The sequence below is a fragment of the Oncorhynchus nerka genome, linkage group LG5, assembly GCF_034236695.1.
Source record: "Oncorhynchus nerka isolate Pitt River linkage group LG5, Oner_Uvic_2.0, whole genome shotgun sequence".
Taxonomy (NCBI): domain Eukaryota; kingdom Metazoa; phylum Chordata; class Actinopteri; order Salmoniformes; family Salmonidae; genus Oncorhynchus; species Oncorhynchus nerka.
Window position 1 is genome coordinate 617296 of NC_088400.1, and position 66090 is coordinate 683385.

At 45.2% G+C, this 66090-nt stretch overlaps 1 protein-coding gene, 1 long non-coding RNA gene and 1 pseudogene across 5 annotated transcripts in view; all 3 read right to left on the reverse strand.

The window, feature by feature from the left end:
- The window catches only part of LOC115124488 (highly divergent homeobox-like), a 79465-nt gene extending 67053 nt beyond the window's left edge, over window positions 1–12412 (reverse strand). The window contains exons 1-3 of one of the 4 annotated variants that reach the window (XM_065018258.1): window positions 12265–12402; window positions 8289–8625; window positions 3418–3564 (exon numbers count right to left, since the gene is read on the reverse strand). In XM_065018258.1, coding sequence (XP_064874330.1) covers window positions 3418–3564; window positions 8289–8357 — 216 coding nt within the window. In that variant the 5' untranslated portion in view covers window positions 8358–8625; window positions 12265–12402. Of the gene's footprint in view, window positions 1–3417; window positions 3565–8288; window positions 8626–12264 lie in introns of all 4 variants that reach the window. The other 3 variants (XM_065018256.1, XM_065018260.1, XM_065018259.1) reach the window with 3 other exon arrangements.
- A 17041-nt stretch (window positions 12413–29453) lies between these two features.
- Window positions 29454–60604, reverse strand: LOC135571711 (uncharacterized). Its single transcript, XR_010463872.1, has 2 exons — window positions 60281–60604; window positions 29454–30087 (listed from the first exon to the last, which is right to left on the reverse strand). It is a non-coding gene; the product is annotated as an uncharacterized LOC135571711 (long non-coding RNA).
- A 3434-nt stretch (window positions 60605–64038) lies between these two features.
- The window catches only part of LOC135571839 (highly divergent homeobox-like), a 9019-nt pseudogene continuing 6967 nt past the window's right edge, over window positions 64039–66090 (reverse strand).

Below are 66090 nucleotides of genomic sequence, written 5' to 3' on the forward strand. Positions count from 1 at the left end.
ACCTGGGTGATGATGTAGTAGTAGTAGTGTTAACTATGTGTCTGTCTGTCTGACCTGGGTGATGATGTAGTAGTAGTAGTGTTAACTATGTGTCTGTCTGTCTGTCTGACCTGGGTGATGATGTAGTAGTAGTAGTGTTAACTATGTGTCTGTCTGTCTGTCTGTCTGTCTGTCTGTCTGTCTGTCTGTCTGTCTGTCTGTCTGTCTGACCTGGGTGATGATGTAGTAGTAGTAGTGTTAACTATGTGTCTGTCTGTCTGACCTGGGTGATGATGTAGTAGTAGTAGTGTTAACTATGTGTCTGTCTCTCTCCAGACCTGGGTGATGATGTAGTAGTAGTAGTGTTAACTATGTGTCTGTCTGTCTGTCTGTCTGTCTGTCTGTCTGACCTGGGTGATGATGTAGTAGTAGTAGTAGTAGTGTTAACTATGTGTCTGTCTGTCTGACCTGGGTGATGATGTAGTAGTAGTAGTGTTAACTATGTGTCTGTCTGTCTGTCTGACCTGGGTGATGATGTAGTAGTAGTAGTGTTAACTATGTGTCTGTCTGTCTGTCTGTCTGTCTGTCTGTCTGTCTGTCTGTCTGTCTGACCTGGGTGATGATGTAGTAGTAGTAGTGTTAACTATGTGTCTGTCTGTCTGACCTGGGTGATGATGTAGTAGTAGTAGTGTTAACTATGTGTCTGTCTCTCTCCAGACCTGGGTGATGATGTAGTAGTAGTAGTGTTAACTATGTGTCTGTCTGTCTGTCTGTCTGTCTGTCTGTCTGACCTGGGTGATGATGTAGTAGTAGTAGTAGTAGTGTTAACTATGTGTCTGTCTGTCTGACCTGGGTGATGATGTAGTAGTAGTGTTAACTATGTGTCTGTCTGTCTGACCTGGGTGATGATGTAGTAGTAGTAGTAGTGTTAACTATGTGTCTGTCTGTCTGACCTGGGTGATGATGTAGTAGTAGTAGTGTTAACTATGTGTCTGTCTGTCTGTCTGTCTGACCTAGGTGATGATGTAGTAGTAGTAGTAGTGTTAACTATGTGTCTGTCTGTCTGACCTGGGTGATGATGTAGTAGTAGTAGTGTTAACTATGTGTCTGTCTGACCTGGGTGATGATGTAGTAGTAGTAGTGTTAACTATGTGTCTGTCTGTCTGTCTGACCTGGGTGATGATGTAGTAGTTGTAGTAGTGTTAACTATGTGTCTGTCTGTCTGTCTGTCTGACCTGGGTGATGATGTAGTAGTAGTAGTGTTAACTATGTGTCTGTCTGTCTGTCTGACCTGGGTGATGATGTAGTAGTAGTAGTGTTAACTATGTGTCTGTCTCTCTCCAGACCTGGGTGATGATGTAGTAGTAGTAGTGTTAACTATGTGTCTGTCTGTCTGTCTGTCTGTCTGTCTGTCTGTCTGACCTGGGTGATGATGTAGTAGTAGTAGTAGTAGTGTTAACTATGTGTCTGTCTGTCTGACCTGGGTGATGATGTAGTAGTAGTGGTGTTAACTATGTGTCTGTCTGTCTGTCTGTCTGTCTGTCTGTCTGTCTGTCTGTCTGACCTGGGTGATGATGTAGTAGTAGTAGTAGTGTTAACTATGTGTCTGTCTGTCTGTCTGTCTGACCTGGGTGATGATGTAGTAGTAGTGTTAACTATGTGTCTGTCTGTCTGACCTGGGTGATGATGTAGTAGTAGTAGTAGTGTTAACTATGTGTCTGTCTGTCTGACCTGGGTGATGATGTAGTAGTAGTAGTGTTAACTATGTGTCTGTCTGTCTGTCTGACCTGGGTGATGATGTAGTAGTAGTAGTGTTAACTATGTGTCTGTCTGTCTGTCTGTCTGTCTGTCTGTCTGTCTGTCTGTCTGTCTGTCTGTCTGTCTGACCTGGGTGATGATGTAGTAGTAGTAGTGTTAACTATGTGTCTGTCTGTCTGACCTGGGTGATGATGTAGTAGTAGTAGTGTTAACTATGTGTCTGTCTCTCTCCAGACCTGGGTGATGATGTAGTAAGTAGTGTTAACTATGTGTCTGTCTGTCTGTCTGTCTGTCTGTCTGTCTGTCTGTCTGTCTGACCTGGGTGATGATGTAGTATAGTAGTAGTAGTGTTAACTATGTGTCTGTCTGTCTGATGGGTGATGATGTAGTAGTAGTGTTAACTATGTGTCTGTCTGTCTGACCTGGGTGATGATGTAGTAGTAGTAGTAGTGTTAACTATGTGTCTGTCTGTCTGACCTGGGTGATGATGTACCCTGCACTAGAGGATAACAGCTGATGGATAAACACCCTGCACTAGAAGATAACAGCTGATGGATAAACACCCTGCACTAGAAGATAACAGCTGATGGATAAACACCCTGCACTAGAGGATAACAGCTGATGGATAAACACCCTGCACTAGAGGATAACAGCTGATGGATAAACACCCTGCACTAGAAGATAACAGCTGATGGATAAACACCCTGCACTAGAGGATAACAGCTGATGGATAAACACCCTGCACTAGAGGATAACAGCTGATGGATAAACACCCTGCACTAGAAGATAACAGCTGATGGATAAACACCCTGCACTAGAGGATAACAGCTGATGGATAAACACCCTGCACTAGAGGATAACAGCTGATGGATAAACACCCTGCACTAGAAGATAACAGCTGATGGATAAATAATAACTAGAAGATAACAGATGATGGATAAATACCCTGCACTGAAGATAACAGCTGATGGATAAACACCCTGATTAGAAGATAATCAGCTGATGGATAAACATGCTGAATATAGAAGATAACAGTATGATGAGAATAAACACCCTGGCATCATGCTGATAACAGCTGATGGAGTATACATACTAGAAGATAATCAGCTGATGGATAAACACCCTGAATATAAGATAACAGCTAGATGGATAGAGAATAGATCGTACTGGCATCATGCTGAATATATAGATAGATGGATAGATATAGAAGATAATCAGCTGATCATGCTGAATATATAGATAGAGTGTATAGATATAGAGAATAGATCGTACTGGCATCATGCTGAATATATAGATAGAGTATAGATATAGAGAATAGATCGTACTGGCATCATGCTGAATATATAGATAGAGTATAGATATAGAGAATAGATCGTACTGGCATCATGCTGAATATATAGATAGAGTATAGATATAGAGAATAGATCGTACTGGCATCATGCTGAATATATAGATAGAGTATAGATATAGAGAATAGATCGTACTGGCATCATGCTGAATATATAGATAGAGTATAGATATAGAGGTCATAGATCGTACTGGCATCATGCTGAATATATAGATAGAGTATAGATATAGAGGTCATAGATCGTACCTAGTGCCTTAGAAAATCCATGATGCAGAGAACACAGAAAAAAGTGGTCTCAAAGTAGCAAAACATTTTGTGATTTTCCTACATACCCGCACCACACTGAAGTCCAGCTTGGTCTCCTGAGCACACTGAAGGATCAGCTGGAAGCAGCTCTTGCTCTGATTGGTCATCCCGTTGTCATAGTAGCTCTCCAGGACTCTCTGCTGCTCCAATGTGAACACAGACCGCAGGTTCATCTGACGGAGACACGGCATTGGTCAATAAACTATCCAATAAAAACAACAGACAACATTGAGTTCACTATGCAGACCTAAATTCACTGTGGACAAAACAATGACATTGACTGACCAGGTGAAAGCTATGATCCTTCTTAAACCCACTTAAAATCAGTGTAGGAGAGGAGACAGGTTAAATCATGATTTTTTAAGCCTTGAGACATAGAACACCTTCGTAAGATTGAGAAGCACACCGTTTGTCCTCAGAACATCCTCAATTCATCTGGGGTTGGACTCTACAAGGTGTCGTAAGCATTCCACAGGGATGCTGGCCCATGTTGATTACAATCCTACCCATAGTTGTGTCAAGTTGGCTGGATGGCCTTTGGGTGGTGCACCATTCTTCATACACACGGGAAACTGTTGAGCGTGAAAAAACCCAGCAACATTGCAGTTCTTGACACAAACCGGTGCGCCTGGCACCTACTACCATACCCTATTGAAATACCCTATTTACATATTTTGTCTTGTTCATTCACCCTGTGAATGTGACGATCCATTGTCTCAAGACTTAAAAGTCCTTCTCTAACCCGTCTCCTCCCTTCATCTACACCGATAGAAGTGAAAATACAAGTAACATCAAAAAGGGATCGTAGCTTTCACCTTTTCGGGTCTCATGGAAGGAGCAGTTTTGTACACTCAGTGTGTATATAATAGGTATATGAGAATGTAAAGGCCAACTCATAGTTCAGCTGGTCTGGTTTCTCTGGCCACTGTCTGTGTGTATCCAAACAGTATATAATAGATACACTACCCTTCAAAAGATTGGGGTCACTTAGAAATGTCCTTGTTTTTGAAAGAAAAGCAAATTTTTTGTACATTAAAATAACATCAAATTGATAAGAAATACTGTTAAGGGAATTTTTATCAATGATGACTAATTATGTATACATTTCAATCAGGACTGACTAGTCCAAATGCTATTATGTACTGTACATGTATGAATTTTCTTTCTTGCTCCCATTCCCAATTGTATATAATATAGTCAGGAGTTTAAAACAATGCCTTGGTACAAATGAATGAACTATCTCCAGACTGTCTAGAATGCTGATTTACAGTGACTGACCTTGGCTTTAGGAGAGGAGGGAAGGCTCGAGAACTATAGGGCCTCTCTACCAGTGTCAAGAAGAGATAGAACATTTAGAAAACGCTGCCGTCCTTTTCAGTTTATAATCTGAGGTAAAATGTGTATGAAGGCAGTACTCTCTTGAATTAAACGCTGTTACCTGACCGGGGCTCTGTCCATTCTTATAAAATAAAGGGTCTTACAAACCCTTAATGCATTGACAGAGTGTTTAATTTTGATTGGGAAATAAAACAGAGGAATTTAGAATTCCTTGAACAAATACAGTGCAAAGAAAAAGCCATATTTCAGACTGGCCAATAAAAAGATTCAGATGTAAAAAAGAACACAGACACTGGACAGAGGAACTCTGCCTAGAAGGCCATTATACCGGAGTCTCCTCTTCACTGTTGATGTTGAGACTGGACAGAGGAACTCTGCCTAGAAGGCCATTATACCGGAGTCTCCTGGACAGAGGAACTCTACCTAGAAGGCCATTATACAGGAGTCTCCTGGACAGAGGAACTCTACCTAGAAGGCCATTATACCGGAGTCTCCTCTTCACTGTTGATGTTGAGACTGGACAGAGGAACTCTGCCTAGAAGGCCATTATACCGGAGTCTCCTGGACAGAGGAACTCTACCTAGAAGGCCATTATACCGGAGTCTCCTGGACAGAGGAACTCTGCCTAGAAGGCCATTATACCGGAGTCTCCTGGACAGAGGAACTCTACCTAGAAGGCCATTATACCGGAGTCTCCTGGACAGAGGAACTCTGCCTAGAAGGCCATTATACCGGAGTCTCCTGGACAGAGGAACTCTGCCTAGAAGGCCATTATACCGGAGTCTCCTGGACAGAGGAACTCTGCCTAGAAGGCCATTATACCGGAGTCTCCTCTTCACTGTTGATGTTGAGACTGGACAGAGGAACTCTGCCTAGAAGGCCATTATACCGGAGTCTCCTGGACAGAGGAACTCTGCCTAGAAGGCCATTATACTGGAGTCTCCTGGACAGAGGAACTCTGCCTAGAAGGCCATTATACTGGAGTCTCCTGGACAGAGGAACTCTGCCTAGAAGGCCATTATACCGGAGTCTCCTCTTCACTGTTGATGTTGAGACTGGACAGAGGAACTCTGCCTAGAAGGCCATTATACCGGAGTCTCCTGGACAGAGGAACTCTGCCTAGAAGGGCATTATACCGGAGTCTCATGGACAGAGGAACTCTGCCTAGAAGGGCATTATACCGGAGTCTCCTGGACAGAGGAACTCTGCCTAGAAGGCCATTATACCGGAGTCTCCTCTTCACTGTTGATGTTGAGACTGGACAGAGGAACTCTGCCTAGAAGGCCATTATACCGGAGTCTCCTGGACAGAGGAACTCTACCTAGAAGGCCATTATACCGGAGTCTCCTCTTCACTGTTGATGTTGAGACTGGACAGAGGAACTCTGCCTAGAAGGCCATTATACCGGAGTCTCCTGGACAGAGGAACTCTGCCTAGAAGGGCATTATACCGGAGTCTCCTGGACAGAGGAACTCTGCCTAGAAGGGCATTATACCGGAGTCCCCTGGACAGAGGAACTCTGCCTAGAAGGCCATTATACCGGAGTCTCCTCTTCACTGTTGATGTTGAGACTGGACAGAGGAACTCTGCCTAGAAGGCCATTATACCGGAGTCTCCTGGACAGAGGAACTCTACCTAGAAGGCCATTATACCGGAGTCTCCTGGACAGAGGAACTCTGCCTAGAAGGCCATTATACCGGAGTCTCCTGGACAGAGGAACTCTGCCTAGAAGGCCATTATACCGGAGTCTCCTGGACAGAGGAACTCTGCCTAGAAGGCCATTATACCGGAGTCTCCTCTTCACTGTTGATGTTGAGACTGGACAGAGGAACTCTGCCTAGAAGGCCATTATACCGGAGTCTCCTGGACAGAGGAACTCTGCCTAGAAGGGCATTATACCGGAGACTCCTGGACAGAGGAACTCTACCTAGAAGGCCATTATACCGGAGTCTCCTGGACAGAGGAACTCTACCTAGAAGGCCATTATACCGGAGTCTCCTGGACAGAGAAACTCTGCCTAGAAGGCCATTATACCGGAGTCTCCTCTTCACTGTTGATGTTGAGACTGGACAGAGGAACTCTGCCTAGAAGGCCATTATACTGGAGTCTCCTCTTCACTGTTGATGTTGAGACTGGACAGAGGAACTCTGCCTAGAAGGCCATTATACCGGAGTCTCCTCTTCACTGTTGATGTTGAGACTGGACAGAGGAACTCTGCCTAGAAGGCCATTATACCGGAGTCTCCTGGACAGAGGAACTCTGCCTAGAAGGCCATTATACCGGAGACTCCTCTTCACTGTTGACGTTGAGACTGGACAGAGGAACTCTGCCTAGAAGGCCATTATACCGGAGTCTCCTCTTCACTGTTGATGTTGAGACTGGACAGAGGAACTCTGCCTAGAAGGCCATTATACCGGAGTCTCCTCTTCACTGTTGATGTTGAGACTGGACAGAGGAACTCTGCCTAGAAGGCCATTATACCGGAGTCGCCTCTTCACTGTTGACGTTGAGACTAGTGTTTTGCGGGTACTATTTAATGAAGCTGCCAGTTGAGGACTTGTGAGGCATCTGTTTCTCAAACTAGACACTAATGTACTTGTCCACTTGCTCAGTTGTGCACCGGGGCCTCCCACTCCTCTTTCTATTCTGGTTAGAGCCAGGTTGTGCTGTTCTGGTAAGGGAGTAGTACACAGCGTTGTACGAGATCTTCAGTTTCTTGGCAATTTCTCACATGGAATAGCCTTCATTTCTCAGAACAAGAATAGACTGACGAGTTTCAGAAGAAAGTTCTTTGTTTCTGGCCATTTTGAGCCTGTAATTGAACCCAAAACGCTGATGCTCCTGATACTCAACTAGTCTAATGAAACCCCGTTTTATTGCTTCTTTAATCAGAACAACAGTTGTTCAGCTGTGCTAACAGAATTGCAAAAGGGTTTTCCAATGATCAATTAGCCTTTTAAAATGATAAACTTGGATTAGCTAACACAACGTGTCACTGGAACACAGGAGTGATGGTTGCTGATAATGGGCCTCTGTACGCCTATGTAGATATTCCATAGAAAACAAAAAATCTACCATTTCCAGCTACAATAGTCATTTACAACATTAACCATGTCTACACTGTATTTCTGATCAACTTGATATTATTTTAAATGGACAAAAAAACTAAATTTCTTTCAAAAACAAGGACATTTCTAAGTGTCCCCAACCTATTGAATGGTAGTGTATATGAGAATGTAAAGGCCAACTCATAGTTCAGCTGGTCTGGTTTCTCTGGCCACTGTCTGTATGTATCCAAACAGTATATAATAGATCAATTAGGCAACGCGGAGTGCCTGGATACACCCGTTGGCCATAAATCACCAACCCCCGAGGTGCCTTATTGCTTATAAACTGGTTACCAACATAATTAGAGCAGTAAAAATAAATGTTTTGTCATACCCGTGGCTTACGGTCTGATATACCACAGCTTTCAGCATTCAGGGCTTGAACCACCCAGTTTATAATAGAATATATAGGCTCATTGTCCAGGTTGTCTGGTAGTGGTTTCTCTACTTACCGTCTGCAGGCCTCGTTTCTCCTGCCATTCCTCCATACTGCTGCTACTGCAGGGGGGCAGATCAGCCATACAGCAGAACCACGAGCAGGGCCAGACCAGGGTGAGGTCTAGGCAGCAGGACCAGGCCGGGGTGAGGTCTAGGCAGCAGGACCAGGCCGGGGTGTGGTCTAGGCAGCCGGGCCAGACCAGGGTGTGGTCTAGGCAGCAAGGCCAGACAGCAGATACCTCTGTGCGTCCGTTTGTCCGGGGGTTATGGTGGTCTGGCTGCAGTACTGGTCATGCTAGCTCAGTCTCCTAGGCTGTGACATGGTTCCGGTGTCTTTGTCTCCCCGAGGTTCTGCAAGACAAGAAAGTGTCATCAGTTAGAGTGGAATCAATGGAAACGTTATGAACCAATACATCTCATTTCAGCTTTTCCATCTTAGACTGCTTTATATGTTTATATTTATAGTTGTCATATTTTTATAACATCACACTTATTCTATGGTGGTGTGTTTTAAACATAGAGAATGATAGAGGACTCCTCTTTCATCTGTCCCATAATGGCGTCTGTGTGGGCATGGGCAGCACCATTAAGGCCATCTCCATTTTGAAGTGGTACATTTTTTGCTTCTACTTCTACATATGAGCTGGTAAACAAATCAAATCTATTTATATAGCCCTTCTTACATCAGCTGATATCTCAAAGTGCTTTTCAGAAACCCAGCCTAAAACCCCAAACAGCAAGCAATGCAGGTGTAGAAGCACGGTGGCTAGGAAAAACTCCCTAGAAAGGCCAAAACCTAGGAAGAAACCTAGAGAGGAACCAGGCTATGAGGGGTGGCCAGTCCTCTTCTGGCTGTGCCGGATGGAAATTATAAACCTAGAGAGGAACCAGGCTAAGAGGGGTGACCAGTCCTCTTCTGGCTGTGCCGGGTGGAGATTATAAACCTAGAGAGAAACCAGGCTATGAGGGGTGACCAGTCCTCTTCTGGCTGTGCCGGGTAGAGATTATAAACCTGGAGAGAAACCAGGCTATGAGGGGTGTCCAGTCCTCTTCTGGCTGTGCCGGGTAGAGATTATAAACCTGGAGAGAAACCAGGCTATGAGGGGTGTCCAGTCCTCTTCTGGCTGTGCCGGGTGGAGATTATAAACCTAGAGAGGAACCAGGCTAAGAGGGGTGACCAGTCCTCTTCTGGCTGTGCCGGGTGGAGATTATAAACCTAGAGAGGAACCAGGCTAAGAGGGGTGACCAGTCCTCTTCTGGCTGTGCCGGGTGGAGATTATAAACCTAGAGAGAAACCAGGCTATGAGGGGTGACCAGTCCTCTTCTGGCTGTGCCGGGTGGAGATTATAAACCTAGAGAGGAACCAGGCTAAGAGGGGTGACCAGTCCTCTTCTGGCTGTGCCAGGTGGAGATTATAAACCTAGAGAGAAACCAGGCTATGAGGGGTGACCAGTCCTCTTCTGGCTGTGCCGGGTGGAGATTATAAACCTAGAGAGGAACCAGGCTATGAGGGGTGACCAGTCCTCTTCTGGCTGTGCCGGGTAGAGATTATAAACCTGGAGAGAAACCAGGCTAAGAGGGGTGACCAGTCCTCTTCTGGCTGTGCCAGGTGGAGATTATAAACCTAGAGAGGAACCAGGCTATGAGGGGTGACCAGTCCTCTTCTGGCTGTGCCGGGTGGAGATTATAAACCTAGAGAGGAACCAGGCTATGAGGGGTGTCCAGTCCTCTTCTGGCTGTGCCAGGTGGAGAGGAACCAGGCTATGAGGGGTGGCCAGTCCTCTTCTGAGAACAGAAATATAACTGAAAGGGTGCATACTGTCGCCTAGAGTATGTTGTTTGAATAGGTATAAAGCCAAGGTTGGCGATTTACCTGCAGTTATGCAATGTTTGCTCACCACTATAATTCATTGGCTGATCCCTCCTGATGACCTAAATGGAATGATGTGATCCTTCCTTAACCGATAGGAAGTCCCAACCAGTTGACTACTTAAAAATGGTGGAAGTCCTCAAAGGCACTGCCCATGCAAAACTGGCTTTTGGGCATTTGTGAGCTCTATCAATTAAATTTCAAACTAAGGGCTTTTATTGGCATGGGAAACATATGTTTACATTGCCAAAGGAAGTGAAACAGATAAACAAAAGTGAAATAAACAAAACATGTACAGTAAACATTACACTCACAAAAGTTCCAAAAGAATAAAGACATTTCAAATGGTTTTAATAGACTGGAAGAGAGCTGTCACATGAGCTCACCTGGTCACATGACATGAAGTTGGACAGGTAACACAACTGTGGACATTTCATACGCTCAGATTATAAAACCATAGTAGTAGAGCAGAACTAGCAAATTGTCTGGGCTCTGAGTGAATTGGACCTGGATCAGAGTTAGCTGGCTGAGTGAATTGAACCTGGATCAGAGCTAGCTGGCTGAGTGGGATGTGAACTGGACATGGATCAGAGCTAGCTGGCTGAGTGGGACCTGGATCAGAGCTACCTGGCTGAGTGGGACATGGATCAGAGCTACCTGGCTGAGTGGGACCTGGATCAGAGCTAGCTGGCTGAGTGGGACCTGGATCAGAGCTAGCTGGCTGAGTGGGACCTGGATCCGAGCTAGCTGGCTGAGTGGAACCTGGATCAGAGCTAGTTGGCTGAGTGGAACCTGGATCAGAGCTAGTTGGCTGAGTGGGACCTGGATCAGAGCTAGCTGGCTCAGTGGGCCCTGGATCAGAGCTATTTGGCAGAGTGGAACCTGGATCAGAGCTATTTGGCTGAGTGGGACCTGGATCAGAGCTAGCTGGCTGAGTGGGACCTGGATCAGAGCTAGCTGGCTCAGTGGGCCCTGGATCAGAGCTATTTGGCTGAGTGGAACCTGGCTGGCTGATGGGACCTGGAGAGCTAGCTGGCTGAGTGAGGATCAGGGACCTGGATCAGAGCTAGTTGGCTGAGTGGGACCTGGATCAGAGCTAGCTGGCTTGGGACTGAGTGGCTGACCTGGATCAGAGCTCAGAGCTAGCTGGCTGAGTGGGACTGAGAGCTGGGACCTGGATCAGAGCTAGCTGGCTGAGTGGGACCTGGATCAGAGCTAGCTGGCTCAGTGGGACCTGGATCAGAGCTAGCTATGTGAATGGGACCTGGATCAGAGCTAGCTATGTGAATGGGACCTGGATCAGAGCTAGCTATGTGAATGGGACCTGGATCAGAGCTAGCTGGCTGAGTGGGACCCGTTCAATCCTTCCTTGTGTCTGGCCTCCATTACCAATACAGCGTATCGATTATGTGGAGCCACGTAACTACTGTTATGCATTATAACTTGGGAGATTGCAGTAAGTCAGCGCAAATATTGCTAACTAGCAATCTAGCAAGTGATCAAGTCAGTAGCTAGCTATAGCTAACGTTAGCCCACCTCAATCAACACAAGCTAATGCTAGCTAAGTGTCAGCATCCCAAATATATCTAGCTACTAGTTAGCTAGCTAAGCAGTACCAAAGTCATAGAGGAAAATAGTCTAGACGCGTTGTTGAAAAGCGATCTCTTCTAACCCAACAGTAGCGGAGCTAGTGGCTTTCCCATCTTCACCCACCGGTTTCAGCATTTTGGCAAAGCTCACTGCGCATGGCCACTGAATGGAAAACATTGGGAAAAACATTGCAAAGCGAATTGATGTATAAAACGCACATCCACCCATTCAGCCACAAGGGCAGAGACAGAGCGGCAGAAATAAGATTCCCACACAGGAAGCGGAATGATCTAACTTTCCGACAGCTAGTTTACAGACAGTCAACAACCCGCTGAAAGCAACACAACAATAACGCGGAGAACACGCCATTCTAGCAAGACAGGCCGTGGCAGCCATAGCCAGGCCACTGAATAAACTTTTCCTTTAAATCCCGTCCTAACACGGTCTCTCTGACCCCCCTGCCTACAGCGAACTGAAGCCGGAACTCGTCGAAATCCGGCAGCGAAGTGTGAAGTCATTTTGGAATGTACCTGTTTTTTTTTGTCGTCAAATCAAACGACTGCTCGAATTCATCAGATTTCTTCAGCAGTCCCCTTTTAGCCAGACAATGAAATCAGAACGTCCGATCATCAATTCTAATCATGATCGTGACGTATACGCAGACAGGAGCCAATTAGAGCTCGAAATCAGGGCTGTGACATTCAACCCAGTGATGTCCCGCCCAGCGATGACTATGTGGGGAGGAGAGAGAAAACATTTATACCGAACAAAAATATAAATGCAACATGCAAAGTGTTAATCCCATATTTCATTATCTGAAATAAAATATTCCAGAAGTGTTCCATACCCACAAAAAAGCATATTAATCTTTTTTTTAACCAGATTAGTGAGATTTGCTCACTAACAGGTATGTAAACAAATTTGGTTAAAAAAAAGATTTGCCAAAATAATCCATCCACTTGACATGTGTGGCATATCAAGAAGCTGATTAAAGAGCATGATAATTACACAGGTGCACCTTGTGCTGGGGACATTTTTTTTTTAAACACTCTGAAATGAGACTGGTTTCAGGAATCTCGGCGTATGTCACACGTCACTACTTCACAGGAGGCATTTTAACGTAAACATGATTTCCAAATGCAATGATTGACAGAAATGCCTTCTGGAACATTTGAACTTTCATGTGCCTTAATAACAAACTTACATGCCATCTGTAAATCCAAATACAATTGCTGAATTACATGGCTAGATGGTTTGCCACGGGGAAAAGACAGGAACCTTCCCGCTAGCCATGATTGGCTGAGATAATGGATGGGCTAGACATGTCAAGAGATGAGTTCAGATTGGTCTGATAGGCTAGACATGTCAAGAGATGAGTTCAGATTGGTCTGATAGGCTAGACATGCCGAGAGATGAGTTCGGATTTGTCTGATAGGCTAGAGATGCCGAGAGATGAGTTCGGATTGGTCTGATAGGCTAGACATGTCGAGAGATGAGTTCGGATTGGTCTGCAATGTATCATGCTTTTGTCTATTACATGATTTGCTCAGTATGTGTCGGTAATCCTTTCTAACGCTGCTTTTTTTAAAGATATCATGAAGAACTCCAACGTGGAAGTTGGATTTTAAAATTAGTTGTCCAGTGGAAGCAGAGTATGATAGCTAAGGAGATGGAGAAATTCTGCCATTTGATTGCAAACGTTATGCGCAGGGAGTCGAAAAGAGAACACCTCTCTCCGGATTACATCTTCAAACTATGGGTAACCATGGCATCCGTGACAGAGAAGCATTCATCCATATATATCGGTAAAAGAGTCTAGCTAGTGACATTTTCAGATATTATATGTTTCTAATTTTGTCACAAAGACATTTTCATTGCAAGTTAAAGTGTACTGTTAGCTAGCTAGTTAACATTAGCTGACAGGCTTGCTAGCTAATGTTACATGTATGATCTGTGTAGTAATAGTATTCATATCTCAGAAAGTGATTTGCATTGCTAGTTATAGCCTAATGTTAGCTAGCTAGCTACCATTGAACCTAGTTGGTTAAATTCAGTTACCTGCAGATACATGCATGGTAGTAACAAAACCATTTCACTATACCCTTTACATCTTCTGAATTAACAAATAAATGGGATGATGGTTCATTTAGTTTAGCTAAGTTCTACAAAGCCCTGCTTTTATTTGGTCATTGTTTTTCTGTAGAAAGTAATTATCTTTTTGCCTTTTTAATAAAAATGAGTGCCTGGTTTGCTAGATTGACAAATCCTAAATTCATTTTTAACAGATGGGTTACTTGGTGTTAAAATACACCAGTTATGCTATTTTGAACCACCAGGCTGCTGATGTCATGCAGCCTGTCGTTTTTGTGTTTAAACTTTTTCATAGCGACAAGTTTGATGTCGGACGACAATAGAATGTGCATGATGTCACTGACAACTGTCTATGTTGATAGAAGTAGTAGAAACCAGCATTTAGTCTTGAAATCTTTGGTTGTTTAACAAATGATCTCACATTTGAATCCTTAAAGAGATGGATGGGGCTAAGGCTTAAGTGAACCATGCTGGGTGTAGACAAAGAAGAGCTCTCCTTTAGGTGTACCAAAACATTTAAGAGACATTTTCTCAAAAGTGGGGTTTCAAATGTATTAACTATCAAAGCAGAAATACTTTCCCATTGTTCCTCTACTGTTGACTCAGCTGTTGCCAGAAAATGTAATGTACATTACTCTACCATAAGCCGCCATCAACGTAATTTCAGAGAATTTGTCAGTAAGTCCAACCTGCCTCACACTGCAGACCAGGTGTAACCACACCAGCCAAGGACCTCCACATCAGCCAAGGACCTCCACATCAGCCAAGGACCTCCACATCAGCCCAGGACCTCCACATCAGCCCAGGACCTCCACATCAGCCCAGGACCTCCACATCCGCCCAGGACCTCCACATCAGCTCAGGACCTCCACATCAGCCCAGGACCTCCACATCAGCCCAGGACCTCCACATCAGCCCAGGACCTCCACATCAGCCCAGGACCTCCACATCAGCCCAGGACCTCCACATCCGCCCAGGACCTCCACATCAGCTCAGGACCTCCACATCAGCCCAGCCCAGGACCTCCACATCAGCCCAGGACCTCCACATCAGCCCAGGACCTCCACATCAGCCCAGGACCTCCACATCTGCCCAGGACCTCCACATCAGCCCAGGACCTCCACATCAGCCCAGGACCTCCACATCCGCCAAGGACCTCCACATCAGCCCAGGACCTCCACATCAGCCCAGGACCTCCACATCCGCCAAGGACCTCCACATCAGCCCAGGACCTCCACATCAGCCCAGGACCTCCACATCCGCCAAGGACCTCCACATCCGCCAAGGACCTCCACATCAGCCAAGGACCTCCACATCAGCCCAGGACCTCCACATCCGGCTTCTTCACCTGTGGGATCATCTGAGACCAGCCACTCGAACAGTTGATGAAACTGAAACTGAAACGGTAATATCCAAGATGGCGTAGTAGTCAGACGTCTTTGTCCTTCGACTTGTCGTGTCCCATGTATATTTATTTTTTATATCTTTTTCTTCTCATATCTTTTTTATATTTTTCTAAACCTCAACTTCAAAATACTCTCCTGCAACCCGCCTCACCCAATGTGGTGAGTTAGCTTCTGTTTTTTCTAAAGTATTTTTATTTACCTCGGAACCAGAATCCCCCAACAGAAGCTGGCCAGCTCACTGGCTACTATCTAGTAGTCAGCTAGTGGTCATCAGCTAACCTTTAGCTCAGAAAGCTCTCACCAGTTTGTACAACGCCACTCAAACCAGAGCACACTGGACCTATTTCCTCTCCATGACCCTGGATTCCTACCACAAGCTCTGAACCTTTTCACCTGGATCATCGCAGCTAACTCACTGCAATCCGAGTTACTACTCCTGGCTAACGTCTGTCCCGAAGCAAGCACCATTTAGCCTGGAGCTAGCCCATGCTAGGCCCATTCTCCCGGCTAGCTGAAGAGGCCCATCAGCCACTCCTGGGCTACAATACCCGGAGCCATTCTACTGCCAGTACGGGGCACGGAACCCCGCCGATCCTTCACGACTGGACTTCCGACGTAACCTGCTCGAGGGGGTACTCAACTGGCACCTACGTTGCGACGTCCCCTGAATGCCCATCTGTTAGCCTGCTACCCGCGGCCCGCTAGCTGTCTAGAGCATATTGGACTGTTAGCTGAATAGATCCATCGGCCAATTTCTTCGGCCACTCTACCTATTTTGCCAATTTGATCCCTCTGCTACTCGAACCCTACTAATCCACCGCGATGTCTATCAACGTGACCGGAGGCTAAATCAGACTTTCCTCCATCGCGACGTCCCTCTAAGGCCCTAATGCTAGTTTGTAGCCCCGGCCTGCTAGCTGTCTGAATCGCCGTGTCTCCAGCCAGCCCAACAACTCACTAGACCCCAATGATCACTCGGCTACGCATGCCTCTCCCTAATATCAATATTCCCTGTCCATTACTGTATTGGTTAGTGATTATTGTCTTATTTCACTGTAGAGCCTCTAGCTCTGCTCAATATACCTTAACCAACCATTTAGTTCAACATCCCTCCAACCTCCAACACAGGCACCCTCATAGATATCATCCTAACCAACTTGCCCTCCAAATATACCTCTGCTGTTTTCAACCAAGATCTCAGCGATCACTGCCTCATTGCCTACATCCGTAATGGGTCTGCGGTCAAACGACCACCCCTCTTCACTGTCAAACACTCTGTAAAACATTTCAGCGAGCAGCCTTTCTAATCGACCTGGCCCGGGTATCCTGGAAGGATATTGACCTCATCCCTTCAGTAGAGGATGCCTGGTTATTCTTTAAAAGTAACTTCCTCACCATATTAAATAAGCATGCTCCGTTCAAAAAATGTTGAACCAGGAACAGATATAGCCTTTGGTTCTCTCCAATCCTGACTGCCCTTGACCAGCACAAAAACACCCTGTGACGTTCTGCATTAGCATCGAAAAGCCCCTGTGATATGCAACTTTTCAGGGAAGTTAGGAACCAATATACACAGGCAGTTAGTACACACAATATACACAGGCAGTTAGTACACAATATACACACTTTTTATGGCTACTGTTTACAGGCCTCCTGGGCCATATACAGCGTTCCTCACTGAGTTCCCTGAATTCATATCGGACTTTGTAGTCATAGCAGATAATATTCTAATCTTTGATGACTTTAATATTCACATGGAAAAGTCCCCAGACCCACTCCAAAAGGCTTTCGGAGCCATCATCGACTCAGTGGGTTTTGTCCAACATGTCTCTGGACCTACTCACTGTCACAGTCATACTCTGGACCTAGTTTTGTCCCATGGAATACATGTTGTGGATCTTAATGTCTTTCCTCATAATCCTGGACTATCAGCTATCAGACCACCATTTTATTACGTTTGCAATTGCAACAAATAATCTGCTCAGACCCCAACCAAGGAACATCAAAAGTCGTGCTATAAATTCACAGACAACACAAAGATTCCTTGATGTCCTTCCAGATTCCCTCTGTCTACCCAAGGACGTCAGAGGACAAAAATCAGTTAACCACCTAACTGAGGAACTCAATTTAACCTTGCGCAATACCCTAGATGCAGTGGCACCCCTAAAAACTAAAAACATTTGTCATAAGAAACTAGCTCCCTGGTATACAGAAAATACCCGAGCTCTGAAGCAAGCTTCCAGAAAATTGGAACGGAAATGGCGCCACACCAAACTGGAATTCTTCCGACTAGCTTGGAAAGACAGTACCGTGCCGTATCGAAGAGCCCTCACTGCTGCTCCACCAAACTGGAAGTCTTCCGACTAGCTTGGAAAGACAGTACCGTGCCGTATCGAAGAGCCCTCACTGATGCTCCACCAAACTGGAAGTCTTCCGACTAGCTTGGAAAGACAGTACCGTGCAGTATCGAAGAGCCCTCACTGCTGCTCCACCAAACTGGAAGTCTTCCGACTAGCTTGGAAAGACAGTACCGTGCAGTATCGAAGAGCCCTCACTGCTGCTACACCAAACTGGAAGTCTTCTGACCAGCTTGGAAAGACAGTACCGTGCAGTATCGAAGAGCCCTCACTGCTGCTCGATCATCCTATTTTTCCAACTTAATTGAGGAAAATAGGAACAATCCGAAATTTCTTTTTGATACTGTCGCAAAGCTAACTAAAAAGCAGCATTCCCCAAGTGAGGATGGCTTTCACTTCAGCAGTAATAAATTCATGAACTTCTTTGAGGAAAAGATCATGATCATTAGAAAGCAAATTAAAGACTCCTCTTTAAACCTGCGTATTCCTCCAAACCTCAGTTGTCCTGAGTCTGCACAACTCTGCCACGACCTAGGATCAAGAGTTCATCCAGAACGCCACAGCCCGTCTGGTGTTCAACCTTCCCAAGTTCTCTCACGTCACCCCGCTCCTCCGCTCTCTCCACTGGCTTCCAGTTGAAGCTCGCATCCGCTACAAGACCATGGTGCTTGCCTACGGAGCTGTGAGGGGAACGGCACCTCAGTACCTCCAGGCTCTGATCAGGCCCTACACCCAAACAAGGGCACTGCGTTCATCCACCTCTGGCCTGCTCGCCTCCCTACCACTGAGGAAGTACAGTTCCCGCGCAGCCCAGTCAAAACTGTTCGCTGCTCTGGCCCCCCAATGATGGAACAAACTCCCTCACGACGCCAGGACAGCGGAGTCAATCACCACCTTCCGGAGACACCTGAAACCCCACCTCTTTCAGGAATACCTAGGATAGGATAAAGTAATCCTTCTCACCCCCTTAAAAGATTTAGATGCACTATTGTAAAGTGGCTGTTCCACTGGATGTCTTAAGGTGAATGCACCAATTTGTAAGTCGCTCTGGATAAGAGCGTCTGCTAAATGACTTAACTGTAAATGTAAATGTAAGCGAGACACTCAAGTGTTTTAGTACTATATCTCTTGACACAATGATGAAAATAATCATGGCCTCTAAACCTTCAAGCTGCATACTGGATCCTATTCCAACTAAACTACTGAAAGAGCTGCTTCCTGTGCTTGGCCCTCCTATGTTGAACATAATATATGGCTCTATATCCACTGGATGTGTACCAAACTCACTAAAAGTGGCAGTAATAAAGCCTCTCTTGAAAAAGCCAAACCTTGACCCAGAAAATATAAAAAACTATCGGCCTATATCGAATCTTCCATTCCTCTCAAAAATTTTAGAAAAAGCTGTAGCGCAGCAACTCACTGCCTTCCTGAAGACAAACAATGTATACGAAATGCTTCTGTCTGGTTTTAGACCCCATCATAGCACTGAGACTGCACTTCTGAAGGTGGTAAATTACCTTTTAATGGCATCAGACCGAGGCTCTGCATCTGTCCTTGTGCTCCTAGACCTTAGTGCTGCTTTTGAGATCATCGATCACGACATTCTTTTGGAGAGATTGGAAACCCAAATTGGTCTACACAGACAAGTTCTGGCCTGGTTTAGATCAGTTTGTCTCTGTGAATGGTTTGTCCTCTGACAAATCAACTGTAAATTTCGGTGTTCCTCAAGGTTCCGTTTTAGGACCACTATTGTTTTCACTATATATTTTTACCTCTTGGGGATGTCATTCGAAAACATAATGTTAACTTTCACTGCTATGCGGATGACACACAGCTGTATATTTCAATGAAACATGGTGAAGCCCTAAAATTGCCCTCGCTAGAAGCCTGTGTTTCAGACATAAGGAAGTGGATGGCTGCAAACTTTCTACTTTTAAACTCGGACAAAACAGAGATGCTTGTTCTAGGTCTCAAGAAACAAAGAGATCTTCTGCTGAATCTGACAATTAATGTTGATGGCTATACAGTCGTCTCAAAATAAAACTGTGAAGGACCTGGGCGTTACTCTGGATCCTGATCTCTCTTTTGACGAACAAATCAAGACTGTTTCAAGGACAGCTTTTTTCCATCTACGTTGCAAAAATCCGAAACTTTCTGTCCAAAAATGATGCAGAAAAATAAATCCATGCTTTTGTTACTTCTAGGTTAGACTACTGCAATGCTCTACTTTCCGGCTACCCGGACAAAGCACTGAATAAACTTCAGTTAGTGCTAAATACGGCTGCTAGAATCCTGACTAGAACCAAAAAATTTCCTCCTACTTGATCATATTACTCCAGTGCTAGCCTCCCTAAACTGGCTTCCTGTCAAGGCAAGGGCTGATTTCAAGGTTTTACTGCTAACCTACAAAGCATTACATGGGCTTGCTCCTACCTATCTCTCTGATTTGGTCCTGCCGTACATACCTACACATACGCTGCGGTCACAAGACGCAGGCCTCCTAATTGTCCCTAGGATTTTATAGCAAACAGCTGGAGGCAGGGCTTTCTCCTACAGAGCTCAATTTTTATGGAATGGTCTGCCAACCCATGTGGGAGACGCAGACTCAATCTCAACCTTTAAGTCTTTACTGAAGACTCATCTTCAGTGGGTCATATGATTGAGTGTAGTCTGGCCCGGGAGTGTGAAGGTGAACGGAAAGGCTCTGGAGCAACGAACCGCCTTTGCTAACTCTGCCTTCCCGGTTCCCCTCTCTCCACTGGGATTCTCTGCCTCTAACCCTATTACAGGGGCTGAGTCACTGGCTTACTGGTGCTCTTTCATGATGTCCCTAGGAGGGGTGCATCACTTGAGTGGGTTGAGTCACTGACGTGATCTTCCTGTCTGGGTTGGCGCCCCCTTGAGTTGTGCCTTGGCGGAGATCTTTGTGGGCTATACTCGGCCTTGTCTCAGGATGGTAAGTTGGTGGTTGAAGATATCCCTGTAGTGGTGTGCGGGCTGTGCTTTGGCAAAGTGGGTGGGGTTATATCCTTCCTGTTTGGCCCTGCCCTGGGGTATCATCGGATGGGGCCACAGTGTCTCCTGACCCCTCCTGTCTCAGCCTCCAGTATTTATGCTGCAGTAGTTTATGTGTCGGGGGGCTAGGGTCAGTTTGTTATATCTGGAGTACTTCTCCTGTCTTGTCCGGTGTCCTGTGTGAATAAGTATGCTCTCTCTAATTCTCTCTTTCTTTCTCTCTCTCGGAGGACCTGAGCCCTCGGACCATGCCTCAGGACTAACTGGCATGATGACTCCTTGCTGTCCCCAGTCCACCTGGCCGTGCTGCTGCTCCAGTTTCAACTGTTCTGCCTGTGGCTATGGAATCCTGACTTGTTCACCGGACTTGCTACCTGTCCCAGACCTGCTGTTTTCAACTCTCTAGAGACAGCAGGAGCGATAGAGATACTCCTAATGATCGACTATGAAAAGCCAACTGACATTTACTCCTGAGGTGCTGACTTGCTGCACCCTCGACAACTACTGTGATTATTATTATTTGACCATGCTGGTCATTTATGAACATTTGAACATCTTGGCCATGTTCTGTTATAATCTCCACCCGGCACAGCAAGAAGAGGACTGGCCACCCCTCATAGCCTGGTTCCTCTCTAGGTTTCTTCCTAGGTTTTGGCCTTTCTAGGGAGTTTTTCCTAGCCACCGTTCTTCTACACCTGCATTGCTTGCTGTTTGGGGTTTTAGGCTGGGTTTCTGTACAGCACTTTGAGGAATCAGCTGATGTACGAAGGGCTATATAAATACATTTGATTTGATTTGAGTTGAGTTAGGAAAGCTATAGAAATTTGCATCCTGCAGCCCAAACTCAAAAAAGTTCTGGGACACTGTAGTCCATGGAAAATAAGAGCACCTCCTCCCAGCTGCCCACTGCACTGAGGCTAGGAAACACTGTTACCACCGATAAATCCACTATTATTGAGAATTTCAATAAGCATTTTTCTACGGCTGGCCATGCTTTCCACCGGGCTACCCCTACCCCGATCAACAGCACTGCATCCCCCATAGCAACTCGCCCAAGCCTTCCCCATTTCTCCTTCTCCCAAATCCAGATTGCTGATGTTCTGAAAGAGCTGCAAAATCTGGACCCCTACAAATCAGCCGGGCTAGACAATCTGGACCCTCTCTTTCTAAAATGATCTGCCGAAATTGTTGCAACACCTATTACTGGCCTGTTCAACCTCACTTTCCTATTGTCTGAGATTCCCAAAGATTAGAAAGGGGGAGACACTTTAGACCCAAACTGCTGCAGACCTATATCTATCCTACCCTGCCTTTCTAAGGTCTTCGAAAGCCAAGTCAACAAACAGATTACCGACCATTTCGAATCCCACCGTACCTTCTCCACTATGCAATCTGGTTTCAGAGCTGGTCATGGGTGCACCTCAGCCACGCTCAAGGTCCTAAACGATATCATAACCACCATTGATAAGAGACATTACTGTGCAGCCATGTTCATCGACCTGGACAAGGCTTTCGACTCTGTCAATCACCACATTCTTATCGGAAGACTCAACAGCCTTGGTTTCTCAAATGATTGCCTCGCCTGGTTCACCAACTACTTCTCTAATAGAGTTCAGTGTGTCAAATCGGAGGGCCTGTTGTCCAGACCTCTGGCAGTCTCTATGGGGGTGCAACAGGGTTCAATTCTCAGGCAGACTCTCTTCTCTGTATACATCAATGATGTCGCTCTTGCTGCTGGTGAGTCTCTGATCCACCTCTACGCAGACGACATCATTCTGTATACCTCTGGCCCTTCTTTGGACACTGTTTTAACTAACCTCCAGACTAGCTTTTCAATACCATACACCTCTCCTTCCGTGGCCTCCAACTGCTCTTAAATGCAAGTAAAACTAAATGCATGTTTTCAACCGATTGCTTCCCGCACCCGTCCGCCCGTCCAGCATCACTACTCTGGACGGTTCTGACTTACAATATGTGGACAACTACAAATAGCTGGGTGTCTGGTTAGACTGTAAACACTCCTTCCAGACTCACAGTAAGCATCTCCAATCCAAAATCAAATCTAGAATCGACTTCCTACTTCGCAACAAAGCAACCTTCACTCATGCTGCCAAACATACCCTCATAAAACTGACCATCCTACCAATCCTCGACTTCTGCGATGTCATTTACAAATTAGCCTCCAACACTCTACTCAACAAATTGGATGCAGTATATCACAGTCCCATCCGTTTTGTCACCAAAGCCCCATATACTACCCACCATTGCGACCTCTACGCTCTCGTTGGCTGGCCCTCGCTTCATACTCGTCGCCAAACCCACTGGCTCCATGTCATCTACAAGACCCTGCTAGGTAAAGTCCTGCCTTATCTCAGCTCTGTGTTCACCATAGCAGCACCCACGCGTAGCACGTGCTCCAGCAGGTACATCTCACAGGTCACCCCCAAAGCCAATTCTTCCTTTGGCCGCCTTTCCTTACAGTTCTCTGCTGCCATTGACTGGAACGAATTGCAAAAATCACTGAAGCTGGAGACACATCTCCCTCACTAGCTTTAAGCACCAGCTGTCAGAGCAGCTCCCAGATCACTGCACCTGTACATAGCCCATCTGTAAATAGCCCATCCAACTACCTCATCCCCATACGGTATTTATTTATTTATCTTGCTCCTTTGCATCCCAGTATCTCTTCTTGCACATTCATCTTCTGCACATTCTACTATTCCAGTGTTTAATTGCTATATTGTAATTACTTCTATTTATTGCCATACCTCCCTTATACTACCTCATTTGTACACACTGTATATAGACTTTTCTACTGAATTATATACTGTATGTTTGTTTATTCCATGTGTAACTCTGTGTTGTTGTATGTGTCGAACTGCTTTGCTTTATCTTGGCCAGGTCGCAGTTGTAAATGAGAACTTGTTCTCAACTAGCCTACCTGGTTAAATAAAGGTGTTCTCAACTGGCCTACCTGGTTAATATAAAGGTGTTCTCAACTAGCCTACCTGGTTAAATAAAGGTGTTCTCAACTAGCCTACCTGGTTAAATAAAGGTGTTCTCAACTAGCCTACCTGGTTAAATAAAGGTGTTCTCAACTGGCCTACCTGGTTAAATAAAGGTGTTCTCAACTAGCCTACCTGGTTAAATAAAGGTGTTCTCAACTTGCCTACCTGGTTAAATAAAGGTGTTCTCAACTAGCCTACCTGGTTAAATAAAGGTGTTCTCAACTAGCCTACCTGGTTAAATAAAGGTGTTCTCAACTAGCCTACCTGGTTAAATAAAGGTGTTCTCAACTAGCCTACCTGGTTAAATAAAGGTGTTCTCAACTAGCCTACCTGGTTAAATAAAGGTGTTCTCAACTGGCCTACCTGGTTAAATAAAGGTGTTCTCAACTGGCCTACCTGGTTAATATAAAGGTGTTCTCAACTAGCCTACCTGGTTAAATAAAGGTGTTCTCAACTAGCCTACCTGGTTAAATAAAGGTGTTCTCAACTGGCCTACCTGGTTAAATAAAGGTGTTCTCAACTAGCCTACCTGGTTAAATAAAGGTGTTCTCAACTGGCCTACCTGGTTAATATAAAGGTGTTCTCAACTGGCCTACCTGGTTAAATAAAGGTGTGCTCAACTAGCCTACCTGGTTAAATAAAGGTGTTCTCAACTGGCCTACCTGGTTAAATAAAGGTGTTCTCAACTGGCCTACCTGGTTAAATAAAGGTGTGCTCAACTAGCCTACCTGGTTAAATAAAGGTGTTCTCAACTGGCCTACCTGGTTAATATAAAGGTGTTCTCAACTAGCCTACCTGGTTAAATAAAGGTGTTCTCAACTGGCCTACCTGGTTAAATAAAGGTGTTCTCAACTAGCCTACCTGGTTAAATAAAGGTGTGCTCAACTAGCCTACCTGGTTAAATAAAGGTGTTCTCAACTGGCCTACCTGGTTAAATAAAGGTGTTCTCAACTAGCCTACCTGGTTAAATAAAGGTGTTCTCAACTGGCCTACCTGGTTAATATAAAGGTGTTCTCAACTAGCCTACCTGGTTAAATAAAGGTGTGCTCAACTAGCCTACCTGGTTAAATAAAGGTGAAATAAAAAAAATAAAAACTGAGGAGTATTTCTGCCCAAAATAAAGCCCTTTTGGTGTTGAAAAACTCAGTTTGATTGGCTAGCCCTAGCTCCCCAGTGGGTGGGCCTATGCCCTCCCAGGTCCACCTAAGGCTGCGCCCCTGCACAATCATTTGAAATCCATAGATTAGTGCCTAATTCATTTATTTAAATTGACTGATTTCCTTATATGAACTGTAACTCTGTAAAATCGTTGAAATTGTTGCATGTTGTGTTTATTTCCGTTCAGTATAGTTGCCAGGATCCTAAATACAAATCCCAGCTCGACACTGCTATCAGGGATAGAGTGGTATAGGGCCATATTAATATGTTGTATCAGGGATGTTGTGTTTACCCTTAACCTCACCTGAACCCTACCTCACCTCAAACTACACACAGCTAGCACCTCCATCGTCATTTACCTGCATATGCTACAATGTGCAAATCTCATTATGAAATGTTTTGTTAATAGAATGATCTACTATGGACTCTTAGAAAAAAAAGGTGCTATCTAGAACCTAAATTATTCTTTGTCTGTTCCCATAGGAGAACCCTTTGAAAAAACCTTTTTGGTTCCAGGTAGAATCCTTTTGGGTTCCATGTAATACCCTTTCATCAGAGGGTTCTACCTGGAACCAAAAAGGGTTCTCCTATGGGGACCGATGAAGAAACCTTTTGGAACCCTTTTTCTAAGAATGTAGACTATCCCAACTTGGCTTTTACATTAGGGTTAGTGTTAGGGGTTAGGGGTAGGGGTTAGGGATTAGGGGTTAGGGTTAGGGTTAGGGGTTAGGGTTAGGGGTAGGGGGTTAGGCGGTTAGGGTTAGTGGTGGGGTTAGTGGTGGGGTTAGGGTTAGGATTAGGGGTAGGGGTTAGGGTTAGGGTAGGGGTTAGGGTTAGGGTTAGGGGTTAGGGGTAGGGGTAGGGGTTAGGGTTAGGGGTAGGGGTAGGGGTTAGGGTTAGAGATTAGGGGTTAGGGTTAGGGGTTAGGGTTAGGGGTTCGTGGTTAGGGTTAGAGGTTAGGTGTTGGGGGTTAGGGTTAGTGGTGGGGTTAGTGGTGGGGTTAGGGTTAGGATTAGGGGTGGGGTTAGGGTTAGGGGTGGGGTTAGGGTTAGCGGTGGGGTTAGGGGTGGGGTTAGGAGTAGGAGTAGGGTTAGGGTTAGGATTAGGATTAGTGTTAGGGTTAGTGGTGGGGTTAGTGGTGGGGTTAGGGTTAAGATTAGGGGTGGGGTTAGGGTTAGTGGTGGGGTTAGGATTAGGGGTGGGGTGGGGTTAGGATTAGTGGTGGGGTTAGGATTAGGGTTATGGTTAGGAGTAGGGTTAGGGTTAGGATTAGGGTTAGTGGTGGGGTTAGTGGTGGGGTTAGAGTTAGGGTTGGGTTAGGGGCAGGCGCAGGATACAAACCCGAATTAGGGTAAGGGTTAAGGTTAGGGTTATGGTCAGGGTTGAAGTCAGGGGAAGGGGAGGATTTGGAAATGTCTCCGGAACCTCTATAATGAAGGTTGGGTCAGAAAGAGTGAAGGGCAGACTTGTGTTATGTGAGTGTGTAGGTTGAATGGGAGAGAGGGCCCCCAAGGTGCTGTTTTTTATAGTTCTGAGATATCGTTTAGAGTAACCTCTCTGTCTGAGTGCCTGAAATAGTGTTTGAATTGCTTTTCCCAGGTCCTGTTTGCAGGAGAATATCCTATGAAACCGTATAATTTGTGATTTAACGATGCCTCTAAATGTATGTTTGGGGTGATAACTGTGTTTGAGTAGAGCATATGTATCTATTGGTTTGAAATAAACTTTATTGATTTTTGAGACTGATTTATGTGATTAAAGAAAACTGTAGGTTCCAATACGTGTACTTCACATGGATCTCTTATGTATTAAACCTTAATGGATGGGTGGTGACTGTTGAGAATGCTAATGAATTCAGTGAATAGTTGGATATCATGAGGCCAGGCTCCTATAATGTCATCTAGAAATCTGTAGTAGAATGTAGGTTGAGGTGGGCACATGGCCAATGCCTCTCTCTCCCATTCAGCCATGGTAATGTTTGGATATGCCGGGGCAAATTTCTGTTCCCTCCACCTGTAAGTAGTGCTTATCATTGAATATAAAGTAATTGTGTGTGAGGCTGATTTCTAATAATTGTAGTATTTCATTGTCTGGTCTATTGCTATCTGGATTTCTGACCGTCTGTACTCTTGTTGCTGTATTTATGTTAGTGTATCAATGTCTATAGTGAATATATATGTTTGGGAGGGAACAACTATGGGTTTGACCTTCTCAAGAAAGTGATGTGTCTCTGAGGTAGCTGGGGTGTCTAGTGGAGAGAGGGTTGATATAATGATCAATATACTGGGCTATGTTTTATGATTCGCTATTGCAGTCTGATACGATTGGCCAGGAGGAACTTCATAGGGAATAGTCCAGGTTTCTGGTTCTTTATGAATCAGGTAAAACAGTCTAGGTCGTGGGAGTGTCTGGTCCAAATAGAAAGTCTCGTTGTTTTTTCGTGATGTGCCGTTTATCATTAAGTGTTTGTATCATTCTACGTAATTTAGTCTGGGTCTGTGGTTGTATTCTGTTTCCTATTGGTACATAATACTTGGTGTTGGATAACTGTCTATTTGCCTCGTATGTGTATTGATGTTTATCTAGGATCACTGTTTCAGATCCCTTATCTGCTGGTTTCAATATTATGTCAGGGTTGTTAATAAGTTATTTTATGGCTTGTCTTTCGATGTGGGTGATGTTGTCCTCTCTATCTGCCTGGGTGTGATAGTTGTGAAGGGTGTCTTGGTCGGTTCTGATTAGGTTCTTTACCCTCCTATCTATCTGGGACAGTTTGGGTTCCCAGATTGAAGGAAGGGTGAATGGTAAATGGTTGTCATTTGTCTGGTAGTCAAAGTAGTCTAGAAGTTTAAGTTGTCTATGATATTTGTGTGTGTCCCTATGAAGTTCTTCCCAGTCAAACTTACCAGGGCGGGGAATGAAAGACAACCTCCTCTCCAAGAGTTGTTTCTGGTGTGGGTTGAAAAGACTTGGACTAATTCATGGTGTTTGATAAGGAGGGGCCAACTACCCCCTCTGCTGGGTAATCTAAGAAAGCAACTGGGGGAGGAAGGGAGGGGGAGAGTACAGGGGGTTGGGGTGAAAAGAAGGGTGTGGTGTGGCTAGGTGGGTCCAAATTGTGGGTAGAGCCTATTCTAAATTTAGCTGCTCACACCAATTCTTAAAAATGAGGTCTGCTGTGGTTGTTGTCCAGTGTAGCAGGTCTGTTGTGTGGAATTCATCATGGGGTATCTCCAAGAGAAATGGGCCATGTGTGGTTGTTGTCCAGTGTAGCAGGTCTGTTGTGTGGAATTCATCATGGGGTATCTCCAAGAGAAATGGGCCATGTGTGGTGATGTAACCATTAATGACTTTGAGGTTCTGTTTACGATCTGGTGAAAGGAGGTGTGAGTGGTTAATAATGGGGATGTAAATAATTGCATTAGGGAAAGTGACTCTTGCTTCCTTGTGCATTGATGCAATCTGTTTGATTGATGTTTTGTATGGGTCATTATCCATATTGTTTATGCCCACCGAGAGAACCACTATGCTGGTGTCTAAATTAACCTCTGTTTTCTCCAGGACCTTTGTGAAATGTTGCTCGGGGTAGGGGTTCTCATAATCTCCTTTCCTTTTACCTTGGGAGAAAGGGAGGGAGTGGGTGCCATGTTGTTCTTAGAATGAAATGGGGAGTTGTTTGGGGCAATATTGCTGACATCTCTCTGTGTCTGCGAAGGTGCAACAGGGGAAGAGGGTGTTGAGGTATGGATCCCCATCTCAGTAGGAGATTGTGTCTGAGGAAGAGGAGGATACTGATTATTTAGCTTCTGGTTTAAAGAGCACTGTGCTGGGGCGGGCGTGGCCCCAATGGGGATGATCATTTTTGAGAGGCCTGAGGCTTAACTTTACTTCATTTTTATGTCCAGCATCCTCAAAGGATTGCTTGCAAAGATATGTTGTAACTGGTACATTTAGAAGATACTCAAGGCCCTGGGGGCTGTAGAGGGAACCTGGAATGGAGCATATAGAAGATACTCAAGGCCCTGGGGGCTGTAGGGGGAACCTGGAATGGAGCATTTTGAATGCCCTGGGGGCTGTAGGGAAAACCTGGAATGGATCATTTAGAAGATACTCAAGGCCCTGGGGGCTGTAGGGGGAACCTGGAATGGAGCATTTAGAAGATACTCAAGGCCCTGGGGGCTGTAGGGGGAACCTGGAATGGAGCATTTTGAATGCCCTGGAGGCTGTAGGGGGAACCTGGAATGGAGCATTTAGAAGATACTCAAGGCCCTGGAGGCTGTAGGGGGAACCTGGAATGGAGTATTTAGAAGATACTCAAGACCCTGGGGGCTGTAGGGGGAACCTGGAATGGAGTATTTAGAAGAAGGCCCTGGGGGCTGTAGGGGGAACCTGGAATGGAGCATTTAGAAGAAGGCCCTGGGGGCTGTAGGGGGAACCTGGAATGGAGCATTTTGAAGAAGGCCCTGGGGGCTGTAGGGGGAACCTGGAATTGAGGATTTAGAAGAAGGCCCTGGGGGCTGTAAGGGGAACCTGGAATTGAGTATTTAGAAGAAGGCCCTGGGGGCTGTAGGGGGAACCTGGAATGGAGTATTTAGAAGAAGGCCCTGGGGGCTGTAGGGGGATGAAAACAGATTGGTTTTGATGTCATTCAGATTAAAACAGATTTAAAAAACAGGCAACATGCTTGAGGAAAATCATTTATTTAATTCTATATGACACAAAGACTAAACCAATATCTTACCAGGATGATTAATAGAATAATTATCATTTTGCACAAAACCACAAAAAACAATAGGCCTACATTAGTTTCATGTTTAAATCAAATCAAATAATGAAGAATTACTATCGAGACCAAAATGGGAAAATAAAGTAAATAATTGTAATAAGTGAATTCTCCTCTCCTGTATGTTTTCTATCTCTGTAACATGTAATGGTATATAACATTATACTGAACCTGTAACAATAATGCCTGAACCACAACACCTATCAGTTGATCTGTATAGACATGAGAAGTGAAGGCATTTACAATGTATCAACCATAATGCTATACAGTATATGACCAGTATATGACTGATGTTAAAGGACAGCTGCTGAATGAATAATACAACACACATTATATTAAAACACATTCCAATCAGAATAATACATGTATCAGTTAATAGATCACATTTGATCAAATGCCACTATTGTTCCAGCAGGTGGAGCTACAATGTAACAACATACAGCATTGTGACTCACAGTTCTATATGAGAATTCCATTCTGATGGTTGTTATGGTGATCAGGTGAACTCAGCCTCACTCTTCTTCAACACGATCACCTGTTCAACACAGAAGTAGTTCATCAGTGTGGCCATATATTTACTTATCCAATACAGAACCACTAAGAAATGTAAATCATATCAGATTAATTACTAGTCAATACTGTGCTACTTAGAATCTGATCAAAATCTCTTCCAATGGGGCTCCTGCTTATGTCCAGTTCTCCCTTATCAATACCAGGGTTATTTACTAATTATCAATATGAGGGCAATTGACCATTTATCAATATAGGTCTACTTACTAATGATCCATACCTGGGCTTTTTACCATTTATCAAAACCAGCACTATTTACTATTTATCAATACCAGGGCTATTAAACTATAAATATTAACTAACTATAAATAACAGGGCTATTAACTAACTATAAATAACAGGGCTATTAACTAACTATAAATAACAGGGCTATTAACTAACTATAAATAACAGGGCTATTAACTAACTATAAATAACAGGGCTATTAACTAACTATAAATAACAGGGCTATTAACTAACTATAAATAACAGGGCTATTAACTTTGTATTTATACCCAGGCTATTTACTTCTAAATGCAGGTAGGTTAGAGTGTTGGACTAGTAACCGCAAGCTCAAATCCCTGAGCTGACAAGGTAAAAATCTGCCGTTCTGCACCTGAACAAGCCAGTTAACCCACTGTTCCTAGACCAGTTAACTCACTGTTCCTAGACCAGTTAACCCACTGTTCCTAGACCAGTTAACTCACTGTTCCTAGACCAGTTAACCCACTGTTCCTAGACCAGTTAACTCACTGTTCCTAGACCAGTTAACTCACTGTCCCTAGACCAGTTAACTCACAGTTCCTAGACCAGTTAACCCACAGTTCCTAGACCAGTTAACCCACTGTTCCTAGACCAGTTAACCCACTGTTCCTAGACCAGTTAACCCACTGTTCCTAGACCAGTTAACCCACTGTTCCTAGACCAGTTAACCCACTGTTCCTAGACCAGTTAACCCACTGTTCTAGACCAGTTAACCCACGGTTCCTAGACCAGTTAACCCACAGTTCCTAGACCAGTTAACCCACTGTTCCTCCTAGACCAGTTAACCCACAGACCAGTTCCTACTGTTCGACCAGTTAACCCACTGTTCCCCACTGTTCCTAGACCAGTTAACCCACTGTTCCTAGACCAGTTAACAAGTTAACCCACTGTTCCTAACCCACTGTTCCAGTTAACCCACAGTTCCTAGACCAGTTAACCCACAGTTCCTAGACCAGTTAACCCAGTTCCTAACCAGTTAACCCACTGTTCCTAGACCAGTTAATCCACTGTTCCTAGACCAGTTAAACCACTGTTCCTAGACCAGTTAACCCACAGTTCCTAGACCAGTTAACCCACTGTTCCTAGACCAGTTAACCCACTGTTCCTAGACCAGTTAACCCACAGTTCCTAGACCAGTTAACCCACTGTTCCTAGACCAGTTAACCCACTGTTTCTAGACCAGTTAACCCACAGTTCCTAGACCAGTTAACCCACAGTTCCTAGACCAGTTAACCCACTGTTCCTAGACCAGTTAATCCACTGTTCCTAGACCAGTTAACCCACTGTTCCTAGACCAGTTAACCCACTGTTCCTAGACCAGTTAACCCACTGTTCCTAGACCAGTTAATCCACTGTTCCTAGACCAGTTAACCCACTGTTCCTAGACCAGTTAACCCACAGTTCCTAGACCAGTTAACCCACTGTTCCTAGGCCAGTTAACCCACTGTTCCTAGACCAGTTAACCCACAGTTCCTAGACCAGTTAACCCACAGTTCCTAGACCAGTTAACCCACTGTTCCTAGACCAGTTAACCCACTGTTCCTAGACCAGTTAACCCACAGTTCCTAGACCAGTTAACCCACAGTTCCTAGACCAGTTAACCCACTGTTCCTAGACCAGTTAACCCACTGTTCCTAGACCAGTTAACCCACTGTTCCTAGACCAGTTAACCCACTGTTCCTAGACCAGTTAATCCACTGTTCCTAGACCAGTTAACCCACTGTTCCTAGACCAGTTAACCCACAGTTCCTAGACCAGTTAACCCACTGTTCCTAGACCAGTTAACCCACTGTTCCTAGACCAGTTAACCCACAGTTCCTAGACCAGTTAACCCACAGTTCCTAGACCAGTTAACCCACTGTTCCTAGACCAGTTAACCCACTGTTCCTAGACCAGTTAACCCACAGTTCCTAGACCAGTTAACCCACTGTTCTAGACCAGTTAACCCACTGTTCCTAGACCAGTTAACCCACTGTTCCTAGACCAGTTAATCCACTGTTCCTAGACCAGTTAACCCACTGTTCCTAGACCAGTTAACCCACAGTTCCTAGACCAGTTAACCCACTGTTCCTAGGCCAGTTAACCCACTGTTCCTAGACCAGTTAACCCACAGTTCCTAGACCAGTTAACCCACTGTTCCTAGACCAGTTAACCCACTGTTCCTAGCCCAGTTAACCCACTGTTCTTAGACCAGTTAACCCACTGTTCCTAGACCAGTTAACTCACTGTTCCGAGACCAGTTAACCCACTGTTCCTAGACCAGTTAACTCACTGTTCCGAGACCAGTTAACCCACTGTTCCTAGACCAGTTAATCCACTGTTCCTAGACCAGTTAACCCACTGATCCTAGGCCAGTTAACCCACTGTTCCTAGACCAGTTAACCCACTGTTCCTAGACCAGTTAACCCACTGTTCCTAGACCAGTTAACCCACTGTTCCTAGACCAGTTAACCCACAGTTCCTAGACCAGTTAACCCACTGTTCCTAGACCAGTTAACCCACTGTTCCTAGACCAGTTAACCCACAGTTCCTAGACCAGTTAACCCACTGTTCCTAGACCAGTTAACCCACTGTTCCTAGACCAGTTAACCCACAGTTCCTAGACCAGTTAACCCACAGTTCCTAGACCAGTTAACCCACTGTTCCTAGACCAGTTAACCCACTGTTCCTAGACCAGTTAACCCACTGTTCCTAGACCAGTTAACCCACTGTTCCTAGACCAGTTAACCACTGTTCCTAGACCAGTTAACCCACTGTTCCTAGACCAGTTAACCCACAGTTCCTAGACCAGTTAACCCACTGTTCCTAGGCCAGTTAACCCACTGTTCCTAGACCAGTTAACCCACAGTTCCTAGACCAGTTAACCCACAGTTCCTAGACCAGTTAACCCACTGTTCCTAGACCAGTTAACCCACTGTTCCTAGACCAGTTAACCCACTGTTCCTAGACCAGTTAACCCACAGTTCCTAGACCAGTTAACCCACTGTTCCTAGACCAGTTAACCCACTGTTCCTAGACCAGTTAACCCACTGTTCCTAGACCAGTTAACCCACTGTTCCTAGACCAGTTAACCCACAGTTCCTAGACCAGTTAACCCACTGTTCCTAGACCAGTTAACCCACTGTTCCTAGCCCAGTTAACCCACTGTTCCTAGACCAGTTAACCCACTGTTCCTAGACCAGTTAACCCACAGTTCCTAGACCAGTTAACCCACAGTTCCTAGACCAGTTAACCCACAGTTCCTAGACCAGTTAACCCACTGTTCCTAGACCAGTTAATCCACTGTTCCTAGACCAGTTAAACCACTGTTCCTAGACCAGTTAACCCACAGTTCCTAGACCAGTTAACCCACTGTTCCTAGACCAGTTAACCCACTGTTCCTAGACCAGTTAACCCACTGTTCCTAGACCAGTTAACCCACTGTTCCTAGACCAGTTAACCCACAGTTCCTAGACCAGTTAACCCACTGTTCCTAGACCAGTTAACCCACTGTTCCTAGACCAGTTAACCCACTGTTCCTAGACCAGTTAACCCACTGTTCCTAGACCAGTTAACCCACAGTTCCTAGACCAGTTAACCCACAGTTCCTAGACCAGTTAACCCACTGTTCCTAGACCAGTTAACCCACTGTTCCTAGACCAGTTAATCCACTGTTCCTAGACCAGTTAACCCACTGTTCCTAGACCAGTTAACCCACAGTTCCTAGACCAGTTAACCCACTGTTCCTAGACCAGTTAACCCACTGTTCCTAGACCAGTTAACCCACAGTTCCTAGACCAGTTAACCCACTGTTCCTAGACCAGTTAACCCACTGTTCCTAGACCAGTTAACCCACAGTTCCTAGACCAGTTAACCCACTGTTCCTAGACCAGTTAACCCACTGTTCCTAGACCAGTTAACCCACTGTTCCTAGACCAGTTAATCCACTGTTCCTAGACCAGTTAACCCACTGTTCCTAGACCAGTTAACCCACAGTTCCTAGACCAGTTAACCCACTGTTCCTAGACCAGTTAACCCACTGTTCTTAGACCAGTTAACCCACGGTTCCTAGACCAGTTAACCCACAGTTCCTAGACCAGTTAACCCACTGTTCCTAGACCAGTTAACCCACTGTTCCTAGACCAGTTAACCCACTGTTCCTAGACCAGTTAACCCACTGTTCCTAGACCAGTTAACCCACAGTTCCTAGACCAGTTAACCCACTGTTCCTAGACCAGTTAACCCACTGTTCCTAGACCAGTTAACCCACTGTTCCTAGACCAGTTAACCCACAGTTCCTAGACCAGTTAACCCACTGTTCCTAGACCAGTTAACCCACTGTTCCTAGACCAGTTAACCCACTGTTCCTAGACCAGTTAACCCACTGTTCCTAGACCAGTTAACCCACAGTTCCTAGACCAGTTAACCCACTGTTCCTAGACCAGTTAACCCACTGTTCCTAGACCAGTTAACCCACAGTTCCTAGACCAGTTAACCCACTGTTCCTAGACCAGTTAACCCACTGTTCCTAGACCAGTTAACCCACAGTTCCTAGACCAGTTAACCCACAGTTCCTAGACCAGTTAACCCACTGTTCCTAGACCAGTTAACCCACTGTTCCTAGACCAGTTAACCCACAGTTCCTAGACCAGTTAACCCACTGTTCCTAGACCAGTTAACCCACTGTTCCTAGACCAGTTAACCCACTGTTCCTAGACCAGTTAACCCACTGTTCCTAGACCAGTTAACCCACTGTTCCTAGACCAGTTAACCCACAGTTCCTAGACCAGTTAACCCACTGTTCCTAGGCCAGTTAACCCACTGTTCCTAGACCAGTTAACCCACAGTTCCTAGACCAGTTAACCCACTGTTCCTAGACCAGTTAACCCACAGTTCCTAGACCAGTTAACCCACTGTTCCTAGACCAGTTAACCCACTGTTCTTAGACAAGTTAACCCACGGTTCCTAGACCAGTTAACCCACAGTTCCTAGACCAGTTAACTCACTGTTCCGAGACCAGTTAACCCACTGTTCCTAGACCAGTTAACCCACAGTTCCTAGACCAGTTAACCCACTGTTCCTAGACCAGTTAACCCACTGTTCCTAGACCAGTTAACCCACAGTTCCTAGACCAGTTAACCCACAGTTCCTAGACCAGTTAACCCACTGTTCCTAGACCAGTTAACCCACTGTTCCTAGACCAGTTAACCCACTGTTCCTAGACCAGTTAACCCACTGTTCCTAGAACAGTTAACCCACTGTTCCTATACCAGTTAACCCACAGTTCCTAGACCAGTTAACCCACTGTTCCTAGACCAGTTAACCCACTGTTCCTAGACCAGTTAACCCACAGTTCCTAGACCAGTTAACCCACTGTTCCTAGACCAGTTAACCCACAGTTCCTAGACCAGTTAACCCACTGTTCCTAGACCAGTTAACCCACTGTTCTTAGACAGTTAACCCACGGTTCCTAAACCAGTTAACCCACAGTTCCTAGACCAGTTAACCCACTGTTCCTAGACCAGTTAACCCACTGTTCCTAGACCAGTTAACCCACTGTTCCTAGACCAGTTAACCCACTGTTCCTAGACCAGTTAACCCACTGTTCCTAGACCAGTTAACCCACTGTTCCTAGACCAGTTAACCCACTGTTCCTAGACCAGTTAACCCACTTTTCCCAGACCAGTTAACCCACTGTTCCTAGCCCAGTTAACCCACTATTCTTAGACCAGTTAACCCACGGTTCCTAGACCAGTTAACCCACAGTTCCTAGACCAGTTAACCCACAGTTCCTAGACCAGTTAACCCACTGTTCCTAGACCAGTTAACCCACTGTTCCTAGACCAGTTAACCCACTGTTCCTAGACCAGTTAACCCACAGTTCCTAGACCAGTTAACCCACTGTTCCTAGACCAGTTAACCCACTGTTCCTAGACCAGTTAACCCACTGTTCCTAGACCAGTTAACCCACAGTTCCTAGACCAGTTAACCCACTGTTCCTAGACCAGTTAACCCACTGTTCCTAGACCAGTTAAACCACTGTTCCTAGACCAGTTAACCCACTGTTCCTAGACCAGTTAACCCACAGTTCCTAGACCAGTTAACCCACTGTTCCTAGACCAGTTAACCCACTGTTCCTAGACCAGTTAACCCACAGTTCCTAGACCAGTTAACCCACTGTTCCTAGACCAGTTAACCCACTGTTCCTAGACCAGTTAACCCACAGTTCCTAGACCAGTTAACCCACTGTTCCTAGACCAGTTAACCCACTGTTCCTAGACCAGTTAACCCACTGTTCCTAGACCAGTTAACCCACAGTTCCTAGACCAGTTAACCCACAGTTCCTAGACCAGTTAACCCACTGTTCCTAGACCAGTTAACCCACTGTTCCTAGACCAGTTAACCCACTGTTCCTAGACCAGTTAACCCACTGTTCCTAGACCAGTTAACCCACAGTTCCTAGACCAGTTAACCCACTGTTCCTAGACCAGTTAACCCACTGTTCCTAGACCCCATCTTTCCTACCAGTTAACCCACTGTTCCTAGACCAGTTAACCCACTGTTCCTAGACCAGTTAACCCACAGTTCCTAGACCAGTTAACCCACTGTTCCTAGACCAGTTAACCCACTGTTCTTAGACCAGTTAACCCACGGTTCCTAGACCAGTTAACCCACAGTTCCTAGACCAGTTAACCCACTGTTCCTAGACCAGTTAACCCACTGTTCCTAGACCAGTTAACCCACAGTTCCTAGACCAGTTAACCCACTGTTCCTAGACCAGTTAACCCACTGTTCCTAGACCAGTTAACCCACTGTTCCTAGACCAGTTAACCCACAGTTCCTAGACCAGTTAACCCACTGTTCCTAGACCAGTTAACCCACTGTTCCTAGACCAGTTAACCCACTGTTCCTAGACCAGTTAACCCACTGTTCCTAGACCAGTTAACCCACTGTTCCTAGACCAGTTAACCCACTGTTCCTAGACCAGTTAACCCACTGTTCCTAGACCAGTTAACCCACTGTTCCTAGACCAGTTAACCCACAGTTCCTAGACCAGTTAACCCACTGTTCCTAGACCAGTTAACCCACAGTTCCTAGACCAGTTAACCCACTGTTCCTAGACCAGTTAACCCACTGTTCTTAGACAAGTTAACCCACGGTTCCTAAACCAGTTAACCCACAGTTCCTAGACCAGTTAACTCACTGTTCCGAGACCAGTTAACCCACTGTTCCTAGACCAGTTAACCCAGTGTTCCTAGACCAGTTAACCCACTGTTCCGAGACCAGTTAACCCACTGTTCCTAGACCAGTTAACCCACTGTTCCTAGACCAGTTAACCCACTGTTCCTAGACCAGTTAACCCACAGTTCCTAGACCAGTTAACCCACTGTTCCTAGACCAGTTAACCCACTGTTCCTAGACCAGTTAACCCACTGTTCCTAGACCAGTTAACCCACTGTTCCTAGACCAGTTAACCCACTGTTCCTAGACCAGTTAACCCACTGTTCCTAGACCAGTTAACCCACTGTTCCTAGACCAGTTAACCCACTGTTCCTAGACCAGTTAACCCACTGTTCTTAGACCAGTTAACCCACAGTTCCTAGACCAGTTAACCCACTGTTCCTAGACCAGTTAACCCACTGTTCCTTAGACCAGTTAACCCACTGTTCCTAGACCAGTTAACCCACTGTTCCTAGACCAGTTAACCCACTGTTCCTAGACCAGTTAACCACTGTTCCTAGACCAGTTAACCCACAGTTCCTAGACCAGTTAACCCACTGTTCCTAGACCAGTTAACCCACTGTTCCTAGACCAGTTAACCCACAGTTCCTAGACCAGTTAACCCACTGTTCCTAGACCAGTTAACCACTGTTCCTAGACCAGTTAACCCACAGTTCCTAGACCAGTTAACCCACAGTTCCTAGACCAGTTAACCCACTGTTCCTAGACCAGTTAACCCACTGTTCCTAGACCAGTTAATCCACTGTTCCTAGACCAGTTAACCCACTGTTCCTAGACCAGTTAACCCACTGTTCCTAGACCAGTTAACCCACTGTTCCTAGACCAGTTAACCCACAGTTCCTAGACCAGTTAACCCACTGTTCCTAGACCAGTTAACCCACTGTTCCTAGACCAGTTAACCCACTGTTCCTAGACCAGTTAACCCACTGTTCCTAGACCAGTTAACCCACTGTTCCTAGACCAGTTAACCCACAGTTCCTAGACCAGTTAACCCACAGTTCCTAGACCAGTTAACCCACTGTTCCTAGACCAGTTAACCCACTGTTCCTAGACCAGTTAACCCACTGTTCCTAGACCAGTTAACCCAGTGTTCCTAGACCAGTTAACCCACTGTTCCGAGACCAGTTAACCCACTGTTCCTAGACCAGTTAACCCACTGTTCCTAGACCAGTTAACCCACTGTTCCTAGACCAGTTAACCCACAGTTCCTAGACAAGTTAAGCCACTGTTCCTAGACCAGGTAACCCACTGTTCCTAGACCAGTTAACCCACAGTTCCTAGACCAGTTAACCCACTGTTCCTAGACCAGTTAACCCACTGTTCCTAGACCAGTTAATCCACTGTTCCTAGACCAGTTAACTAACTGTTCCTAGACAAGTTAACCCACGGTTCCTAGACCAGTTAACCCACAGTTCCTAGACCAGTTAACTCACTGTTCCGAGACCAGTTAACCCACTGTTCCTAGACCAGTTAACCCAGTGTTCCTAGACCAGTTAACCCACTGTTCCGAGACCAGTTAACCCACTGTTCCTAGACCAGTTAACCCACTGTTCCTAGACCAGTTAACCCACTGTTCCTAGACCAGTTAACCCACAGTTCCTAGACAAGTTAACCCACTGTTCCTAGACCAGTTAACCCACTGTTCCTAGACCAGTTAACCCACAGTTCCTAGACCAGTTAACCCACTGTTCCTAGACCAGTTAACCCACTGTTCCTAGACCAGTTAACCCACTGTTCCTAGACCAGTTAACCCACTGTTCCTAGTTCCTAGACCAGTTAACCCACTGTTCCTAGACCAGCTAACCCACTGTTCCTAGACCAGTTAACCCACTGTTCCTAGACCAGTTAACCCACTGTTCCTAGACCAGTTAACCCACTGTTCCTAGACCAGTTAACCCACTGTTCCTAGACCAGTTAACCCACTGTTCCTAGACCAGTTAACCCACTGTTCCTAGACCAGTTAACCCACTGTTCCTAGACCAGTTAACCCACTGTTCCTAGACCAGTTAACCCACTGTTCCTAGACCAGTTAACCCACTGTTCCTAGACCAGTTAACCCACAGTTCCTAGACCAGTTAACCCACTGTTCCTAGACCAGTTAACCCACTGTTCCTAGACCAGTTAACCCACAGTTCCTAGACCAGTTAACCCACTGTTCCTAGACCAGTTAACCCACTGTTCCTAGACCAGTTAACCCACTGTTCCTAGACCAGTTAACCCACAGTTCCTAGACCAGTTAACCCACTGTTCCTAGACCAGTTAACCCACTGTTCCTAGACCAGTTAACCCACTGTTCCTAGACCAGTTAACCCACAGTTCCTAGACCAGTTAACCCACTGTTCCTAGACCAGTTAACCCACTGTTCCTAGACCAGTTAACCCACTGTTCCTAGACCAGTTAACCCACTGTTCCTAGACCAGTTAACCCACAGTTCCTAGACCAGTTAACCCACAGTTCCTAGACCAGTTAACCCACAGTTCCTAGACCAGTTAACCCACTGTTCCTAGACCAGTTAACCCACAGTTCCTAGACCAGTTTACCCACAGTTCCTAGACCAGTTAACCCACTGTTCCTAGACCAGTTAACCCACTGTTCTTAGACCAGTTAACCCACGGTTCCTAGACCAGTTAACCCACTGTTCCTAGACCAGTTAACTCACTGTTCCTAGACCAGTTAACCCAGTGTTCCTAGACCAGTTAACCCACTGTTCCTAGACCAGTTAACCCAGTGTTCCTAGACCAGTTAACCCACTGTTCCTAGACCAGTTAACCCACTGTTCCTAGACCAGTTAACCCACTGTTCCTAGACCAGTTAACCCACTGTTCCTAGACCAGTTAACCCACTGTTCCTAGACCAGTTAACCCACTGTTCCTAGACCAGTTAACCCACAGTTCCTAGACCAGTTAACCCACAGTTCCTAGACCAGTTAACCCACTGTTCCTAGACCAGTTAACCCACTGTTCCTAGACCAGTTAACCCACTGTTCCTAGACCAGTTAACCCACTGTTCCTAGACCAGTTAACCCACTGTTCCTAGACCAGTTAACCCACTGTTCCTAGACCAGTTAACCCACTGTTCCTAGACCAGTTAACCCACTGTTCCTAGACCAGTTAACCCACTGTTCCTAGACCAGTTAACCCACAGTTCCTAGACCAGTTAACCCACTGTTCCTAGACCAGTTAACCCACTGTTCCTAGACCAGTTAACCCACTGTTCCTAGACCAGTTAACCCACTGTTCCTAGACCAGTTAACCCACAGTTCCTAGACCAGTTAACCCACTGTTCCTAGACCAGTTAACCCACTGTTCTTAGACAAGTTAACCCACGGTTCCTAGACCAGTTAACCCACAGTTCCTAGACCAGTTAACTCACTGTTCCGAGACCAGTTAACCCACTGTTCCTAGACCAGTTAACCCACTGTTCCTAGACCAGTTAACCCACTGTTCCTAGACCAGTTAACCCACTGTTCCTAGACCAGTTAACCCACTGTTCCTAGACCAGTTAACCCAGTGTTCCTAGACCAGTTAACCCACTGTTCCGAGACCAGTTAACCCACTGTTCCTAGACCAGTTAACCCACTGTTCCTAGACCAGTTAACCCACTGTTCCTAGACCAGTTAACCCACAGTTCCTAGACCAGTTAACCCACTGTTCCTAGACCAGTTAACCCACTGTTCCTAGACCAGTTAACCCTGTTCCTAGACCAGTTAACCCACAGTTCCTAGACCAGTTAACCCACTGTTCCTAGACCAGTTAACCCACTGTTCCTAGACCAGTTAACCCACTGTTCCTAGACCAGTTAACCCACTGTTCCTAGACCAGTTAACCCACAGTTCCTAGACCAGTTAACCCACTGTTCCTAGACCAGTTAACCCACTGTTCCTAGACCAGTTAACCCACTGTTCCTAGACCAGTTAACCCACTGTTCCTAGACCAGTTAACCCACTGTTCCTAGACCAGTTAACCCACTGTTCCTAGACCAGTTAACCCACTGTTCCTAGACCAGTTAACCCACTGTTCCTAGACCAGTTAACCCACTGTTCCTAGACCAGTTAACCCACTGTTCCTAGACCAGTTAACCCACAGTTCCTAGACCAGTTAACCCACTGTTCCTAGACCAGTTAACCCACTGTTCCTAGACCAGTTAACCCACTGTTCCTAGACCAGTTAACCCACTGTTCCTAGACCAGTTAACCCACTGTTCCTAGACCAGTTAACCCACTGTTCCTAGACCAGTTAACCCACAGTTTCCTAGACCAGTTAACCCACAGTTCCTAGACCAGTTAACCCACTGTTCCTAGACCAGTTAACCCACTGTTCCTAGACCAGTTAACCCACTGTTCCTAGACCAGTTAACCCACTGTTCCTAGACCAGTTAACCCACTGTTCCTAGACCAGTTAACCCACTGTTCCTAGACCAGTTAACCCACAGTTCCTAGACCAGTTAACCCACTGTTCCTAGACCAGTTAACCCACTGTTCCTAGACCAGTTAACCCACTGTTCCTAGACCAGTTAACCCACAGTTCCTAGACCAGTTAACCCACTGTTCCTAGACCAGTTAACCCACTGTTCCTAGACCAGTTAACCCACTGTTCCTAGACCAGTTAACCCACTGTTCCTAGACCAGTTAACCCACTGTTCCTAGACCAGTTAACCCACTGTTCCTAGACCAGTTAACCCACTGTTCCTAGACCAGTTAACCCACTGTTCCTAGACCAGTTAACCCACTGTTCCTAGACCAGTTAACCCACTGTTCCTAGACCAGTTAACCCACTGTTCCTAGACCAGTTAACCCACTGTTCCTAGACCAGTTAACCCACTGTTCCTAGACCAGTTAACCCACTGTTCCTAGACCAGTTAACCCACAGTTCCTAGACCAGTTAACCCACTGTTCCTAGACCAGTTAACCCACTGTTCCTAGACCAGTTAACCCACTGTTCCTAGACCAGTTAACCCACTGTTCCTAGACCAGTTAACCCACTGTTCCTAGACCAGTTAACCCACTGTTCCTAGACCAGTTAACCCACTGTTCCTAGACCAGTTAACCCACTGTTCCTAGACCAGTTAACCCACTGTTCCTAGACCAGTTAACCCTGTTCCTAGACCAGTTAACCCACTGTTCCTAGACCAGTTAACCCACAGTTCCTAGACCAGTTAACCCACTGTTCCTAGACCAGTTAACCCACTGTTCCTAGACCAGTTAACCCACTGTTCCTAGACCAGTTAACCCACAGTTCCTAGACCAGTTAACCCACTGTTCCTAGACCAGTTAACCCACTGTTCCTAGACCAGTTAACCCACTGTTCCTAGACCAGTTAACCCACTGTTCCTAGACCAGTTAACCCACTGTTCCTAGACCAGTTAACCCACTGTTCCTAGACCAGTTAACCCACTGTTCCTAGACCAGTTAACCCACTGTTCCTAGACCAGTTAACCCACAGTTCCTAGACCAGTTAACCCACTGTTCCTAGACCAGTTAACCCACTGTTCCTAGACCAGTTAACCCACTGTTCCTAGACCAGTTAACCCACAGTTCCTAGACCAGTTAACCCACTGTTCCTAGACCAGTTAACCCACTGTTCCTAGACCAGTTAACCCACTGTTCCTAGACCAGTTAACCCACTGTTCCTAGACCAGTTAACCCACTGTTCCTAGACCAGTTAACCCACTGTTCCTAGACCAGTTAACCCACTGTTCCTAGACCAGTTAACCCACTGTTCCTAGACCAGTTAACCCACTGTTCCTAGACCAGTTAACCCACTGTTCCTAGACCAGTTAACCCACTGTTCCTAGACCAGTTAACCCACTGTTCCTAGACCAGTTAACCCACTGTTCCTAGACCAGTTAACCCACTGTTCCTAGACCAGTTAACCCACTGTTCCTAGACCAGTTAACCCACTGTTCCTAGACCAGTTAACCCACTGTTCCTAGACCAGTTAACCCACTGTTCCTAGACCAGTTAACCCACAGTTCCTAGACCAGTTAACCCACTGTTCCTAGACCAGTTAACCCACTGTTCCTAGACCAGTTAACCCACTGTTCCTAGACCAGTTAACCCACTGTTCCTAGACCAGTTAACCCACTGTTCCTAGACCAGTTAACCCACTGTTCCTAGACCAGTTAACCCACTGTTCCTAGACCAGTTAACCCACTGTTCCTAGACCAGTTAACCCACTGTTCCTAGACCAGTTAACCCACTGTTCCTAGACCAGTTAACCCCACTGTTCCTAGACCAGTTAACCCACTGTTCCTAGACCAGTTAACCCACTGTTCCTAGACCAGTTAACCCACAGTTCCTAGACCAGTTAACCCACTGTTCCTAGACCAGTTAACCCACTGTTCCTAGACCAGTTAACCCACTGTTCCTAGACCAGTTAACCCACTGTTCCTAGACCAGTTAACCCACTGTTCCTAGACCAGTTAACCCACTGTTCCTAGACCAGTTAACCCACTGTTCCTAGACCAGTTAACCCACTGTTCCTAGACCAGTTAACCCACTGTTCCTAGACCAGTTAACCCACTGTTCCTAGACCAGTTAACCCACTGTTCCTAGACCAGTTAACCCACTGTTCCTAGACCAGTTAACCCACTGTTCCTAGACCAGTTAACCCACTGTTCCTAGACCAGTTAACCCACTGTTCCTAGACCAGTTAACCCACTGTTCCTAGACCAGTTAACCCACTGTTCCTAGACCAGTTAACCCACTGTTCCTAGACCAGTTAACCCACAGTTCCTAGACCAGTTAACCCACTGTTCCTAGACCAGTTAACCCACTGTTCCTAGACCAGTTAACCCACTGTTCCTAGACCAGTTAACCCACTGTTCCTAGACCAGTTAACCCACAGTTCCTAGACCAGTTAACCCACTGTTCCTAGACCAGTTAACCCACTGTTCCTAGACCAGTTAACCCACTGTTCCTAGACCAGTTAACCCACTGTTCCTAGACCAGTTAACCCACTGTTCCTAGACCAGTTAACCCACTGTTCCTAGACCAGTTAACCCACTGTTCCTAGACCAGTTAACCCACTGTTCCTAGACCAGTTAACCCACTGTTCCTAGACCAGTTAACCCACTGTTCCTAGACCAGTTAACCCACTGTTCCTAGACCAGTTAACCCACTGTTCCTAGACCAGTTAACCCACTGTTCCTAGACCAGTTAACCCACAGTTCCTAGACCAGTTAACCCACTGTTCCTAGACCAGTTAACCCACTGTTCCTAGACCAGTTAACCCACTGTTCCTAGACCAGTTAACCCACTGTTCCTAGACCAGTTAACCCACAGTTCCTAGACCAGTTAACCCACTGTTCCTAGACCAGTTAACCCACTGTTCCTAGACCAGTTAACCCACTGTTCCTAGACCAGTTAACCCACTGTTCCTAGACCAGTTAACCCACTGTTCCTAGACCAGTTAACCCACTGTTCCTAGACCAGTTAACCCACTGTTCCTAGACCAGTTAACCCACTGTTCCTAGACCAGTTAACCCACTGTTCCTAGACCAGTTAACCCACTGTTCCTAGACCAGTTAACCCACTGTTCCTAGACCAGTTAACCCACTGTTCCTAGACCAGTTAACCCACTGTTCCTAGACCAGTTAACCCACTGTTCCTAGACCAGTTAACCCACTGTTCCTAGACCAGTTAACCCACTGTTCCTAGACCAGTTAACCCACTGTTCCTAGACCAGTTAACCCACTGTTCCTAGACCAGTTAACCCACTGTTCCTAGACCAGTTAACCCACTGTTCCTAGACCAGTTAACCCACTGTTCCTAGACCAGTTAACCCACTGTTCCTAGACCAGTTAACCCACTGTTCCTAGACCAGTTAACCCACTGTTCCTAGACCAGTTAACCCACTGTTCCTAGACCAGTTAACCCACTGTTCCTAGACCAGTTAACCCACTGTTCCTAGACCAGTTAACCCACTGTTCCTAGACCAGTTAACCCACTGTTCCTAGACCAGTTAACCCACTGTTCCTAGACCAGTTAACCCACTGTTCCTAGACCAGTTAACCCACTGTTCCTAGACCAGTTAACCCACTGTTCCTAGACCAGTTAACCCACTGTTCCTAGACCAGTTAACCCACTGTTCCTAGACCAGTTAACCCACTGTTCCTAGACCAGTTAACCCACTGTTCCTAGACCAGTTAACCCACTGTTCCTAGACCAGTTAACCCACTGTTCCTAGACCAGTTAACCCACTTTTCCTAGACCAGTTAACCCACTGTTCCTAGACCAGTTAACCCACTGTTCCTAGACCAGTTAACCCACTGTTCCTAGACCAGTTAACCCACTGTTCCTAGACCAGTTAACCCACTGTTCCTAGACCAGTTAACCCACTGTTCCTAGACCAGTTAACCCACTGTTCCTAGACCAGTTAACCCACTGTTCCTAGACCAGTTAACCCACTGTTCTAGACCAGTTAACCCACTGTTCCTAGACCAGTTAACCCACTGTTCCTAGACCAGTTAACCCACTGTTCCTAGACCAGTTAACCCACTGTTCCTAGACCAGTTAACCCACTGTTCCTAGACCAGTTAACCCACTGTTCCTAGACCAGTTAACCCACTGTTCCTAGACCAGTTAACCCACTGTTCCTAGACCAGTTAACCCACTGTTCCTAGACCAGTTAACCCACTGTTCCTAGACCAGTTAACCCACTGTTCCTAGACCAGTTAACCCACAGTTCCTAGACCAGTTAACCCACTGTTCCTAGACCAGTTAACCCACTGTTCCTAGACCAGTTAACCCACTGTTCCTAGACCAGTTAACCCACTGTTCCTAGACCAGTTAACCCACTGTTCCTAGACCAGTTAACCCACTGTTCCTAGACCAGTTAACCCACTGTTCCTAGACCAGTTAACCCACTGTTCCTAGACCAGTTAACCCACTGTTCCTAGACCAGTTAACCCACTGTTCCTAGACCAGTTAACCCACTGTTCCTAGACCAGTTAACCCACTGTTCCTAGACCAGTTAACCCACTGTTCCTAGACCAGTTAACCCACTGTTCCTAGACCAGTTAACCCACTGTTCCTAGACCAGTTAACCCACTGTTCCTAGACCAGTTAACCCACTGTTCCTAGACCAGTTAACCCACTGTTCCTAGACCAGTTAACCCACTGTTCCTAGACCAGTTAACCCACTGTTCCTAGACCAGTTAACCCACTGTTCCTAGACCAGTTAACCCACTGTTCCTAGACCAGTTAACCCACTGTTCCTAGACCAGTTAACCCACTGTTCCTAGACCAGTTAACCCACTGTTCCTAGACCAGTTAACCCACTGTTCCTAGACCAGTTAACCCACTGTTCCTAGACCAGTTAACCCACTGTTCCTAGACCAGTTAACCCACTGTTCCTAGACCAGTTAACCCACTGTTCCTAGACCAGTTAACCCACTGTTCCTAGACCAGTTAACCCACTGTTCCTAGACCAGTTAACCCACTGTTCCTAGACCAGTTAACCCACTGTTCCTAGACCAGTTAACCCACTGTTCCTAGACCAGTTAACCCACTGTTCCTAGACCAGTTAACCCACTGTTCCTAGACCAGTTAACCCACTGTTCCTAGACCAGTTAACCCACTGTTCCTTAACCCACTGTTCCTACCAGTTAACCCACTGTTCCTAGACCAGTTAACCCACTGTTCCTAGACCAGTTAACCCACTGTTCCTAGACCAGTTAACCCACTGTTCCTAGACCAGTTAACCCACTGTTCCTAGACCAGTTAACCCACTGTTCCTAGACCAGTTAACCCACTGTTCCTAGACCAGTTAACCCACTGTTCCTAGACCAGTTAACCCACTGTTCCTAGACCAGTTAACCCACTGTTCCTAGACCAGTTAACCCACTGTTCCTAGACCAGTTAACCCACTGTTCCTAGACCAGTTAACCCACTGTTCCTAGACCAGTTAACCCACTGTTCCTAGACCAGTTAACCCACTGTTCCTAGACCAGTTAACCCACTGTTCCTAGACCAGTTAACCCACTGTTCCTAGACCAGTTAACCCACTGTTCCTAGACCAGTTAACCCACTGTTCCTAGACCAGTTAACCCACTGTTCCTAGACCAGTTAACCCACTGTTCCTAGACCAGTTAACCCACTGTTCCTAGACCAGTTAACCCACTGTTCCTAGACCAGTTAACCCACTGTTCCTAGACCAGTTAACCCACTGTTCCTAGACCAGTTAACCCACTGTTCCTAGACCAGTTAACCCACTGTTCCTAGACCAGTTAACCCACTGTTCCTAGACCAGTTAACCCACTGTTCCTAGACCAGTTAACCCACTGTTCCTAGACCAGTTAACCCACTGTTCCTAGACCAGTTAACCCACTGTTCCTAGACCAGTTAACCCACTAGACCAGTTAACCCACTGTTCCTAGACCAGTTAACCCACTGTTCCTAGACCAGTTAACCCACTGTTCCTAGACCAGTTAACCCACTGTTCCTAGACCAGTTAACCCACTGTTCCTAGACCAGTTAACCCACTGTTCCTAGACCAGTTAACCCACTGTTCCTAGACCAGTTAACCCACTGTTCCTAGACCAGTTAACCCACTGTTCCTAGACCAGTTAACCCACAGTTCCTAGACCAGTTAACCCACTGTTCCTAGACCAGTTAACCCACTGTTCCTAGACCAGTTAACCCACTGTTCCTAGACCAGTTAACCCACAGTTCCTAGACCAGTTAACCCACAGTTCCTAGACCAGTTAACCCACTGTTCCGAGACCAGTTAACCCACTGTTCCTAGACCAGTTAACCCACTGTTCCTAGACCAGTTAACCCACAGTTCCTAGACCAGTTAACCCACTGTTCCTAGACCAGTTAACCCACTGTTCCTAGACCAGTTAACCCACTGTTCCTAGACCAGTTAACCCACTGTTCCTAGACCAGTTAACCCACTGTTCCTAGACCAGTTAACCCACTGTTCCTAGACCAGTTAACCCACTGTTCCTAGACCAGTTAACCCACTGTTCCTAGACCAGTTAACCCACTGTTCCTAGACCAGTTAACCCACTGTTCCTAGACCAGTTAACCCACTGTTCCTAGACCAGTTAACCCACTGTTCCTAGACCAGTTAACCCACTGTTCCTAGACCAGTTAACCCACTGTTCCTAGACCAGTTAACCCACTGTTCCTAGACCAGTTAACCCACTGTTCCTAGACCAGTTAACCCACAGTTCCTAGACCAGTTAACCCACTGTTCCTAGACCAGTTAACCCACTGTTCCTAGACCAGTTAACCCACTGTTCCTAGACCAGTTAACCCACTGTTCCTAGACCAGTTAACCCACTGTTCCTAGACCAGTTAACCCACTGTTCCTAGACCAGTTAACCCACTGTTCCTAGACCAGTTAACCCACTGTTCCTAGACCAGTTAACCCACTGTTCCTAGACCAGTTAACCCACTGTTCCTAGACCAGTTAACCCACTGTTCCTAGACCAGTTAACCCACTGTTCCTAGACCAGTTAACCCACTGTTCCTAGACCAGTTAACCCACTGTTCCTAGACCAGTTAACCCACTGTTCCTAGACCAGTTAACCCACTGTTCCTAGACCAGTTAACCCACTGTTCCTAGACCAGTTAACCCACAGTTCCTAGACCAGTTAACCCACTGTTCCTAGACCAGTTAACCCACTGTTCCTAGACCAGTTAACCCACTGTTCCTAGACCAGTTAACCCACTGTTCCTAGACCAGTTAACCCACTGTTCCTAGACCAGTTAACCCACTGTTCCTAGACCAGTTAACCCACTGTTCCTAGACCAGTTAACCCACTGTTCCTAGACCAGTTAACCCACTGTTCCTAGACCAGTTAACCCACTGTTCCTAGACCAGTTAACCCACTGTTCCTAGACCAGTTAACCCACTGTTCCTAGACCAGTTAACCCACTGTTCCTAGACCAGTTAACCCACTGTTCCTAGACCAGTTAACCCACTGTTCCTAGACCAGTTAACCCACTGTTCCTAGACCAGTTAACCCACTGTTCCTAGGCCAGTTAACCCACTGTTCCTAGACCAGTTAACCCACTGTTCCTAGACCAGTTAACCCACTGTTCCTAGACCAGTTAACCCACTGTTCCTAGACCAGTTAACCCACTGTTCCTAGACCAGTTAACCCACTGTTCCTAGACCAGTTAACCCACTGTTCCTAGACCAGTTAACCCACTGTTCCTAGACCAGTTAACCCACTGTTCTTAGACCAGTTAACCCACTGTTCCTAGACCAGTTAACCCACTGTTCCTAGACCAGTTAACCCACTGTTCCTAGACCAGTTAACCCACTGTTCCTAGACCAGTTAACCCACTGTTCCTAGACCAGTTAACCCACTGTTCCTAGACCAGTTAACCCACTGTTCCTAGACCAGTTAACCCACTGTTCCTAGACCAGTTAACCCACTGTTCCTAGACCAGTTAACCCACTGTTCCTAGACCAGTTAACCCACTGTTCCTAGACCAGTTAACCCACTGTTCCTAGACCAGTTAACCCACTGTTCCTAGACCAGTTAACCCACTGTTCCTAGACCAGTTAACCCACTGTTCCTAGACCAGTTAACCCACTGTTCCTAGACCAGTTAACCCACTGTTCCTAGACCAGTTAACCCACTGTTCCTAGACCAGTTAACCCACTGTTCCTAGACCAGTTAACCCACTGTTCCTAGACCAGTTAACCCACTGTTCCTAGACCAGTTAACCCACTGTTCCTAGACCAGTTAACCCACTGTTCCTAGACCAGTTAACCCACTGTTCCTAGACCAGTTAACCCACTGTTCCTAGACCAGTTAACCCACTGTTCCTAGACCAGTTAACCCACTGTTCCTAGACCAGTTAACCCACTGTTCCTAGACCAGTTAACCCACTGTTCCTAGACCAGTTAACCCACTGTTCCTAGACCAGTTAACCCACTGTTCCTAGACCAGTTAACCCACTGTTCCTAGACCAGTTAACCCACTGTTCCTAGACCAGTTAACCCACTGTTCCTAGACCAGTTAACCCACTGTTCCTAGACCAGTTAACCCACTGTTCCTAGACCAGTTAACCCACTTTCCTAGACCAGTTAACCCACTGTTCCTAGACCAGTTAACCCACTGTTCATAGACCAGTTAACCCACTGTTCCTAGACCAGTTAACCCACAGTTCCTAGACCAGTTAACCCAGAGTTCCTAGACCAGTTAACCCACTGTTCCTAGACCAGTTAACCCACAGTTCCTAGACCAGTTAACCCACTGTTCCTAGACCAGTTAACCCACTGTTCCTAGACCAGTTAACCCACTGTTCCTAGACCAGTTAACCCACTGTTCCTAGACCAGTTAACCCACTGTTCCTAGACCAGTTAACCCACTGTTCCTAGACCAGTTAACCCACTGTTCCTAGACCAGTTAACCCACTGTTCCTAGACCAGTTAACCCACTGTTCCTAGACCAGTTAACCCACTGTTCCTAGACCAGTTAACCCACTGTTCTAGACCAGTTAACCCACTGTTCCTAGACCAGTTAACCCACTGTTCCTAGACCAGTTAACCCACTGTTCCTAGACCAGTTAACCCACTGTTCCTAGACCAGTTAACCCACTGTTCCTAGACCAGTTAACCCACTGTTCCTAGACCAGTTAACCCACTGTTCCTAGACCAGTTAACCCACTGTTCCTAGACCAGTTAACCCACTGTTCCTAGACCAGTTAACCCAACCCACTGTTCCTAGACCAGTTAACCCACTGTTCCTAGACCAGTTAACCCACTGTTCCTAGACCAGTTAACCCACTGTTCCTAGACCAGTTAACCCACTGTTCCTAGACCAGTTAACCCACTGTTCCTAGACCAGTTAACCCACTGTTCCTAGACCAGTTAACCCACTGTTCCTAGACCAGTTAACCCACTGTTCCTAGACCAGTTAACCCACTGTTCCTAGACCAGTTAACCCACTGTTCCTAGACCAGTTAACCCACTGTTCCTAGACCAGTTAACCCACTGTTCCTAGACCAGTTAACCCACTGTTCCTAGACCAGTTAACCCACTGTTCCTAGACCAGTTAACCCACTGTTCCTAGACCAGTTAACCCACTGTTCCTAGACCAGTTAACCCACTGTTCCTAGACCAGTTAACCCACTGTTCCTAGACCAGTTAACCCACTGTTCCTAGACCAGTTAACCCACTGTTCCTAGACCAGTTAACCCACTGTTCCTAGACCAGTTAACCCACTGTTCCTAGACCAGTTAACCCACTGTTCCTAGACCAGTTAACCCACTGTTCCTAGACCAGTTAACCCACAGTTCCTAGACCAGTTAACCCACAGTTCCTAGACCAGTTAACCCACTGTTCCTAGACCAGTTAACCCACTGTTCCTAGACCAGTTAACCCACAGTTCCTAGACCAGTTAACCCACTGTTCCTAGACCAGTTAACCCACTGTTCCTAGACCAGTTAACCCACTGTTCCTAGACCAGTTAACCCACTGTTCCTAGACCAGTTAACCCACTGTTCCTAGACCAGTTAACCCACAGTTCCTAGACCAGTTAACCCACTGTTCCTAGACCAGTTAACCCACTGTTCCTAGACCAGTTAACCCACTGTTCCTAGACCAGTTAACCCACTGTTCCTAGACCAGTTAACCCACTGTTCCTAGACCAGTTAACCCACTGTTCCTAGACCAGTTAACCCACTGTTCCTAGACCAGTTAACCCACAGTTCCTAGACCAGTTAACCCACTGTTCCTAGACCAGTTAACCCACTGTTCCTAGACCAGTTAACCCACTGTTCCTAGACCAGTTAACCCACTGTTCCTAGACCAGTTAACCCACTGTTCCTAGACCAGTTAACCCACTGTTCCTAGACCAGTTAACCCACTTTTCCTAGACCAGTTAACCCACTGTTCCTAGACCAGTTAACCCACTGTTCCTAGACCAGTTAACCCACAGTTCCTAGACCAGTTAACCACTGTTCCTAGACCAGTTAACCCACTGTTCCTAGACCAGTTAACCCACTGTTCCTAGACCAGTTAACCCACTGTTCCTAGACCAGTTAACCCACTGTTCCTAGACCAGTTAACCCACTGTTCCTAGACCAGTTAACCCACTGTTCCTAGACCAGTTAACCCACTGTTCCTAGACCAGTTAACCCACTGTTCTTAGACCAGTTAACCCACTGTTCCTAGACCAGTTAACCCACTGTTCCTAGGCCAGTTAACCCACTGTTCCTAGACCAGTTAACTCACTGTTCCTAGACCAGTTAACCCACTGTTCCTAGACCAGTTAACCCACTGTTCCTAGACCAGTTAACCCACTGTTCCTAGACCAGTTAACCCACTGTTCCTAGACCAGTTAACCCACTTTCCTAGACCAGTTAACCCACTGTTCCTAGACCAGTTAACCCACTGTTCCTAGACCAGTTAACCCACTGTTCCTAGGCCAGTTAACCCACTGTTCCTAGACCAGTTAACCCAGAGTTCCTAGACCAGTTAACCCAGAGTTCCTAGACCAGTTAACCCACAGTTCCTAGACCAGTTAACCCACAGTTCCTAGACCAGTTAACCCACTGTTCCTAGACCAGTTAAACCACTGTTCCTAGACCAGTTAACCCACTGTTCCTAGACCAGTTAACCCACTGTTCCTAGACCAGTTAACCCACTGTTCCTAGACCAGTTAACCCACTGTTCTTATACCAGTTAACCCACTGTTCCTAGACCAGTTAACCCACTGTTCCTAGACCAGTTAACCCACTGTTCCTAGACCAGTTAACCCACAGTTCCTAGACCAGTTAACCCACTGTTCCTAGACCAGTTAACCCACTGTTCCTAGACCAGTTAACCCACTGTTCCTAGACCAGTTAACCCACTGTTCCTAGACCAGTTAACCCACTGTTCCTAGACCAGTTAACCCACTGTTCCTAGACCAGTTAACCCACTGTTCCTAGACCAGTTAACCCACTGTTCCTAGACCAGTTAACCCACTGTTCCTAGACCAGTTAACCCACTGTTCCTAGACCAGTTAACCCACTGTTCCTAGACCAGTTAACCCACTGTTCCTAGACCAGTTAACCCACTGTTCCTAGACCAGTTAACCCACTGTTCCTAGACCAGTTAACCCACTGTTCCTAGACCAGTTAACCCACTGTTCCTAGACCAGTTAACCCACTGTTCCTAGACCAGTTAACCCACTGTTCCTAGACCAGTTAACCCACTGTTCCTAGACCAGTTAACCCACTGTTCCTAGACCAGTTAACCCACTGTTCCTAGACCAGTTAACCCACTGTTCCTAGACCAGTTAACCCACTGTTCCTAGACCAGTTAACCCACTGTTCCTAGACCAGTTAACCCACAGTTCCTAGACCAGTTAACCCACTGTTCCTAGACCAGTTAACCCACTGTTCTTAGACCAGTTAACCCACGGTTCCTAGACCAGTTAACCCACAGTTCCTAGACCAGTTAACCCACTGTTCCTAGACCAGTTAACCCACTGTTCCTAGACCAGTTAACCCACTGTTCCTAGACCAGTTAACCCACAGTTCCTAGACCAGTTAACCCACTGTTCCTAGACCAGTTAACCCACTGTTCCTAGACCAGTTAACCCACTGTTCCTAGACCAGTTAACCCACTGTTCCTAGACCAGTTAACCCACTGTTCCTAGACCAGTTAACCCACTGTTCCTAGACCAGTTAACCCACTGTTCCTAGACCAGTTAACCCACTGTTCCTAGGCCAGTTAACCCACTGTTCCTAGACCAGTTAACCCACTTTTCCTAGACCAGTTAACCCACTGTTCCTAGGCCAGTTAACCCACTGTTCATAGGCCAGTTAACCCAGAGTTCCTAGACCAGTTAATCCAGAGTTCCTAGACCAGTTAACCCACTGTTCCTTGACCAGTTAACCCACAGTTCCTAGACCAGTTAACCCACTGTTCCTAGACCAGTTAACCCACTGTTCCTAGACCAGTTAAACCACTGTTCCTAGACCAGTTAACCCACTGTTCCTAGACCAGTTAACCCACTGTTCCTAGACCAGTTAACCCACTGTTCCTAGACCAGTTAACCCACTGTTCTTATACCAGTTAACCCACTGTTCCTAGACCAGTTAACCCACTGTTCCTAGACCAGTTAACCCACTGTTCCTAGACCAGTTAACCCACAGTTCCTAGACCAGTTAACCCACTAGACCAGTTAACCCACTGTTCCTAGACCAGTTAACCCACTGTTCCTAGACCAGTTAACCCACTGTTCCTAGACCAGTTAACCCACTTTTCCCAGACCAGTTAACCCACTTTTCTAGACCAGTTAACCCACTGTTCATAGGCCAGTTAACCCACTGTTCCTAGGCCAGTTAACCCAGAGTTCCTAGACCAGTTAACCCAGAGTTCCTAGACTAGTTAACCCAGAGTTCCTAGACCAGTTAACCCACAGTTATTAGACCAGTTAACCCACAGTTCCTAGACCAGTTAACCCACTGTTCCTAGACCAGTTAAACCACTGTTCCTAGACCAGTTAACCCACTGTTCCTAGACCAGTTAACCCACTGTTCCTAGACCAGTTAACCCACTGTTCCTATACCAGTTAACCCACTGTTCTTATACCAGTTAACTAACTGTTCCGAGACCAGTTAACCCACTGTTCCTAGACCAGTTAACCCACTGTTCCTAGACCAGTTAACCCACAGTTCCTAGACCAGTTAACCCACTGTTCCTAGACCAGTTAACCCACTGTTCCTAGACCAGTTAACCCACTGTTCCTAGACCAGTTAACCCACTGTTCCTAGACCAGTTAACCCACTGTTCCTAGACCAGTTAACCCACTGTTCCTAGACCAGTTAACCCACTGTTCCTAGGCCAGTTAACCCACTGTTCCTAGACCAGTTAACCCACTTTTCCTAGACCAGTTAACCCACTGTTCCTAGACCAGTTAACCCACTGTTCCTAGGCCAGTTAACCCACTGTTCATAGGCCAGTTAACCCAGAGTTCCTAGACCAGTTAATCCAGAGTTCCTAGACCAGTTAACCCAGAGTTCCTTGACCAGTTAACCCACAGTTCCTAGACCAGTTAACCCACAGTTCCTAGACCAGTTAACCACTGTTCCTAGACCAGTTAAACCACTGTTCCTAGACCAGTTAACCCACTGTTCCTAGACCAGTTAACCCACTGTTCCTAGACCAGTTAACCCACTGTTCCTATACCAGTTAACCCACTGTTCTTATACCAGTTAACCCACTGTTCCTAGACCAGTTAACCCACTGTTCCTAGGCCAGTTAACCCACTGTTCCTAGACCAGTTAACCCACAGTTCCTAGACCAGTTAACCCACTAGACCAGTTAACCCACTGTTCCTAGACCAGTTAACCCACTGTTCCTAGACCAGTTAACCCACTGTTCCTAGACCAGTTAACCCACTTTTCCCAGACCAGTTAACCCACTTTTCCTAGACCAGTTAACCCACTGTTCATAGGCCAGTTAACCCACTGTTCATAGGCCAGTTAACCCAGAGTTCCTAGACCAGTTAACCCAGAGTTCCTAGACCAGTTAACCCAGAGTTCCTAGACCAGTTAACCCACAGTTATTAGACCAGTTAACCCACAGTTCCTAGACCAGTTAACCCACTGTTCCTAGACCAGTTAAACCACTGTTCCTAGACCAGTTAACCCACTGTTCCTAGACCAGTTAACCCACTGTTCCTAGACCAGTTAACCCACTGTTCCTATACCAGTTAACCCACTGTTCTTATACCAGTTAACCCACTTGTCCTAGACCAGTTAACCCACTGTTCCTAGGCCAGTTAACCCACTGTTCCTAGACCAGTTAACCCACAGTTCCTAGACCAGTTAACCCACTAGACCAGTTAACCCACTGTTCCTAGACCAGTTAACCCACTGTTCCTAGACCAGTTAACCCACTTTTCCCAGACCAGTTAACCCACTTTTCCTAGACCAGTTAACCCACTGTTCATAGGCCAGTTAACCCACTGTTCATAGGCCAGTTAACCCAGAGTTCCTAGACCAGTTAACCCAGAGTTCCTAGACTAGTTAACCCAGAGTTCCTAGACCAGTTAACCCACAGTTATTAGACCAGTTAACCCACAGTTCCTAGACCAGTTAACCCACTGTTCCTAGACCAGTTAAACCACTGTTCCTAGACCAGTTAACCCACTGTTCCTAGACCAGTTAACCCACTGTTCCTAGACCAGTTAACCCACTGTTCCTATACCAGTTAACCCACTGTTCTTATACCAGTTAACCCACTTGTCCTAGACCAGTTAACCCACTGTTCCTAGGCCAGTTAACCCACTGTTCCTAGACCAGTTAACCCACAGTTCCTAGACCAGTTAACCCACTAGACCAGTTAACCCACTGTTCCTAGACCAGTTAACCCACTGTTCCTAGACCAGTTAACCCACTGTTCCTAGACCAGTTAACCCACTGTTCCTAGACCAGTTAACCCACTGTTCCTAGACCAGTTAACCCACTGTTCCTAGACCAGTTAACCCACTGTTCCTATACCAGTTAACCCACTGTTCTTATACCAGTTAACCCACTGTTCCTAGACCAGTTAACCCACTGTTCCTAGGCCAGTTAACCCACTGTTCCTAGACCAGTTAACCCACAGTTCCTAGACCAGTTAACCCACTAGACCAGTTAACCCACTGTTCCTAGACCAGTTAACCCACAGTTCCTAGACCAGTTAACCCACTGTTCCTAGACCAGTTAACCCACTGTTCCTAGACCAGTTAACCCACTGTTCCTAGACCAGTTAACCCACTGTTCCTAGACCAGTTAACCCACTGTTCCTAGACCAGTTAACCCACTGTTCCTAGACCAGTTAACCCACTGTTCCTAGACCAGTTAACCCACAGTTCCTAGACCAGTTAACCCACTGTTCCTAGACCAGTTAACCCACTGTTCTTAGACCAGTTAACCCACGGTTCCTAGACCAGTTAACCCACAGTTCCTAGACCAGTTAACTAACTGTTCCGAGACCAGTTAACCCACTGTTCCTAGACCAGTTAACCCACTGTTCCTAGACCAGTTAACCCACAGTTCCTAGACCAGTTAACCCACTGTTCCTAGACCAGTTAACCCACTGTTCCTAGACCAGTTAACCCACTGTTCCTAGACCAGTTAACCCACTGTTCCTAGACCAGTTAACCCACTGTTCCTAGACCAGTTAACCCACTGTTCCTAGACCAGTTAACCCACTGTTCCTAGGCCAGTTAACCCACTGTTCCTAGACCAGTTAACCCACTTTTCCTAGACCAGTTAACCCACTTTTCCTAGACCAGTTAACCCACTGTTCCTAGGCCAGTTAACCCACTGTTCATAGGCCAGTTAACCCAGAGTTCCTAGACCAGTTAATCCAGAGTTCCTAGACCAGTTAACCCAGAGTTCCTTGACCAGTTAACCCACAGTTCCTAGACCAGTTAACCCACAGTTCCTAGACCAGTTAACCACTGTTCCTAGACCAGTTAAACCACTGTTCCTAGACCAGTTAACCCACTGTTCCTAGACCAGTTAACCCACTGTTCCTAGACCAGTTAACCCACTGTTCCTATACCAGTTAACCCACTGTTCTTATACCAGTTAACCCACTGTTCCTAGACCAGTTAACCCACTGTTCCTAGGCCAGTTAACCCACTGTTCCTAGACCAGTTAACTCACAGTTCCTAAACCAGTTAACCCACTAGACCAGTTAACCCACTGTTCCTAGACCAGTTAACCCACTGTTCCTAGACCAGTTAACCCACTGTTCCTAGACCAGTTAACCCACTTTTCCCAGACCAGTTAACCCACTTTTCCTAGACCAGTTAACCCACTGTTCATAGGCCAGTTAACCCACTGTTCATAGGCCAGTTAACCCAGAGTTCCTAGACCAGTTAACCCAGAGTTCCTAGACTAGTTAACCCAGAGTTCCTAGACCAGTTAACCCACAGTTATTAGACCAGTTAACCCACAGTTCCTAGACCAGTTAACCCACTGTTCCTAGACCAGTTAAACCACTGTTCCTAGACCAGTTAACCCACTGTTCCTAGACCAGTTAACCCACTGTTCCTAGACCAGTTAACCCACTGTTCCTATACCAGTTAACCCACTGTTCTTATACCAGTTAACCCACTTGTCCTAGACCAGTTAACCCACTGTTCCTAGGCCAGTTAACCCACTGTTCCTAGACCAGTTAACCCACAGTTCCTAGACCAGTTAACCCTGTTCTAGACCAGTTAACCCACTGTTCCTAGACCAGTTAACCCACTGTTCCTAGACCAGTTAACCCACTGTTCCTAGACCAGTTAACCCACTGTTCCTAGACCAGTTAACCCACTGTTCCTAGACCAGTTAACCCACTGTTCCTAGACCAGTTAACCCACTGTTCCTAGACCAGTTAACCCACTGTTCCTATACCAGTTAACCCACTGTTCTTATACCAGTTAACCCACTGTTCCTAGACCAGTTAACCCACTGTTCCTAGGCCAGTTAACCCACTGTTCCTAGACCAGTTAACCCACAGTTCCTAGACCAGTTAACCCACTAGACCAGTTAACCCACTGTTCCTAGACCAGTTAACCCACAGTTCCTAGACCAGTTAACCCACTGTTCCTAGACCAGTTAACCCACTGTTCCTAGACCAGTTAACCCACTGTTCCTAGACCAGTTAACCCACTGTTCCTAGACCAGTTAACCCACTGTTCCTAGACCAGTTAACCCACAGTCTTCCTGGGTACCCTGGTTTCCCCTAAACAGACAGTTATCAACACTTTACAACATGGTCCAATCAGAGATACAGTTATCAACACTAAGACATGGATCAATCAGAGATACAGTTATCAACACTTTACAACATGGTTCAATCAGAGATACAGTTATCAACACTTTACAACATGGTCCAATCAGAGATACAGTTATCAACACTTTAAAACAAATTTAAAAAACATGTTTTGCCAAAAGCTTCCAGCCAATCAGCATTCAGGGCTGGAACCCCCCAGTTTATAATGCAGGTTTCAGCACCTCTTAACAGTGTAAAGAAGAACCCCCCAGTTTATAATGCAGGTTTCAGCACCTCTTAACAGTGTAAAGAAGAACCACCCAGTTTATAATGCAGGTTTCAGCACCTCTTAACAGTGTAAAGAAGAACCACCCAGTTTATAATGCAGGTTTCAGCACCTCTTAACAGTGTAAAGAAGAACCACCCAGTTTATAATGCAGGTTTCAGCACCTCTTAACAGTGTAAAGAAGAACCACCCAGTTTATAATGCAGGTTTCAGCACCTCTTAACAGTGTAAAGAAGAACCACCCAGTTTATAATGCAGGTTTCAGCACCTCTTAACAGTGTAAAGAAGAACCACCCAGTTTATAATGCAGGTTTCAGCACCTCTTAACAGTGTAAAGAAGAACCACCCAGTTTATAATGCAGGTTTCAGCACCTCTTAACAGTGTAAAGAAGAACCACCCAGTTTATAATGCAGGTTTCAGCACCTCTTAACAGTGTAAAGAAGAACCACCCAGTTTATAATGCAGGTTTCAGCACCTCTTAACAGTGTAAAGAAGAACCACCCAGTTTATAATGCAGGTTTCAGCACCTCTTAACAGTGTAAAGAAGAACCACCCAGTTTATAATGCAGGTTTCAGCACCTCTTAACAGTGTAAAGAAGAACCACCCAGTTTATAATGCAGGTTTCAGCACCTCTTAACAGTGTAAAGAAGAACCAGATAATCTGAATGTCAAGGTTTCTCATATTCTCACCTGTCACAGTCATCCAGCTCTCTGGTGATTCTCCTTCAGAGTTGGTACACTTGTAGAGTCCTTCATCTGACTTGGATACTGCAGGGATGGTCATCTCTCCTGTAGTCTCAGTCCTGATGAGGGATCCATCTTTGTAGAAATGAGCTGTGAGGTCAGAGGGAGTTCCCTGATATCTGCAGCGCAGAGTCACAGAATCTCCCTCAGTCACAGGAAGGGCAGGGCTCTCCAGGATCACAGCTCCAACTGTATATAATATATAAACATCATATATAAACAGGTCTCTCCAGGATCTCAGCACCAGCTGTATATAATATATTAACATCATATATAAACAGGTCTCTCCAGGATCACAGCTCCATCTGTATATAATATATAAACATCCTATATAAACAGGTCTCTCCAGGATCACAGCTCCAACTGTATATAATATATAAACAGGTCTCTCCAGGATCACAGCTCCAGCTGTATATAATATATAAACATCATATATAAACAGGTCTCTCCAGGATCACAGCTCCAACTGTATATAATATATAAACATCATATATAAACAGGTCTCTCCAGGATCACAGCTCCAACTGTATATAATATATAAACATCATATATAAACAGGTCTCTCCAGGATCACAGCTCCAGCTGTATATAATATATAAACATCATATATAAACAGGTCTCTCCAGGATCACAGCTCCAACTGTATATAATATATAAACATCATATATAAACAGGTCTCTCCAGGATCACAGCTCCAGCTGTATATAATATATAAACATCATATATAAACAGGTCTCTCCAGGATCACAGCTCCAACTGTATATAATATATAAACATCATATATAAACAGGTCTCTCCAGGATCACAGCTCCAGCTGTATATAATATATAAACATCATAAATAAACAGGTCTCTCCAGGTTCACAGCTCCAGCTGTAAATAATATATAAACATCATATATAAACAGGTCTCTCCAGGATCACAGCTCCAGCTGTATATAATATATAAACAGGTCTCTCCAGGATCACAGCTCCAGCTGTATATAATATATAAACAGGTCTCTCCAGGATCACAGCTCCAGCTGTATATAATATATAAACAGGTCTCTCCAGGATCACAGCTATATAAACATCATATATAAACAGGCCTCTCCAGGATCACAGCTCCAGCTGTATATAATATATTAACATCATATATAAACAGGTCTCTCCAGGATCACAGCTCCAGCTGTATATAATATATAAACAGGTCTCTCCAGGATCACAGCTCCAGCTGTATATAATATATAAACATCATATATAAACAGGTCTCTCCAGGATCACAGCTCCAGCTGTATATAATATATAAACAGGTCTCTCCAGGATCACAGCTCCAGCTGTATTTAATATATAAACAGGTCTCTCCAGGGTCACAGCTCCAGCTGTATATAATATATAAACATCATCTATAAACAGGTCTCTCCAGGATCACAGCTCCAGCTGTATATAATATATTAACAGGTCTCTCCAGGATCACAGCTCCAGCTGTATATAATATATTAACAGGTCTCTCCAGGATCACAGCTCCAGCTGTATATAATATATAAACATCATATATAAACAGGTCTCTCCAGGATCACAGCTCCAGCTGTATATAATATATAAACATCATATATAAACAGGTCTCTCCAGGATCACAGCTCCAGCTGTATATAATATATTAACAGGTCTCTCCAGGATCACAGCTCCAGCTGTATATAATATATAAACAGGTCTCTCCAGGATCACAGCTCCAGCTGTATTTAATATATAAACAGGTCTCTCCAGGATCACAGCTCCAGCTGTATATAATATATAAACATCATATATAAACAGGTCTCTCCAGGATCACAGCTCCAGCTGTATATAATATATAAACAGGTCTCTCCAGGATCACAGCACCAGCTGTATATAATATATAAACATCATATATAAACAGGTCTCTCCAGGATCACAGCACCAGCTGTATATAATATATAAACATCATATACAAACAGGTCTCTCCAGGATCACAGCTCCAGCTGAATATAATATATAAACATCATATACAAACAGGGCTCTCCAGGATCACAGCTCCAGCTGTATATAATATATAAACAGGTCTCTCCAGGATCACAGCTCCAGCTGTATATAATATATAAACAGGTCTCTCCAGGATCACAGCTCCAGCTGTATATAATATATAAACAGGTCTCTCCAGGATCACAGCTCCAGCTGTATTTAATATATAAACAGGTCTCTCCAGGATCACAGCTCCAGCTGAATATAATATATAAACATCATATATAAACAGGTCTCTCCAGGATCACAGCTCCAGCTGTATATAATATATAAACAGGTCTCTCCAGGATCACAGCTCCAGCTGTATATAATATATAAACATCATATACAAACAGGTCTCTCCAGGATCACAGCTCCAGCTGTATATAATATATAAACAGGTCTCTCCAGGATCACAGCTCCAGCTGTATTTAATATATAAACAGGTCTCTCCAGGGTCACAGCTCCAGCTGAATATAATATATAAACATCATATATAAACAGGTCTCTCCAGGATCACAGCTCCATCTGTATATAATATATAAACAGGTCTCTCCAGGATCACAGCTCCAGCTGTATATAATATATAAACATCATATACAAACAGGGCTCTCCAGGATCACAGCTCCAGCTGAATATAATATATAAACATCATATATAAACAGGTCTCTCCAGGATCACAGCTCCAGCTGTATATAATATATAAACAGGTCTCTCCAGGATCACAGCTCCAGCTGTATATAATATATAAACAGGTCTCTCCAGGATCACAGCTCCAGCTGTATATAATATATAAACATCATATATAAACAGGTCTCTCCAGGATCACAGCTCCAGCTGTATATAATATATAAACAGGTCTCTCCAGGATCACAGCTCCAGCTGTATATAATATATAAACATCATATATAAACAGGTCTCTCCAGGATCACAGCTCCAGCTGAATATAATATATAAACATCATATATAAACAGGTCTCTCCAGGATCACAGCTCCAGCTGTATATAATATATAAACAGGTCTCTCCAGGATCACAGCACCAGCTGTATATAATATATAAACATCATATATAAACAGGTCTCTCCAGGATCACAGCTCCAGCTGTATATAATATATAAACATCAAATATCATATATAAACAGGTCTCTCCAGGATCACAGCTCCAGCTGTATATAATATATAAACATCATATATAAACAGGTCTCTCCAGGATCACAGCTCCAGCTGTATATAATATAAAACATCATATATAACAGGTCTCTCCAGGATCACAGCTCCAGCTGTATATAATATATAAACAGGTCTCTCCAGGATCACAGCTCCAGCTGTATATAATATATAAACATCATAATAAACAGGTCTCTCCAGGATCACAGCTCCAGCTGTATTTAATATATAAACAGGTCTCTCCAGGATCACAGCTCCAGCTGTATATAATATATAAACAGGTCTCTCCAGGATCACAGCTCCAGCTGTATATAATATATAAACATCATATATAAACAGGTCTCTCCAGGATCACAGCTCCAGCTGTATATAATATATAAACATCATATATAAACAGGTCTCTCCAGGATCACAGCTCCAGCTGTATATAATATATAAACATCATATATAAACAGGATCACAGCTCCAGCTCAGGTCTCTCCAGGATCACAGCTCAGCTGTATATAATATAAACATCATATATAAACAGGTCTCTCCAGGATCACAGCTCCAGCTGTATATAATACATAAACATCATAAATAAACAGGTCTCTCCAGGATCACAGCTCCAGCTGTATATAATATATAAACATCATATATAAACAGGCCTCTCCAGGATCACAGCTCCAGCTGCATTTAATATATAAACATCATATATAAACAGTTCTCTCAGGATCACAGCTCCAGCTGTATATAATATATAAACATCATATATAAACAGGTCTCTCCAGGATCACAGCTCCAGCTGTATATAATATATAAACATCATATATAAACAGGTCTCTCCAGGATCACAGCTCCAGCTGTATATAATATATAAACATCATATATAAACAGGTCTCTCCAGGATCACAGCTCCAGCTGTATATAATATATCCAAACAGCACATGTATATAATATATAAACATCATATATAAACAGGTCTCTCCAGGATCACAGCTCCAGCTGTATATAATATATAAACAGGTCTCTCCAGGATCACAGCTCCAGCTGTATATAATATATAAACATCATATATAAACAGGTCTCTCCAGGATCACAGCTCCAGCTGTATATAATATATAAATATAAACAGGTCTCTCCAGGATCACAGCTCCAGCTGAATATAATATATAAACAGGTCTCTCCAGGATCATCATATATAAAACAGGTCTCACAGCTCCAGCTGATCACAGCTCCAGCTGTATATAATATATAAACAGGTCTCTCCAGGATCACAGCTCCAGCTGTATATAATATATAAACATCATAGCTATAAACAGGTCTCTCCAGGATCACAGCTCCAGCTGAATATAATATATAAACATCATATATAAACAGGTCTCTCAGGATCACAGCTCCAGCTGTATATAATATATAAACAGGTCTCTCAGGATCACAGCTCCAGCTGTATATATATAAACATCATATAAAACAGGTCTCTCCAGGATCACAGCTCCAGCTGTATATAATATATAAACATCATATATAAACAGGATCATAGCTGTATATAATATATAAACAGGTCTCTCCAGGATCACAGCTCCAGCTGTATATAATATATAAACAGGTCTCTCCAGGATCACAGCTCCAGCTGTATATAATATATAAACTCTCCAGGATCACAGCTCCAGCTGTATAAATATATAAACATCATATATAAACAGGTCTCTCCAGGATCACAGCTCCAGCTGTATATAATAAACATCATAAAAACAGGTCTCTCCAGGATCACAGCTCCAGCTGTATATAATATATAAACATCATATATAAAACAGGTCTCTCCAGGATCACAGCTCCAGCTGTATATAATATATAAACATCATATATAAACAGGTCTCTCCAGGATCACAGCTCCAGCTGTATATAATATATAAACATCATATATAAACGTCTCTCCAGGATCACAGCTCCAGCTGTATATAATATAAACATCATATATAAACAGGTCTCTCCAGGATCACAGCTCCAGCTGTATATAATATATAAACAGGTCTCTCCAGGATCACAGCTCCAGCTGTATATAATATATAAACAGGTCTCTCAGGATCACAGCTCCAGCTGTATATAAATATATAAACAGGTCTCTCCAGGATCACAGCTCCAGCTGTATATAATATATAAACATCTCTCCAGGATCACAGCTCCAGCTGTATATAATATATAAACAGGTCTCTCCAGGATCACAGCTCCAGCTGTATATAATATATAAACATCATATATAAACAGGTCTCTCCAGGATCACAGCTCCAGCTGTATATAATATATAAACATCATATATAAACAGGTCTCTCCAGGATCACAGCTCCAGCTGAATATATAATAAACATATAAACATCATATAGCTGTAAACAGGTCTCTCCAGGATCACAGCTCCAGCTGTATATAATATATAAACATCATATATAAACAGGTCTCTCCAGGATCACAGCTCCAGCTGTATATAATATATAAACATCATAAATAAACAGGTCTCCAGGATCACAGCTCCAGCTGTATATAATAATATAATAAACAGGTCTCTCCAGGATCACAGCTCCAGCTGTATATAATATATAAACATCATATATAAACA